Source organism: Dipodomys spectabilis, unplaced genomic scaffold (assembly GCF_019054845.1).
Source record: "Dipodomys spectabilis isolate Male_0828 unplaced genomic scaffold, ASM1905484v1 ptg000147l, whole genome shotgun sequence".
NCBI lineage: Eukaryota > Metazoa > Chordata > Mammalia > Rodentia > Heteromyidae > Dipodomys > Dipodomys spectabilis.
Window position 1 is genome coordinate 15,823,600 of NW_024870824.1, and position 63,204 is coordinate 15,886,803.

Sequence of the window (63,204 nt, forward strand, 5' to 3'; positions counted from 1 at the left end):
AGGAAGAGTCACCAAATTGTGTAACAGTAGAATTTGACTTAAATTTACCTTCTAAATTACAAGTCAAGTTTATGCCTATGTTTATAGAAACACAAAAAATTTCATGATTACTTCTAGGAGACACCTAGATCAAAATAAAATAGAAGGACTTTAAATTTACCATATCATTTCACATTTGTACAAGGAACATATGCTTATCTATTACCTGCATATGTAAAAATTAATTTTAAAATATAATAAAACCAAACAATTCTATCAAATTATACTGGGACTGTGTTTTAAAGTACACAAAATGCCAAGCTTAAGACTTTATAATTAATTTGAGTTCTTCTTAATTCAGCATGAGCAGCCGTGACATTTCCCCACCTGGCCGTGCTAGTTTGTCCTCCTCACACTGCCCTGAAGATCTAGGTAAGTAACTAGAGAAGCAGCCAGAGCAGGGTCTGACATGACAGGTGTGCTTTTTGAGTGCTGATGATTGCCACTGCGTCCCTTGCTCAGTTCCAGTGATGTTGGCCTTTCCTATTCTTATGACTTTGCCATGTTCTTGGATGCCTCAAAGCCTGCAAACACGCCATCCCTTATCCCCACTAGTCCTTTCTACCCTCTCTTTCATCCTTCAGTATTCAGTGTAACCATTGTGGGCTCTGTGAGGCCATCTCTGACCCGCCTTCCAAGGGGGAGGACCCCCAGTGCACTCTGCTGGCTTTTCTAGAATACTTGCCTCATTCTGCAGTCAGGTCTGTGACCTTTGAATTTTCTTGCCTGCTTTTATTTTTCATGCTGACAAGTACATAAACTTACTACAGTCAGAGACAATATTTGTAGGGTTCATTGCTATTTCCTCAATAGAGTTCTGGACACAGAATAGAGATAGCACTAATGATACAAATGGTGCTGGTGGTGTAGTGGTGATGATGAAGTTGGTGGTGGTGGAGGCAGTGGTAGCAATACTACCTATTGATCATTGATAATTTACCATGTACAGATATGACTTCATGGGTTTATGTGTATTAATGCATTCAAATATCATAACAACTTCCTTAAGGACAAATTAACATTATTTCCATCTTAGAGATAAAGAAACTGAGTCACAAGATAGGTTAAGAAACTGAACCAAGAGCACACATTAGTATCTGTCAGAGCTAGAGTCCTACCCCATTAGTACAACCATAACCCTTATTTAATGATGGATGAACTGTTAACACCGATTTGTGGTACTGATATGCCCATGCTCCAATTAATCCCATCAATAGTGCAATTTGTTTTAATACAAGAGATGATTAGCCTAATTGATAGAGTGTCCATAGGGAGAATAAGAGCTATTTTCTACTAAGGCAGCAAGCTGAGCTCTGTGCCACAGGGCATCTGGCAGCATGGCAAATTAGCAGAGTGTGCTGGCAGAGACTCCAGGACTCACCCAGCTCCAGACCACATTACCTGGGCCTTCAGAGACTGCTCCCTGCCAAGCCCCATCATAAGCAGAGCTCTGGGAACAAGTTCCAGGAGCAATGGAGAACTGGTTGCTCCAGGATGATGCCAAGAAATTGAGCAAAAAACAGCCCCTGACATAGGCCACACAGCCTGCTGTTTAGTCTGTGCCTTTAGAGGCAAAAAGTTTTTGGAAGCCATGCCTCTTCTGAGGTCCCTGTGAGTTGAGTCCCAAAAACAGGGAGCATGCCTCTGTCAGGAGGAAAATAGCCATAACTCACAGACAGCCAATTTCACCATGTTACCCTTGTATGCCAGGCTCTGTGTGAAGGACTATGGATAAACTGTGTCCTGAAATTCAGGACACTGGTAATTCCTTTAACCCTGGTCAACAAATATTTATCAAGTACCCCGTGTGCTGATGAAGCAAGTACTATTTTTAGCTTTGTGCCATAAATGATGGCACAAATGATGGAAGATTTAGTAACTGGCCCAAGTTAGACGTTGAGTGTACATTCTTTGTCTTCCTGCAAGTATGGCTTACATTCCAATGCTAACCTTCCTTGTTGACTTCTGCCTGGATGACACTTCACATTGGAAGCCACCATTTATTTCTCCTAGGTTTCAGGTGTAATGCTGTGATCAGTTAGGAATTATGCAATCAGACAATGGAGTCTGGCCCATAATAAGTGCTCAGTAAAGATTGGTGTGTGACAGATATGATATATTTATCTATTATAATGGCTATTTTTGTCTGCTAATCTAGGTACCCAGATAGTTAGTCAAATGTATCTGGATGGAGCTGTGAAGGTATTCTTTAGACTAGATAAATGATTAACTCAGTTAATAAAACGCTGTTGAATAAAACACATTTCTATCCATCATATAACTAAGCCTCATCTAATTAGCTAGAGGTCTTCTGAAAACAAAAGGCTGAAATCCCCTGAGAAAGTGGATTCTTCCAGAAGCCAGCCTTCGGATTGACCTGAAAGATAACTCTTTCCAGAGTTGCCAGTCTCATAGCCTACCACACAGAGTTTGAATTCCCTAATCGAACAACTAACTGAGCCAATTCCTTAAAATATTTGTGTGCACACACATGTATAGGCACATGTGTATGTGTGCATATATATGCACATTGTGCATGTGCATGTCTACGTGTGTACATGGGTACTAAATGGACAGATAAAGCTAGAAAGGGTTGAGAAGAGAAACAAACAATGCAAACTGCCTGAGACCTTTAAGAAATCCATCTTCTAATGAAGGCTGCTAACTGGCACAAGAACCTCCACTTACATGAAAAGAACTAATTTTCCAAATTGGGTTAGAAGACTCATATTCTAGTCCTAGTTCTTCCCCTCCTCCTCTTTCTTTACATGTCTGCCTCCCAGGTAAAACATAAGGATACATAAATGTCACCATAAAACTCATTATTCTGTATAATAAGGTAGTAAAACAAAATTGAGCATCAAAACTAATGAGGATGCATGACATTTGCATGACAAATACAGGAGTGAATGAGGAAGTCTCCAGCTGTCAGAGCTCTCTATGGCAGTGTCTCGCTCAGGGGACCAAGGTGGTGCTAGAGGGGCTGAAGAAGCACCTGCTGCAGGCCAGTCCCGGTCGCACTCACCAAGTATGATGACCAGGGCAGGCCTCCTTTACTGGTTCAGGATTTCATTTCCTCCTGACTGAAAAAGAAATAACAATTATTCCAAGGACGATCATAAAACTAAAAAGGAAGCCCTGCAGGTGTTCTTCTATTGTTTTGTTTTGTTTTTTATTCTAAGAAAGAGCCATCCAAGGTGTTAAGAAAACAGAAGCCCAGGGTCAGCACCCAGCACCAGGCTGGTTTGCAGTGAGTAGGCACATGCCTCCTGATTGCTGCAGGGAGTCCATGTGAAGCTGACAGCAAGCACTTCTGCAACTGAGGCTTCTTCTACACTTCTCCATCTCATTGTCTCAGCCCTGAATGGTGGACAGCCCAGGGGCAGGGGGAAGGGAGCAGGCAGGAGCTCTGACCTCTAGCCACATGTGTTAGAGGTAGAGCAAAACCATCCAGTCTTGAAATGTCCTATCCCCTCCACCAATCAGGTCAGCAGTGTTCAGATCCAAGGTCAGGAGAGCAAAGTGACACCAGCCACAAACCAGCCACAGCCAGACAACAGAGACACAAATGGAGACTTAACAGAGAAATTAATATGAGAAAACAAGAAAGTCTCAGCAAGATTCCAATCAGACAATCAGCCACGAGTGGAGCTGGGAGTCATTTATCAACTGTCTCCTGAAGCTCAAGCCTGACTTATCACTTTTCCATATCTTAAGATGTAGGGACAATAAAATACGTTTTTATGACTAAGCCCAGTGACAACTCACTGTGTGACACCCAGCAAGTCATTGACTCGTTCTCTCTCTCTCTTTCCCTTGCTCTCTCTCTCTGTCTCTCTGTCTCTCTCTGTCTCTGTCTCTCTGTCTCTCTCTCTGTCTCTGTCTCTCTGTCTCTGTCTGTCTGCCTCTCTCTCTCTCTTTCTCTCTCTCTCTCCTCCTCCCTCTCTCTCTCTCGATGGGAAAGGCAGAAGAAACATAAGATGGTATCCCAAAAGTACTGAAGGAAAAGGAAGAATGTGTCAAATGCAGGAGAGATGGATGTTAACAAGCAAAAGGAACAAAGTATTCCACTTATGGTTTTTAATTATTGTAATGACCAGGACCGAATCATGTTTTTTAGTGCTTATGATCGTGCTAATGTGTTTTCTAAGCTTGATTTCACTTCATTCTCACAACCACTATTATTCCCAGTTTTCAAATAAAAAATTTAAAAAAAAAATCAAGATCCAGTGTTCTTGTCCAAACTCACAATAGAAAGTGGCAGACTAAGGCCCTGAATTCAAGTCTGTCTGGCTCCAGGGCCCATGTTATCCCAGTGGTACAAGATGCCATGGTCACTGCCCCTACAGGCCCACAGCCAACTGCCCACACTGGCTCGACTGCTTGTTCTATGATCAACTGAACATGATTCCTGATTAGATATTTACAGCACAGGCCTTATCTCTTTCAACTTTCAGCTTCCTTTTGAACCTTCCTTATGCGAGCATTTCTATTCTGACTGATCTTTCTTATATGTATCATCAGATTAATGAACCCCAAGTCCAGCCTTTATCTTATTGCAAGAAGTCAATGGCTCCTTTCTTCTGCCAAAGAGCCACAGTGGCTCTGGGTGACCTAGGTCAAAAACTTCCACAAAATTTGCAGTGGCTTCTAATTAGAGTTCCATGGTGGGGGGAGGGGACTCAAGAAGAGAGCAACTCCAAGAGAGTGAGTCTTCTATGTTTTTATTTCATAAATTCTCCCTGTAGAAAACGTTATCTAACAAGGTTCAATGCAAAAAACTTAGCAAGGTAATAGTATTTGGCATAGAGCCCAAAGACCCAGGCTTTCTCCCAGCCATGCTACTGAGTACCAAGCTCTGAACCTTAGTCTCCTCCCAGTAATATGGAAATGTTCTGTCTGCTTTAATCTTTAAGGAGATCTGGCGGGAATCCAAGGAACTGGAGTGATTAATACTTATACCTCATTGGAGCATACATGTCAGCAAAAGCCAAGAGCATAGAAAGAATTCTTTTTTTTTTTTTTGTCAGTCGTGGGGCTTGAACTCTGGGCCTGGGCGCTGTCCCTCAGCTCTTCAGTTCCAGGCCAGCACTCTACCACTTGAGCTACAGCGCCACTTCCGGTTTTCTGGTGGTTTATTGGAGATAGGAGTCTCACAGTCTCTCCTGCCTGGGCTGGTTTGAACCGCGATCCTCAGATCTCAGCCTCCTGAGTAGCTAGGATTACAGGCGTGAGCCACCAGCACCCAGCACATAGAAAGAATTCTATTAGAAGCTATGTCTCTCATACATTTCATAGAACCTCTTTTCCCTCCTTCTCTTCATGTCACCTGGCTTGCACGAATACCAATCTCGTATCCCTGTTGGTTTTATTTTCTCTTTCCAGTCCATAAAAGTCTCATGCAGCCTCCAGATCTTAAATCCAGTCAGACTCAGAGCCAACAACCTGTGCCACTGATTTGGCATGACTTGTAATAGATACCAAGCATAAAGGCACGTGTCATAGTTGCTTGTTTACCTTGCCTGCTGAAGACCTGGCTGTCATTATCTCCTGTGTCTCCCCAGAGATTTCTGGCCATGCTGTGATAAGTAAAAGCCTACTGGGACATCTCTGTTGTTAACTCTCTCTATTGCCACGCGCTCTGATCACACTGCTGCAACTATCTGTAGTTCTGTAGATCTCTGCCCTTGGGTCTATTCTGGGAAAGCTTGGTCACCTTCTGTGACTGTCTCATCAATAAGACAATCATAGACAATAAAAGAGAATGGAACAGTAGGTTAAGAAGATGAAGTTCTGAATGAAATATTCCTTGTCAAGGGCTAAGATGTTTTATGAGGCAAGGCATTTCCTGTCTGAGCCTTTTTTCCAGCTTAGTGAAGGGATCAGAGTATTCCTGGCTATACAAGTGGGCAGTATGAGCAGAAGTGATGGGTGTTCAGCTCCTTCAGAAATAGCAAATTCAAGGGCCTCAGGCTTTTAGCTTGAGGGGACACTGTGCCAGCACTCACCTGTCCCAGGTGGAAAGTGATTAGAAGTCAGATGACAAATGTTTTAACCTGAAGGAGCTTCACTCTACGCTTTGAAATCTAATTCTTTACTCCTCCTGCCACACATCTTCCCCCTCTCCTCACCTTCTGGAAATGAAAGCTTCAGGCCTTCAAATTCTAGATGTTTTAAGTTCAAGTTTTAAATTAACGCACCTGTAAAGCAGACATGATGGAAGTGAATCCTTCATTTAGGAAAATTAACATCCAAACAGACAACTCCATTGGGGAGAACACCTTTAAACTGAGACCCCCTAAGAGGATTTAAGCTATGACTTGAATTATAAAATACACAGGTGAGCCACAGCTTTTCTGGAATAGACACAAGTCAAAGATCCAGGGTCGTGGTTCCATCCCTCAATGGGCACAGTCACCTGTGAGTTAATATACAGATTCCTGGGACCTTCTCCAGAACTGCCTCAGCATTGTCTCTGGCGCTGAAGCCCGTGATCTGTAAACGGATGCAGGCAATCCATACATCATAATTTGGGAGTTCCTGCATTATTGAGGTCGCTAAACTGCACTATTCCTATGCCTGGAACAAAATTTCCAGCACCTTTCTGTAAAGCGTGAAGGCTCACTTCCTGGCTCATTTCTTATCAATGTGGAAACTCCTTTCTTAGGAGTTGGGACACAGATTCCTGTGACAGCAACTGCAAACCCTATACGTTGGTGACTTCTGCCACCTAAGACATCAGCCTTTCCTAACAGAAGGTATACAATCTCATTGATGAAGAAACCGGAGGCCAAAGCGAGGAGAGGGCTCTCCCATACGCCATCACGCCAGATGGGATCAAGGGCAGACTGCCAATCCTGCTCAACTTCCAGGTTGCTGCTAAATGGCTCTTCCTCCAAAGTGAGCTTGTGAATGAATCAAGTGTCCCCATTAAGAGCTGTCTGCCTTTCTCCTTCATGCTAATCATGTGAACTATAGGGTGGACTATACGAGACAGACACACCTGGTCTGTGCATCAGAATTTCTAGCACCAAGTGCAGTGACCAGCACACAGTGGAAGTCAAAAAAATATGTATGTAGAAGTCACATAGAGAAGTCATAGTGTTTTCCTACATGATAGAAAATAAGAATGTTAGCCAGGCATCAATGGCTCATACCCATAAACCTAACTACTCAGGAGGCTGGAATCTGAGGATTGAGATTTGAAGCCAGCCTGGACAGAAAGGTCTATGAGACTTTTATCTTCAAATAATCACTTAAAAACAGGAAGTGGAGATGTGGCTTTGAGAACCAGCAGTCTTGAGCAAAACAGCCAATCAAGAGCCCAAGGCCTTGACTTCAAGCCCCAGGACCAATCCTCAATACCAGGATTTCACTACCCGGGCTGTGGCAAGCCTTTCACTCCCAACAGTCGACTTGTTTTTAAATTATATTTAGTGAGCCTTGATTTGGATTGGATAAAATACAAAGTGACTGAATATACTGAACATTCCATTCTCACTAAGGGGCTGGGGTCCCTGAGGCTACCCAACTTTATGGCTGCACAGCGCCCTCTAGTGACCAGGATGTGTCATGTTCCTTTTGTGATGTTCCTTGAAAATCGTGTTTTAGTAAGTTTATTGGTCCGGCTTGCGTATAATTAATATGGTCTCTTGTTAACTCATAACCAATTACCTGGAGCCTAATATATGTCCTGGAGAGCTCCAGGTAAAAGGACATCCTTAAGAGTAAGTCAGATTTCCCTTCATAGTGCTCATATTCTAGAGAGAAAGCGGGGCATTTTATAGTCACACAAAGGTGGGCTACACCTTGATGAGAATGAGGAGGCATGCATAGAATATAAGAAGTGATGGACAGTCTTCAGGAAGGCTTCCCTAAAGGAATAATGTGATCCAAGCTTAACATGAGTTTGAAAGATGAGGAGGAATTGGTATGGCAAAAGTGAGGAGGGACTGGAAAGGGAGGGGAATAAAAACAAGAGTAATTTTAGGCAAGAAAGCATGTCGTGAGCTTGACGGTGAGGCTGAGGAGATGGTGTACCATTAACCCCATCCGTTTCCCCTATGCATGGAAATTGAGGGTCAGAGAGGTAACACAATTAGGCCATAGTGACACAGCCCCGGTGTATTGGCAGAAAATGATAGCCTCGGTATGCAAGGCACATTGCAGCACAAGAGAATGGCAGAGGCACCAAAATGCGTGAGAGACTTGAGGGGAAAGGCTCTCCTAGTGTGGCCAGAGATGGAGACAATAGGTTCAGAAAATGGCTAGGCTCCATTTTCCCACATCCCTTGACCCAGGTATACAGGAGTCAAGCTTCCTGCCTCCAATCAAGCTCCTACCTCCCAGCAGACCTGTGCTCTCTCTGCCTGTGGGTACTTCCAGCTGAAGTCCATCACCATTGCCTGGTGCTGTGGAGTATACATGGATGAGCTAGGCATCCATCTGGACTCTCCTTTCCCTGCCTCCACAGAATTCCTGCCATGTCTCCCAGTGTGTCCTGGTTTCTCCACCTTGGGGCTTAGCCTAGCTTACTAACTTCTCATGCAGCTCCCCAGTTTGGCTAGCTGCTGCTGCTCACCCCCTCACCCCGACTTTCTGTTCTCCAGACACCCTTCTGTCTGCCACAGAACGGCTCTTTAGGACATCCCCACTGGAGTGCTGATTGTGTTGTACGTTGATTGTCCATTTCCTTATCTATCTCTGCAGCTAGACGTGAGCACCCAGAAGTTAGACTAAGTCTATGTCACTTTGTCTTGCATCCACAGCCATAACAAAGCACCTCCCACTTAGAAGGTGCCTAAAGCTATCTCTTAAATAAATGAATGAGTGAAAACACATGGCTTTAGCCTTAAACAGTGCATTTTTTACCACTCTGCTTGTGTCTGCCATTTTCATCCATCTGCTGTCCTCTGGACCCTTTTATGCTTATCAGGGATCTGCTCACTACCGTCAACTGGCCAAGGAGAAAACTGACTCATGAGCCTTATTATTTGCGGCAGGTATTTGTGTTCTCTAACTTCCCAGTGGAAAGTGGGGTGAACATCAATAACAGTGCCATGTGCATGTCACACTTGTTAGGCGGTCTCTCTGCTAAAATTTATTTGACTAGGAAAGCTCTTGAAAGTCGATTTCCTATTCTTACCAATTTCCACCACCTTCTGGTGCTTGGCTCTTCCTATGGGAATCTGTAAAACCACTGCAAGCCCCTAAGCCAGAATTCCTGTGCAAGGTGTCATGGTGCAGGATAGCTGCCACATGAAGGAAGAGAATCCCCAACTTGGATACACAGGAAATCGTGGTGGGACTGAGGCAGAGGGATGCACCTATTGGAGGCTCACCATGTGCCAGGCTGTTGGGTGATTTTCCTGAGATGATTTTGCTAAGGTAGGTCAGGCTGCTCTCTGCCTTCCACAGAACTAATATTCTGGCAGAAAGTGCATAATTGTGCCACTTACTACAAGGACAATTGAGACAAAAACCAAAGAGAAAAAAGTACTAGATGACTAAAATCACAACCAGAGTGGCCTAGGCTCACCTGGGAGGTTGGGGTGGAGGAGGGGGGAGGAGGTAGGGGGGGTAGTGGGGGGGGGTGTATGGTAGCTTCCTTGTGACCATCAGACTGAGAACTGAATAGTAAACAGTGTTAGCTAGACAAAGGAGGGGGCAGTGTACACATTTGCACATGCAATATGTATGTGCACACATGTGTGTACACACCTGTGTGTATGTTATGAGCACATGTGTGACAGACTGCTGTGTATACATGCATGTGCATGTGTGTGCAGGCTGTACATGTATGTATTGTCTACAGGTGGGCATGTATGGAAGCATTCTATGCTATGTGGACATGTGCATGCAGTCACAGGTATGTGTATGTGGGTGGGGGTCTAGTGCATGTATGCCTTGTGTGAAGTCTCAGACACTCTTCGGCTTCTGGATCTCCACCCATCACCATTTGTCAGTCATTGTGGAGTAGATTTCAAGTGACCTTTTTATTTTATTAATAAGGTGAATGAACACTTAAGACTTAAAACAGTAAAATACATTACTTCTTTTATAATTCTGGTACCTGAAATAAAAGCAAATAGAAAACGATGTTAAAACATGAAAGAGTTGCAAATTCTCATTAAAAGTATTTACATTTGTGTTCTAATGTCAGATTTATAGAGAAAATACTTATAAATTATATCACTAAAGATCTTAAGTTATGAAAAGAATAACAATAAATATTAAATGTCCACAATATATACTGAAATGAAAATTCAATGATGAATTTGTGTTCAAACTTAGATGCATATGTATGAATAGCCAACGGCTAAGCAGTGTTCTCAAACCTCTTTCAGCCACTGGGTCATTTCAGTAATAATAACACCATTAACAGCTACTCTGACAGGCATGCTTATTGTCCCATTCTGCAGAACTAAAAAGCAGAAACTCAGAAGGAAGAAGTCTTTTCCCCAAAGTCACCAGCAAGTTAGTGATGAAGCTGTGATTGGAACACAGGTCTGTATAACTCCAACATATGTGCCCTGGTAAGCTCTGTGTCCCATGGTAGAAAAGCAGTCATCTCTCCACACACACACACCATGACTGTAGCCTCCTTCTATTCCAGCCCAGCAGCACTGAAAGGTCTGTGGAGCTCTGCTCTGGGTCCATGTGTGGATCACTGAGTGACCTTGGGAAAGTCCCTCCTCCTTCGTTGCCCTGGAGAGTTTCCTCTCTGCCATTCTACATGAACAGTCCAGCTCCACCACCCACAGTCTAAAGGCAGTGTACATAATCATGCAAGAGATCTGCTTCCTCATCTCAACACTAGAGCTAATAATATACAGACAATGTATGTGCTGCCCAGGTTAAAATAGCTTGCGTGTGAGGGTGCTCAACACAGGGATGGCCTCCAAATGCAGCTCTGTGAACTGTGGCTATCATGGACACGGAGGACATTGAAGATCAGGGAGAACTAGATTGCCAAGAGCATCAGCTGGGGCAACAGATGGACCTGAATTTACCAACCCACTCACCTTCTAACAAGCCATGCAACCTTGGCCAAAGTTACTTAGCTCTGGAACTTCCATCATTTGTAAAATAAGAATTCACATAGTACCAACTATGATTGTATGAGGACTAGATTGTATGAGGACTAGATTCGCTCATGCACTTAGCATTTTGTAGCTACTTGCTGCTAGTTATTTTGAGCAAAATTATAAACAAGGATTATTTAGGGTCTAATTTTGTTCCAGTACAGTTTTAGAAAAATAAAAATGGAAGCATTTGATTTGATCAAGCTTACTAGGAACTGAATTGTTTATACTTTTTAAATAAAGAAAGCCATCATGTTTAATGTACAGTGTGTAAAAATTGAACAACACACCTTGAGGTTAGGGGTGGGAGAGGAAAATGGAGAGAATAATGAAAGGGCAACTCTGATAAGATGCATTGTACTTGTAACCTGACTTATGGAATTGTGACCTCTTTGTACAACTACTTAAAAATAATTTTTTTTAAAAAAAAAGAACTGAGCCAGTCAGATGTGACTGGCTCACAGCTCGGTGGAAAGTTGGTTCCCCTTTGACTCCGAGTCTGGCAGTTCAGTGTGGTTTATTCTGGTGCTGGCTCAGTTTGCTTAGGTACAAGGCCATGGCCAGGAGTAAATGACTTGCTCCTGCTAAAAACTGTAATCATGGTCATATTCTAAATATTTTTACTACAAGAAACCAAACCAGCCTGACCTTCAGAGTTCACAAGTGGCACTCTTTCACTCAGTGGAACTCATTCAGGAGACATTACTAACCATCTGCCTCTTGCTGGGCACTGGGCACTGGCCAGACTGGATAAAAATGTGTGGGGAAGTTTTAGCTGATTCTTGAGACTCCACAGAATCAGAGCCTCAGGGCCGGCAAGTGGTCTTTTAGGGTTTTATAGAGTCCCTGGCAGAATGCAAGCTCGTATGTTTGGTAGATTATTACAATACAGTCTGTCTGAGCTGGGAAAAGTGCTAGATCCTCTCAGATAGCACACACACTTTACAGTGGGAAACAGAAGCCCAGAGAGAGAGGGGGAGGGGAGGGACTAAGACCACAAATTGGGCTATCAGCTTGCTCTCTTGCTCATAGGCTCCATCCCTTCCTCCTAAAAGCTCCAAGATTTCATCTACTTGATTTCATCCAGCAGGGCCTTCTCCAGATATTGCAGCCCATAAACCTCTTCACACATAGTGATCATAGGAATAAGAAAGCAACATCACTAAGTGCAAGATCTATCAGGTACTAGATGATCTCTTAGTACCAGGTACTTGGTTAGATATTGATATCTGTATCTCATTGGAATATTAAATTCTGAGACAACCACATGGGTTCTGTCTCGATTATCTCATTTTACAGAAGAGAATGCGAGAGCTCAAAGATGGGAAAATCCTTTCCAAAGGTGGCACGGCTAAAAGTTGCCAAGCCATCAATCAATTTAATTTAGCCTGACTTAAAACCAAGGGCATGTATTTGTGGAACCAAGTAAAGAGTCAGTGATTTTGAGCAGAAGCAGCTTAGAAATGTCTGTTAGGATTATGGTCACATAAAAATTATTATGAGAATTGAATAAGAACTGAAATCAGGACCTCATATCGAGAACTATCCGCATTTTTGCCAGATCTTCAAACATTATAGAAAATGGAGGCAATGGAGCTTTATCATACAATTAAAATGCTTCTGGCTGCATAGTAACAGAATACCTCATACAAAGTAGCTTTAATAAGAAGCTTTTGTTAGCAACTCCTATCTGAACAGAGATGGTTCCAGGCTTAGGATGTCCCCAAGGAACTGAGTCACCATGCCTCCTTCTCAGTGCTCAAAAAGTACTGTTCGGCTCAAAAGCAACTCTTTTGTATAACTACTTAATGATAATAAAAAAATACTCAAAAAATAAAAAAATTAACGGCCCCCTTTTTGGACATTGTCTAAAACAAGGCCATGTGAACACCTCTAGCCACTGCACAAGACAAGAAAAACAAGGTGCTGGCATTTTCATCACTATTACTTCCTCTATAAGAGGAAGGAGAGGAAGGGGCAAACCCCATCTTGCAGGACAGTCATGAGAAAGAAATGTAAGAAAAGATGCAGGAACACCAGTAAAAGATGGAACCACGCCCACTACACAAACAGACAATAAGGTCAAGCACAAGCCAAAGCCCATGGGTTAGAGGTAAGCTCAGAAATACAGGAAGTCAATAATGGTAGGTAGCTCTGTTCTTTCCCCATGGATGTGGCTTGTGAGTAGAAAATAAAGAAATCCAAGTGCCTGTGGCCTGAGTGTAAAGTTAACATTACATAACCCTTTGATATCCCAGGCCTAGAGATCTACTATTATCCACTTCCCCTTTCATTTTGGTAGGTTACAAGCAACGGCTAGAGGGAAAGAAAATGAAGCTAAATAAAGGCTGCTGTGGTCAAGGAAAATTTCTGTCTAGAAAACACTTTGACAGGCCATTTAATAGTCAAATGCCCTTCTTCTTGCCATGGATCAGCGACTTTATTTTTTGGAAAGGGCAAGGTGGCAAATACATTCAGATGTTTAGGCAATATATAGTCTTGGTCCCAGCCACTTCACACTGAGTAGGAATGTAGCCATCAAATGTCAAGAGCTTGAAGCTGCAGTTGAAGACAGCTTTTGATGCAAACAGGTAAGGAGCAGGATTTGGCCCACACAAGTGGTAGTTTGCCAGGCCCTGTTCTACCTAGCAAGTTACATACGACAAATGCTTAGGAGACAGGACTCAGCCTCTGCTGTTCATAAATCCAGAAAAGTACTATGATAAAGCAAAGTGGGAGTGGACCAGGGCCTGTGGAGCTGTGACTCATGGAAAGGCGACCGTTGCAAACACCCATGAGATCAGATCCTGCCGTTTTTTTCAAGGAAACCAGAAACACAGCTGGTTATGACATCTTCTCATTGTTAAACGGTAGCAATTGATTCAAAAATGTTTAAATCTGTTGAAACCAAATAGTAAACCAGCACAGCTTGGGAGCAACCAGGGTGTGACCTCTGGCCCAGGAGATCATCCTTCCTGAGCAATGTGCTAGGACAACCAAATACACATGACACGGCGAGTGGCTTGATCCAGGAAACTTCGTGCACCACAGGCTGACATACTGTTAATGGAATGTGTAGCTGCTGTTGTCCTGCCTCATGGTTGGGCAGACAAGGAAGGCCATTCACACACAGACTTCATTAGCTCATGTGCATAATGACAGCAAGACTATGCCCAGTTATCTTCCTGCCTCATTAGTCTCCACTTTCTGTAAGCAGTGATGATAAAAAGCAGGCTCTAGGTCCCCAGGTATTATGTAAGGCTCATCATATAGATCTTTCCAACATATCTCAGAGGAGCAATGGGATCATGTAATTTGTGAATCATAAAACCACAGCCACATCAACTTCACCAGTTTCTGGCTTTCTTGGACCCAGAGACTAACACAAAAGTCCAGTACTGAGTACACTCATCCTGTGGTATTCATGAAGGTGTTGGAACCAAATCCATGGCATATAATAAACTCTTCAGATCCTCAAGTCTCTTATATAAAATAGTGTAATGTTTGCCTATAACCTCCACATATCCTTTCTTGGTGACCTAAAAATACCTAATACAAGAGCTGGGCATGTGGTTCAGTGGTGGAGTGCTTGCTAGCATGCATGAAGCCCAGGGTTTGATTCCTCAGCACCACATAAACAGAAAAAATCAGAAGTGGTGCTGTGGCTCAAGTGGTAGAATGCTAGCCTTGAGCAAAAGAAGCTTAGGGACAGTGCCCAGGCTCTGAGTTCAAGCCAGGCAGAAAGAAAAAAAAGAAGAAAAAAAATGTGTAATACATAGATACTATGCAAGTGGCTGGCATAATGTATTATTTAGCAAACAATAAGATTTATGTCTATGTATTCTATTGTATATATACACATATACATATATATATTCAGTACAGGGTCAACATTGGCTTGTATTCACATTTTCTACCCATGATATCTTGAATTTACATATGCAGATCCCAAGACAAAGTAATCAAAATCCCTAGCAGGGAAATCCCTAGCAGCGCAGGCCACAGTAAAGACACAAAGCAAAAGGACTCTAAGCAGATAGCCTCTAGAGACTAGGCCCTTAAGAATCTGTGTCCAGCCCCGCTCCAAAGAAGCAAGGAACCACCAAGATGCCCCGGGCTCTAAATAGCTCACCTGTGACACCCTGTCCTTGGCTGTCTCTTAGCTGAAACCTCACCTGTTGGCTGGCTTCTCTGCCCCTCCCATCTATTCTGGTAACTGACAGAGCCCTGACTATTTGCCTGGAGCTCCTGTCACTGGCTCAGATCTCCTTCTGCCTTGCCTTCTGTGCTGCTATTTGTCTGGATCCTCAGAGTTAAACATGTGCCCCACCTTCAGATCTTCCTAGGCATGCTCCACCTTTAGACCCTCAGCACTGCCAGGACCTCCAGGCTCCAGTGCCAGCCTACCCCAGACACAGTCTACTCTGCCAAACCACTTCCATATCTGCTTCTTCTCCTGAAGACTTTCAACCCACATTCTTGACTTTCTGGTAAAGACTTCTACGTTCATGCACCTACTTAAGGTCCTCACCGCTGAAGATCACTGAAAGGCATGCTCTTGGTTCTGTAGGCCATATATATATTGGATTCTCTGGGCTATACATGTGTATATATACACATGTGCATACATATATATATATACATAAATATATATGTATTAGAGCAAGGGAAGAAGTAGGCTAAGAGAGAATGGTGAAAACTTCCTTGCACATTTGGTCATCTCCCTATTTACTGATCCAAGTCACTTAAAATTAGGCAACGGGCAGTGACTCACAACTGTAATCCTAGCAACTCAGGAAGCTGAGATCTGAGGATCACAGCATTCAAAGCCAGCCTAGGCAGGAAAGTCTGAGAAATTTTTATTGCCACTGAACTACCAAAAAAGCCAGAACTGGAGGTCTGGCTCAAGTGGTAGAGCACCAGCCTTGAGCAGAAAAGTTCAGGCAGAGTGCCCACTCCCTGAGTTTAAGTCCCAGGACTAGCAAAACATGCACACGTGTGCGCGCACACATGCATACATGTATGCTTGTGTCTACATGCATACTTGTTCATGCACACATGCTCACACACAATGAGCTAGCAGCTAGTTGCCCCTAATAATTCTCTAGAACTGTCTCAGAGACCCAGGTAGGAGATTAAAAAGGATGTCATAGATTAATTACTTCAATAGAACACCTGGATCTCACTGCTTTGTACATTATAGCCCTACCTAAAAGTATGTCTCAAAAAATGAACTCCATTGATTTTTTTTTCTTGGTCATGGGGCTTGAACTCTGTTTGGGCCTGAACACTGTCCCTCAGCTCTTCAGCACAAGGTGAGCACTCTTCCACTTGAGCCACAGCGCCACTTCTGGTTTTCTGGTGGTTTATTGGAGATAAGAGTTTCATAGACTTTTCTGCCCAGGCTGGCTTTGAACCATAATCTTCAGATCTCAGCCTTCTGAGTAGGTAGGATTATAGGCATGAACCATCAGCACCCGGCTTCCACTGATATTTTTAATCTGAAAATTCCTTTACTAGTAGCTGCTGTGACTATGTAAAAAGAGAGACCACACTAGATAGCTTGAAGAAAGCGATAGAGTCCATGTGACTCTTACCTTGAGCTATGGTTCAAGTAGTAGAGTGCTAGCCTTGAGTGAACTGCATAAATTTATGTGCATATGTTCTATTAATTTGAGATTATTTATGAAGAACCAAATAAATCAGCACATAAAAAATAAAAAGCTCAGGGACAATGCTCAGGTCCTGAGTTCAAGCCCTACGACGCAGCAAATGCATACATACATACATACAAACATGCATGCATAAACAGCTAGAAGGAATAACATTGATCAACATGAATCATACTAAAAAAATTTGACATGTTGTCTAAATAAAGATTATGAAAAATAAGTTTAAATAAATAAATAGCTGTAGTGAGTGTCATATTGGAGTTTTTCACACAATTTGAATGAATGACTTGATTGAGTAGCATAAAGGAAGCACTACTTTTTAGCTGCTTTAATATAAATATGTTTTTACTTGCTGAGTGGTGATAGGGAAACATTTCTCATCATTCCTTCTGAAATTGGTGACGGTTCCCAAAGCTGTCACGTGACCAATGCATAAGCATTATCTGAGTCACCTCCAGAGAACTCTCAATAGGACAAAACCATTAGAAAAGAAACCAGCTCCATGTTTTCTTCATGTCATCACTCAAGTTCAGGTTTCTCTGGTATGGGCTGGAGATTTCTTCTAGAAACTTAAGCCGTGTCCTGAGTCCGTGTTCTTATCTGATTTTTGAGCTAGGGTCTTGCTGTCTGCCCTGGCTTGAACTAGAAATCCTCCTCCTGCTGCATACTGCCTATCTAGAAGGGCAGTCATGAACCACCATGCTAAGATCTTGAGGATGGCTTCATGAACAGATGAGCAGCTCAGGCCAGGGACAGTTGAGCCGCTGTGAGTAAAGAGAAGTGTTGAATCAGCTGATCTCAATGTCCAAAGCACTCACATCTGCCCTTGACTGGTGGCAGATAGTTCTTCTAAGGTGTGAATGCTCACCAGCTCTGAAAGGATACACAAGGAATGAATCATTTATCCTAACTCTCAGGATCAGCGCCTCTTAGACTCTCAAGCCTTGAACTAAACAAGGAGGCTCCAAGTTTACATAATGGCTAAATTGAAAAGCATTGGAAGTAATATAGACTTGAACTGGGGAACCACTCAAAGACTATTAACTAAAAATAAACATATTGAATGAGGATAGAATCACTCTCACGAGAGAAAATAAGACTTAAAACAAACTGAAAACAAGCAGCAGAAGTTGCTGGGTGTTCTATCTAGAAGCCAGTGTTGAAATCAATAAGTCCTGGGGATTTCTTCTGCTTTGTGGCAAATTCAGGATTCTAAGTCCTAGGAGAAAGATTCTAATAAGAATTTCCCTTCCCACAGTGGTTTGAAGCAAGCTTCTGCCACTATCAGGGGAGGAGAAGAAATCCTGGTTGGCTTGCAAAATAAAACCACATACACTGAGAGTGAGACTTCTAGAGGAAACCAGGGGCAGAGGATGGTGGGAATGGCTGCTTGGAACCACAAACAACAACCACTAGTGTACACCTGCTACAGAGTTATTCAGAGGACTGACAGCAGCAGTCCACACAAAGGTCTTAGCACAAAGGAAGCCCTCTATTAGCATGAAGGCCTTTAACTCCATACAATGCATGTTCCTGCCCAGTGTTAAATCCCTCTACAGTATGCTTGCCAATGAAATTACCTCCAACGTTCCTTTTCCATGGAATCATGGATTTACCTGAAGAACTTCAGGAGATTTTACTAATCGTCTCCACAAGACTGCCTATCAAGAAATAGCTGAGAGCCAAAGCCTGACTCTGAAAGACTTGTGTGGATTTTATTCATTTCTCTATTTCTATGTTCTAAATGGTGCCCTCTCAAACCTAATTAGACATAGTAAAGTTTTGGGTTTGGGCAGCTTTGTTTACACATATTCTTTGGTCAGGAGGGAAAAATGGAGATGACACAGACTCAAAGACCTTATCTCTTCTTAAGTTCCACCAGATCAAGATAAATGGCCCTCATGCCAAACCTCAAAAACTCTAAATATGCATGCCAAATAGCTCATAAAAAACCCAGGCTGTATCATTCCCAAGTTCAACCCTATTTTCTAGCATTTCTGTTGCTGAAAAAAAAATCTAGAATCTAGGCTGGGAAGGTGGCTCAGTGGTAGAGCGCTTGCCTTGCATGCATGAGGCCCTGGGTTCAATTCCTCAGCACCACATAAGCAGAAAAAAGCTGGAAATGGCACTGTGGCTCAAGTGTTAGAGCACTAGTCTTGAGCTGAAGAGCTGAGGGACAGCACCCAGGCCCAGAGTTCAAGCCCCTGACAGACAAAAAAAAAAAAAATTAGAATCTGAAGGCATGCTGGCTTCATTTGAGGCAGACTCTTAACTTCTGTCAATGATGTGGAAAGAGAAGGGTGGGGTAAAAACTCAGCCTGCACAGATATCTACGGTCCAGTCAAGGCCACCCTACCTTACAGGCCATCAGCTAGACTTACAGAGGGCAGATCTGAAGCAAGGTCTCTGAGCCCACACAGCTCTATTTTGATACCACAATTCAACAACCCTAGTCTTCAGCGTTGGACACCAGTACTTCCTCAGCCACTTCCATCATTCATTCATTTGACAAATGTATACCGCAAGACAAGGAGCAAGTTACTATGTTAAATAAGAGCAATCCTTTATTATTGGAGTGCCTCCTCCTGGCACAACACAGCTTCAAGACTCAGCCACACTATCTTAACTCATCACTATGGCATTCCTATCAAGTCCCTCTTTCTGTGATAATTGCTTATGCTGCCAAATTACTAGACAGTCTTTGGTTACACTGCACAGAATTCTACATTCATTTACATTTCTTTTGTGTGATTTTGTTCATTTGTTTTCTTGTTTGGTTATTTTTGTATCTGTGCCAGTCCTGGGGCTTAACTCAAGACCTGGGCACTATCCTTGAGCTTTTTTAACTCAAGGTTGACACTCTACCATTTGAACCACATCTTCATTTCCAGCTTTTGAGCCATTTATTGTAAATAGCAATTTCATGTCCAGATTGGCTTCATACCATGATCCTTAGATCTCAGCCTTCTGAGTAGCTAGGATTACAGACTTAAGTCATCTGGCACCTGTAGCTTTGATTGTGTTTTGACCTCAGAAAGGCTAACAAATGGCTGGAGCTAGGGGCAGAAACAGAGGGGAGCCTTTAACTGAATGATACCCCCAGCCAGCTCTCCTGCCTCCATTCAAGGCCTTCCCCTGAAATACCAGGTGAAGAGATAAGAAGGTTCCATTTTCTGTCTCTCTGCTTCCCTGATACCCTAGTTCCTGAAGCAACAGCCCCCCAACACTGCCATGCCTGAAACCCCACAGGGCTTGGGAGGAGAGTCAGCAGTGTTCCATGTCCAGCAGCCTCCACCAATCCATCCTCCTTCATCTCCCCTGGGCTGGAGCATTGCTTCTGTGAAGTCCTTCCTCCAGCGAGTCTCCCACAGAACCAGCTGTCTGGCTGTGTTTAAGCTGTCACCCAGCCAAAGCCGCTGGTGGCACACCAAACTCCACCCAGCAAGCACACCAGGTCTGCAGTCGGCACCAAAACTTGTTTAAAACATCAGTTGAATCAAACAGCCAGTCAATTTAAAAATATTCAAAACAGAAAGCCAGTAAGATTTGAAAACAAGGATTTAAAACAAAACCTGGAAATAAAAGGCAAAGTTTTGCTTTATTTACTAGTTCTTATTTTTTTCTTTTTTTTTCTTTTTTTTTTGTTGGTCATGGGACTTGAACTCTGGGCTTGGGCGCTGTCCCTGAGCTCTTCACTCAAGGTGAGCGCTCTACTTGAGCCACAGAACCACTTGAGATTTTCTGGTGGTTCAGGCTATCTGTGAACTGTGATCCTCAGATCTCAGCCTCCTAAGTAGCTAGGATTACAGGCGTGAGCCACCGGCGCCCAGTGAGTTTTTTAAACCTTGCTTTTTATTTCAGAAAAGATTTAAGATGTAAAGAGTCATTATCTTTTTTGTTTTTTTTTGGGTCTGGTCGTGGGGCCTGAACTCTGGGCCTGGGCACTGTCCCTCAGCTCTTCAGCTCAAGGCTAGTGCTCTACCTCCTGAGCCACAGCGCCACTTCCAGCTTTTTTCTTTTTGCTTATGTGGTACTGAGGAATCGAACCCAGGGCCTCATGCATGCAAGGCAAGCGCTCTACCACTGAGCCACCTTCTCAGCCCAAGAGCCATTATCTTTCTAAAACATTTTTCTATAAATATCAATAACATCATGAAAATTCTCCTTAGGCAAACATTCAAAATAGTGTGTGCATGTGTGTGTGTGTGTGTGTGGTTTAGTAAGTGTGGAAACTAAGGCTCAGCAAGTCTAAGATCCTTGCCAGGGTCACACAGCAATGAATGTGAACATAAAGACTCCCTGAGTTCTTGCTACATATTCCATATCCTTCTCTGTGTGTGTGTGTGTGTGTAGGTGGGTGTGTGTCTGTGTGGGTGTGTGTCTGTCTGTCTGTCTGTCTGTCTGTATCTGTGTGTATGTGTCTGTGTATGTGAGTATAAGTGATGAAAGTGTGTGTAGATGAGAAGAGGGGGTAAGTGTATATGCATGTGTGCACTTATGTATGTATATATGTGCATTTCCATCTCTTCAAGCTCACTCCACAGGAAATTAAAACGCACTAGTGGCTCACGCCTGTAATCCTAGCTACTCAGGAGGCTGAGATCTGAGGATCAAGGTTCAAAGCCAGCCCAAAAGTTCATGAGACTCTATTTTTTTTCTTTTTGTCGGTCGTGGGGCTTGAACCCTAGGCCTGGGGCGCTGTCCCTCAGCTCTTCAGCTCAAGGCTAGCATTCTACCACTTGAACCATAGCTCCACTTCTAGCTTTTTCTGCTTATGTGGTGCTGAGGAATTGAACTCAGGGCCTCATGCATGCAAGGCTAGGTCTCTACCACTTGAGCACAGTGTCACTTCCAGTTTTCTAGTGGTTTTATTGGAGATAAGAGTCTCACACTCAGCTATCATGAGTCTCTTATCTCCAATAAACTACTAAAAAGCTGCAAGTAGAGTTGTGGTTTAAGTGGTAGAGTTTTAACCTTAAGCAAAAGAAGCTCAGAGGTAGCACCTAGGCCCAGAGTTCAAGCCACAGGACCAGCACACACACACACACACACACACACACACACACACACACACACACACACACACACACAGAGCAAGGATTCCTTTACTTTTGCTCTCCCTCCCACATTAAAAAGAGAAGAAAAAAAAAAAAGCTGCCACATTCCAGTATTTGCAGCAGAGCCCTGAATCCATGACTTCAGAATCATTAATTAAGGTTCACACATGTGTCACCAACTGAACCAGACATTTTGGATATCATGGCCAGAAAGCCACAGCCCATAGCCTCAGGCCGGGGTGTGCATTTATGACAGTCTGGAGACTAGCAAGGTGTGTTCTCTGCTCACCTCTGAGCAAAAGCTCTTACGTGCAGGCCTCGGGGCTGGAAGCTGGTGCTCAGAGGCCACCCTAATGAAAACCTTCATTTGCCTTTGTCCTATGCCAACACCACTTTAAATTTTCTCATCCATTTCCACATGTACATTTTAAAAGAAATTCCTATACCAATGCCATAAATGGAAAACTGAAATCACTCCTCATAAATAAAAGGTGGCCATTAAAAAATACTGAATAACCCATAGAGAGCAATGTGACTACATTCTCATCTAGACAAATACTCATAGCCTAAGAGGGGGTGTTCTCACTTCATAAAAAGGTGGTCTTAAGGTATAGGTGGGATATTAACTCTACATACACAGATCTTTCTCCTTGATCCTCCTAATGAAGGAGAATTCAATCAGGCACAATTTTCATTAATGTCAAATAGTCATGGGATTTAGGACATCACCAGCTAACTCAACTACCACATTATTCAAAGGATCTGAGCACCTATGACCAAGGTAACATAGCAAAGTGAATGGTGGAAAAATATCCCAGCAATCCCTGCTCATCAGACCAATATGCCCTACTACAGTTGTCTGCAGATCACCCAACTAATGTCTGAATGAGCGGTTACCATTCTTGAGGTCTGGTCTTGACCCACTTTGCTTTCAGATAAGACACCATAGTTCTAGTTGGCAAGAAACACAGTTTTCTAGTTTTGCTGTTTGTCTATCTATTAATTTCTTTATGAATAATAAAAGGGTCTTACATCAGAATTATCTCATGGGGGGTTCCAAATAAGACCTAGAAAGTTTAAGCAGGGTGTTCAGATAACCAGCTATGTGGTGATGGCATGTGAGAGGCGGGGTGCGTGGTCTTAAAAAATCCTCAGTGTGCGTGCTATTACCAGAACCTTCATCCCACATGAACCAGGAGCCTGTGAACCAGGCTGAGCTTACCAAAGTCATCTGCACTTTACCTGCCCCAGTCTGCCTTAATCATGGTTACTGAGAATGGATGCATGTCAGGACACCTATGGAAGAAAGGCCTACCCTGATAGCTTCCCCTGGAGAGAAGGGGTTGAATACGACAGTGAGTAAAACCTGGCCACTTTGTCTTCTTCCTTTCGGAGTTGCTATGGGAACCTAGGATGCGCTGCAGAAGCACCGAACCTATGCTTTGTAGGAGCAACTCAGGTGCAGTCTTTCCCAGCCTGAGGACAGGAAGCCTACTGAGCCTGCCAAGCTGACTGGACTGTTCTAGTTTATTTGAGTGGCGGAGCAGCCCTGTGCGTTCATGGGCCAGTGCCATGTGAGCTCCCAAAAGCAAAGGAAGGGACTCTTGTTCCGAGTGTAGAGAGCAGGACTTCCTACCAAGCACCTGGTGTTTCCTGAAATAGAACAGGATTTGAGCAAATGCCTTTCACTGGGCAGGCAGGAAAAACTGAGTGGAGCTCAAGGTTTCCTAGTGCCAGTGACTCAGCCCCTCAGCCCACCTTGCTCTCCAGTGTGGTCTGTCTGACTTTCTACAGCGTTGCACCCAACAAGCAGATGCCCCTGTGGTACTTGTGCCACCAACGTCCCTTGCCCTTGTCCCACCAGTCTATTTTAGTCCTGGAGATGCCACGCCTTCATCTTTCTTTCCTCTTACGTCAGTTGCACTCTGTTCCAGTTTCTATTTTTGACATTGATTAGGTCTTGATCAACAACTCAGGTCATTTCTTTTTTCTATAGGAGCTTTTTGATGGTTTTTAATATTTTTAATTGTAAAGATACTGTGCAGAGGGGTTACAGTTACATGAGTAAGGTAATGAGTACATTTCCTATCAAGCATTGTTACCCCCTTCTTTGTTTTTCCCCTACCACCCCTTCCCTCCCACCTCCCCAACTCCTCCCTCCGCCCCTGCCCCAAAGTTGTAAAGTTCATTTTCAACATAGTGTCTTATACATCTCATTGTCACAATGGGTCAACCTGTATCCTTGTTTCAGCATTTTGTTATTCCCCTTCCCCTCCCCAAATTAGAAAAATGTATATACAGATGCGGGGCATCAGAATCAAATACACTGACAACAGGGGTTATACCATGGGGGAAGAACATACAAAAGAAACCAAAAAAAATCACATAGTATGTTAAAAAACTTGTGTCCCTATCTTGGGGTTCATTTCGCTTAGCATCATCTTATATGGTCATAGGCACATAGCTTTTGACCTTTTCTGCTTGTTAACTCAGGTTATTTCTAGAACATCTTTTGTCTGCTGCAGTCCAGGAGAGATGCTGAGATACATAAATACACACACACACACACACACACACACACACACTTGCCCACATACACACACACACTTACACATATATATGTGTGTGTATGTATGATATATATCATATATATATTTATAAATATCAGACAGTAGCAGTGACAGAACATCTTTGGGAGCTGTTTTTGATCTTTGAGCCTATGCCCAATGACTCCCTGAATTCTTTGAGGAAAAGTGTATTCAGGCTGTTGACTCAGCAAAGACATGCTGCAGCCCCAGAGTCTGTTTCCACATTCTCCATCTCTATCTCCCATCCACTCTTATCCAGTCAATGCTTACAGAGGCCTCACTCTGCGCCCGACACCATGCTTAAGTGACAGATGTGAAGAAGCATAGTTACCCACCAGTATGAAAAAGTCAAAAAACAAATCTCTGAACCCTGGGAGAGTGTCAGAGAAAGCAGGCACGGTCCAGTCCTTCCGACCTCCTCAGCTCTACTCACAAATCTTCCCTGCTCTGCTTTGGCCACCCTGCTCTTCATTCTGTGTTTGATTGCTTTTCTCTTCCCTCAGTCTGGAAGGACCATGTCCTACCTCTTTTTTTCAGCTTGATTCTCCCCTGATCTGACAGCTTCAAAGAAGTCTTCCCAATCATTCTCATGTTTCCTAAATGTTCCCCTAGATATACCCCAACCATCTTTATTGCATAACTTCCCCCCACCCCCAGGATCATAGCCTTACCATCTATGTGGAATATTACCTATTTTCTCAAAGCAAAGGTGGGGCCTTTGAACCTGTGTCCATCACTACCACAGAAAACTGAGTGAATGAATAGTTCACATAGGAAAATCAGGAAAGGTCACATAAGCACACAGCTTCAGGAGGTTGCCTGGTGAGCATTTCTTATACAAAGACTGCAAGCTGAGTGAGGGAGCTAATGAAGTACAAGGCACAGAAATCTAAACAGAAGGTTAACAAGCAGTGAGGCTCTGTGGCAACAATGTTTGACTTCCAACTTGACAGTTCAGCCTTCCTCCATGTCACAATATAGCACGAGGCTCTCCCCAATCCTGAACACCATATTCTTTTTTTGTTGTTGTTGTGAAAATACTGTACAGAGGGGTTACAATTATATGGGTAAGATAATGAGTACATTTCTTGTCAAGCATTGTTGCCTCCTCCTTTGTTTCCCCTTCCCATCCCATCCTCCTCCTGCCCCCCCACCTAACCCTCCCTGCCCCCCACCAAAGTTGTAAAGTTCGTTTTCGACATAACGACTTGTACATCTCATTGTTGCAATGGGTCCACCTGTATCCCTATTTAAACGATTTGTTTTTTCCCTTCCCCTCCACAAATTATAACAACATCCAATACAGTGAAAGCAGGGTTTATATTTGGGCATTTACCCAAATGTTCACAAACAAGACCATACTAAAGCTACCAGCACGACTATGTTTATTGCAGCATTATTTACTATAGCTAAGATATGGAACCAACCCAGATGACCCTCAGTAGATGAATGGACCAAGAAAATGTAGTATATATATATTCAATGGAATTCTATGCCTCCATCAGAAAGAATGACATTGCCCCATTTGTTAGGAAATGGAAAGGCTTGGAAAAAAATTATATTAAGTGAAGTAGGCCAGGCCGAAAGAAACATAGGTCCCATGGTTTCCCTTATTTGCAATAACTAGTATATGTCTGAGTCAAGCAGAAAGGATCAGATAAGTTGATGTTAGGGAAATGAACCCTAAGATATGTATTCAAATGTTTTTTTTCTTTCATGAGATTGTTTCTAACACCATGTTCTTGAACTGCCTAATCTCCAGAATCATGAACTAAATCAACCTGGGTTTTTGAGAAATGACCTAGTATGTCAGAAATTTTATTTAACAACACAAATCAAGGTAAGATGGCAAGGACAAGGTCTGCCGACATGCAGGTCAGGACAGGGTTTCTACTGTGAAATCTCCCAAGTTCTATGCTCTTACCCTGCTAATATTATCACTATCTCTGGAAGCCCAATAAGTTCCCTTCCGATATCCACCACCCTATCTGTTTAAGACACTGCATTTTGCCTTCCATTCCTATTGCCTTTGAGGATGGCATGTAGGACCAGCTCCAATGAATTTCTTTGCTATTCAGTGTCTTCTGGGATAACTCTACTATATACCTGATCTCTATTGTCAAAGATGCCCCAGTCAGACAAAGGGAAAGAGGAAGGATGGATAAATACAGTCATAGTATTATATATATATATATATATATATATATATGAAAATGGAACCAGGTAATTTGAGGGGACCAGTGGGGTTGGGAGAGATGGGAGAGAATCAGTGATGGAAGAGATGACTGACATTGATCTTGACATTGGTCAAGAGACATTGTACTTATGAACTGACATGTTGAATTGAAATCCCTCTATACAACCATTTAAAAATAATAAAAAATATTTAATATAAAAATGATGTCCCAGAGAAGTGAGAAAATGAGGCTAGGATAAAAAGGCAGAGTAGGAATCATGCTAAGGGGTTTCTGTACCATATACATATATATATGGTATATATATATATATATATATGTATATGTATATCTTGCAGACCTTCAGCTGGCTGTACAGTACTCTTAGAGGAAAAGCAGTTTATCTCTTCTAGTTATCCTTTAAATCCCAGCTGAGTGGCTACAGAGAAGCCTTCTGTTTTTGTCAAATTCTCCCTATTCCACTTTCAAAGTAAATTTGCCTTTCTTTCTTGGCTTTTATCCTGAAGCACTCTTGTATTTATCTGAGTGATTATCTGCTTCGCATCCGTCTTCCTCTCCAGAATGTGGGCTCTGTGAAGGCAAGGACATGTCTGCTTTTCCTCATTGGTGCAGGACCAGGACAGCCCCAAGCCTGAGCACACTGGCTGTTCAACAATCATAGGTTAAATAAATGAATGCAGGGTCACAGCGTCGTGAACTCAGAAGTGACAAATGGCCAGTTATTTACTCTCCTTAATTATTTTGTGTACAATTTAGACAATATGTGTTCTATGTTGTTGTCAAGACCATAAAATAAAATGAATGGCTTTGTAAATCATTCCATGCTACTCCGATTATTTCTATTAAGGAACTACAGACTGAGTCTGTCCCCAGGATCTGGGGTACTTTCAGAAATGCCCATATCTAGAACAGAAGATTAGATTACAGAAAGGAAACAGCTCCTGCTCTCTCTCTTTGATTGACTGGAGATGGCCACACAGGCAAGCACATTTGGTTATTGCCATGTCAATATTAAATCATATTAAGATTTAAATAATAATCCAATTATTAAATGGGCATCCCCATAAGAAGCTATGCTTAGACTAGAAGTAAAGGGAACTGTATTTAATGCAATTGAGCTTGAGAGGTCAGAGGTTAAGGCTGTTGTTTGTCTAAAACAGGAAGACTATATTGAGAATATGGTCTTGGGAGAAAATGAAGAGACCAAAGGACATGCTTATATGTTTTGGAACTGTCTGGAGAAAGGGAAGTTCTAGTGAGTAACCAGTTCTATGTATATCCTTCTAGGTTGGAGAAGTAAACTTACCAAATTTCCAAGGTCAAACACCACCAACCAACTGTACCTATATTCAATTATACCTAAACATTGTAGGATCTTCTGGCTGAGCCAACCCCTGATTGCCACTAACATGATGGACATAACTACAGCTTTGGAAGCTGTAAGCTCAAATCCCAGAAAAGGCAAAATCTGACTACTATTGAGCTCCTGCTGTATGCTAAGGTGCTGTATGAAGACAAGAACAGGCTTTGTGTTCTGAACTCCCTTGAGCAATTCTCTAACATAGACGTAACCACCACCCCATGAACAGATGAGGCAATGAGCCCATGTACTTATCCTGGGGCACACAGCTAGCTCTGGCTGGCCTGTGTCCTGAATGCGAGTCCACATCTCACAACTGTGGCAAGTGAGTGGACCAACACAGGAAGCATCGTACAAAGCTTTAGCAAAGTCACCTGCAGTTTCCACATCACCTTCAGCTTGTAAGAAAGGAGGAATCCAGAGCTCCATTCCAAACTAGTGCATCAGAACCTGCATTGTATCTCAGGCAATGTGTGTACATTTTAAAAGGCTCTCATCTATGAAGTTATGCATGTGATGACTCCAAATTCATGTATGGGGACCTACCTTATTATGTCTTCTGAATGTGGCCGGTGGGAGTCTACTACTCTGTGCTTTGATTACTTGTACGCCATGCAGATTCTGATCCTGTAGAGCTGGGGTGAGCCCCCAGAATCTATACTTTTAATAAGCTCTCTCCAATGATCCAAGCAGTGACCTTTGACCACACAAAGTTTCTATAAGAGACTAGAGGAAACTGACAGACACAATCTCCCAACCTGCAAATAAGGAAAACAGACCTCTCACTTGAATGGATGAGTTCAGGGCAAGGCATGTCCTCTGTGGTGTTCCCGAGGACCTCGCTCCCTATCTGTCACCAAAGAGGCAAATGTCACCCAAGAAGGAATGCATGGGCACCAGTCAGTCCTCATCTCTCCTGTTTCTCCCCCCACATGAGATGCCCCATACCACTCCCATGAACCTCAAAGCCCTACCTGACCTGGAACCTCCTGCGTTCCTTCCTACAACTTCCTCTCTCCACTCCATTCCCAACACTTGGACTTTGTGCCATTGTTGTTGTTTCTAAACACACTAAGATTGTTTCCCGGCCTCAGGATCTTGGCACATGCTCTCCCCTCGACCTAGAATGGCCTTCCACTAGTTCTTTTCATGCCTGGCTTCATCTTGTCATTCATAACTCAGCTCAAATTTCACCTCTTCAGCAAGACTGTCCCTGACTGACCTGTCCCCACCCTAAAACTCTTGAAGCATGCCATTTTTTTCTTAGCCTTCATCAACCAAAACTTATTTCATTTGTTTATTCACTTCCTGAACATTTCCCCACATACATCCTGATTCTCCATGAAAGCAGAGGCCTTGTCCAACAACCCCTTGTATATAGTCAGGGTTCCAGTGATAGAGGGGCTGGATGGCAGACCTAACATATCTCAGGGAATGAATGATTTGCTGCTGTTGCTGCAGAGTAGGAAGCAGACCAAACATATTGATAGACCAGTGAGAGGACCTAGGTGTACAAGTAGGGGTCCTATGAGGGATTCACTTTGCCTTAGAGGGTGAGAAGGATTTTCAGGTAATGCTGGGTAGAAACAGCCACCTAGGGAAGAAGGAACAGCTTGGGCAGCAGCCCAGGAGCTGGCAAGAGGGAAAAGGCATGAGGAATTAGTCCTCACTGACAGATGGGGTGGAGACGCTGTCCCTGCCCTGCCCAGGCCTCCAGGGAAAGACGGTCCTCTCCCTAGGTGAGTGCAGCTGAATGGCTGAGGTCACTGCCTTCGGAGGACAGGCTTCAGCCACACCTCAGTCCAGATGAAGCCAGACAAGGCCTTAGGAGGAGTCCAATGGAGCAAGAAGAGCAGAATCACCCCCTCCCTCTCCCTTTCTCTCTCATGCTCTACAGAGCTGACTTCCTGCTCCTGCAGAGCCCCTTCCTTCTCTTCAATCTATGCTGTAGTTACCTTTCCTCTCACTTAATTGTCTCAACCTCAGGGAGCCCTCCTGAGTCGCCTAGGCCAGATCCACAGCTTCTTTAGACTCGTGTGATAATTCATTTCTGTGTCTTGCTTATGTCTAGGCTCTAGAAGGAAGCAGGCTGGTCAGCCTTGGGTTCCAGAAGCTCAGCACATAAAAGATCCTCAATGAACAGCTGCTGACTGTTACTACAGTATGTCCCTGAAGACTCATTGTTCACTGCAGTTGATCACTAGGCATTGCACTACACAGTGGCACAAACAAATTTGACACAGCACATTCAATTGGGGCAACACATTATAGTCTTACTCTATTATCTCAAGCAGCCCCTTAATTTTTGTCCACCTGGAAAACAAAACGAGGGGAAAATCCTAAGGTACTTGAATTCAAATACTGTACTAAATTTTGAGGAATCCACACTTCCTAGTTTCATCATACAGTGTTTCTGTCCAAAAGATTTAAAAAGCCTAAGTAAGCTGTGTTATTGCTAGGGATGTTTCCCATCAGCTTCCATAAAAAAGTTCCTGTGTAAACTTAGCACATTCCACTGCTAAAGAAAATGCTAGAAGCCACTTAGCCACAGCATGAACTAGAGCAGGGGAAGGTAAAACACAGATACGACACAAGTTGGGGACAAGGAGAAGCGAACAAACTCTGAGTGACAGAAGAACTCGCTGGGAAACAGAAGATGATATCCAAGGAAATGTAGTTGGGGGTGTCCGCTTAAGGAGAGAAAGCTCAGCAGGAAAAGGGGAGACAGGCATACCCCATATCCTGCCCACATGGGACTGCATGCCTGGTGGCAGGCAGTGAACAAAGGCACAGACAGAAAGGTCCCAGAGTAGGTAACAGGAGCAAAGCCTCAGGGGAAACAGTGGGTGGTAAGCAAGGTCCCAGTCTCGGAGAATGGAGGTCTTAAAATAAGGAGACAAGACCTAATGTCAGAACTGAAGTCTTGGGTGGGAGTGACTGGTTTCTAAAAGGGGCAGCCATGACCCTCGAGTAGGCTGTGGGATGATGATTTTATGCTTCTAATCAAGCTGACCAGTAGACTTTTCGTCTCCCACGAAGGTTGGTCCCAAGTCACAGAGAGCAAGACTTAAGGCTCACAAACACGATTCCCTTCTCTTGATCCTCTTAGCTGTGTTCTTTCCACTACCTAATGGGAAGTGGGCTCAGGTCCAAATCCAAAGGGATTTTTTTTTTCTAAACCTGAAGTAGACAATGAGTTATTTATCGAGTACTTAGTGAAAAGGAGAAGATAATTTCCTCTTCAGGCAGCCCTGGCTCTTGTCCTTAGGAATTAGACTGACATTTGTGTTTTATCATTAGCTCATTAGGGGAATTGGAGTGGCCTATTCTGTGTCTAGCGCTCTCTCTCTCTTTCTGTCTCTCTCTCTTTCTCTCTCTCTCTTTCTCTCAAGCAGCCTTAATGATGATCTTAAAGTTTTCTACATAAGACCAAAGCCAGGGGTCAGCTCAGGTCAAAAATAAGAAAAGTAGTGCTATTAATAGTAAGTCTGGAAGAGTATGCAGCTCGCTTTATGCATCGTCCATTTTGGTCCTAACTTCCCTCTTGAGGAGTAACAGGTTAGAGCACGTACTATCCCCATCCTATCTTCTACCATCTTCCACCCGGGGTCATTCTTCAAAGCACTTACTCTCTTAAGCAACGGTGTATTTGTTTAGCTATATTAAATATTCCCTTACTTAAAATATATGCCCATAAGACAGGAAATAGGCCTGTCTTGATTAAGGCTTTATCTCTAGGCTTAACACTTGATAAAATTCTTAAGCAATATCTTCTCTGTGAAGGAAAGGGACAAGATCTTTATGCTTTGAATACTATTGATGATATCCTTTAAGTGAAATTACGCAAATATATATGATGGTAGCATCGTCATCACAGTGATAATAGAGCTTAATCTGGATGGGATTCAGAACAAAATGAAGAAGAAAGATTCAGTTCATAATTTTTCAAGTTTTTGGTTTTATGGCAAATAGAATAATTAACTTATAAAGACAGAAGTAGCCTAGCACCAGTTGCTCACATCTATAATCCTGGCTTTTCAGGAGACTGAGACTGAGGATCATGGTTCAAAGCCAGCAAGAAAGTCTGTAAGACTCTTACCTCCAATTAACTATCAAAAAGCTAGAAGTAGAGCTGTGGCTCAAGTCACTAAATGATAACCTTGTGCAAAAAAACTGAAAGACAGTACCCAGGTCCTGAGCTTGAGCCCTAGGACACTCTGTCTGTCTGTCTGTCTGTCTGTCTGTCTCTCTCTCTCTCTCTCTCTCTCACACACACACACACACACATAGTCTGTCTGTCTCTCTCTCTCTCACACACACACACACAGTCTATCTGTCTGTCTGTCTGTCTGTCTCTCTTTCTCTCTCTCTCTCTCTCTCTCTCACACACACACACACACACACACACACGAAAGCTTATTTGGTGGTCTAGTTTTGGAGCTTTCAGTCCACAGTCACTTGGACCCATCCTCTGGGGCCTGTGGTTAGACAGTTCATTAAGGAGGAGAAGGCTAAGAGGCAAAAGTGAGAAAGAGGAAAACAACAGCACCTCTTGGAGGGCCACGCCTTAGTGGCCTAGGATCTCCCACTAGACACCACTGTTTAAAGTTTACACTGCCTCTTCAGAGCACCAAGCTTGGGACTGAGCCTTTAACTATATTTTTTTGTCTTTTCTTTTATGGTACTGGGGATCGAACCCAGGATGTTGCACTTGCTGGGGAAGCGCTTTGCCACTGAGCTACATCCCAGCCCAAAAATTGCAGAGGTCTTTTTTTTATTTTTATTTTTCTAGTCATGGGCTTGAACTCTGGGCCTGGGCGCTGTCTGAGCTCTTCAGCTCAAGGTGAGCACTCTACCACTTGAGCCACAGTGCCACTTCAGGACTGAGCCTTTAACACATCAGCCTTTGAAGGGCATTCTGGATCTGAACTATAGCCGAGCTTAAATAGAAGCTGTTGGCCCTGGAGCAAGCTCTGACATTAACATTGACTTTGACATTGACAATGTTAACACTGGGTTAATTTATTCTCTTCTTTGGGCCTCAGTGACCCCAATTAGAGAATAATAAAGGGAAGTAGGGTTTTTCTAATGTCCCTTGCTGCCCTGAACTCCTAGAATTTATTCTGTGGCAAGATTATAGTATGTACTCTATTAAAAATAGATGCTATTAGGGCATTTTGAATATTGTTTGGAACTCTCTATTTCTCTTTCTCCCTCTCTATATCCCTTCTTCTCTCTCTCTCTCTCTCTGTCTCTCTCCATCTGTCTCTGTCTGTCTGTCTCTGTCTCTCTCTGTCTTTCTCTATCTCTGTTTCTCTGTCTGTCCCTTCTTCCCTCTCTCTGTCTCTCTGTCTCTGTCTCTCTGTCACTCTCCCTCTCTCCCTCTGTCTCTGTCTGTCTCTGTCTCTGCCTCTCTGTGTCTCTGTCTCTCTGTCTGTCTCTGTTTCTGTCTCTGTTTCTGTCTCTGTCTCTCTGTCTCTGTCTCTGTCTCTGTCTGTCTGTCTGTCTGTCTGTCTGTCTGTCTGTGTCTCTCTCTCTCTCTCTCTCTCTCTCTCTCTCTCTGTCTCTCTCTCTCTCTCTCTCTCTCTCTCTCTCTCTCTTTCTGTAGTTTTGGGAAGATGGTAGTAGACTTAGAATATAGTGGAGGATCCTGAATGGATGGAGATGACCCAAAAGGAGAGAGGGAACAAAAGGAATGAGAAACAAATCTACTGGAACCAGGACCATTGTGTCAGAGGCATGATGAACTCCTGGACTCAGTTTCCCAGCTGAATGTTCCAAGAAACCAAATGAGACACCCTTCTTCTCACTTCCACATACCTGTGAGCTGAGTTGCTCTTCATTCTGAGTAATTGATTTTTGATGAGGTAAGGCATATTGGTTTCATGTTGGAGAAATGAACACTCCTTCCAGTAAAGATATTCATCTTTCCTCTTTGAGGATTTCCTGCCCTTCCTCACTGACCTAGGTCTGTGTGTTCCATCCTTGGGTCCAGGTGTTTCTTGCTGGCCAAAGAGTCAAATGCTATTTCCTATCATATGGAAACCCTTTATCCAAAGAGCTGGACAATAAGGTGTTCGCATTTATGTTGTAGTCAAACCTTAGGGAGGTGGGTACATAAAACCTGGACCTGTGATCACTGCTCTGATGATGCAAAGAATAAAAAACAAAACAAACAAACAGATGGCAACTTAATGAGGTACAAAAACCTGCTCCTGGGACAACGTGGTTTTAAATTTAAGTGAACCATTACCTACTCTTTTTCACTTTCTTTCTTTCTTCCTTCCTTTCTTTCTTTCTTCCTTCCTTTCTTTGCTTCTTTCCTTTCTTCCTTACCTACCTCCTTCCCTTCCTTCCTTCTTTCCTTCTCTCTTTCCTTTCTTCCTTCTTCCTTCCATTTTAAATTATTTAAACCAGTTTGGCTTCCACCTTCCATTTTGCACACAGCTTCTTATACCTGGATATTCACAACTTATGAGATTTGAGAAATTTTCAGTCCTTATTTTTTAATGGGTTTCTATCCCTGTTTCTTTCTCTTCTGGGATATAGATTATGTAAGAGATGATATCTCTCAGCTCTCATGGGTTCTTTTTTTCATTTTTTTTCTTATTTTTCATTCTCAGGAGTTATCTTCTGGATCATTTCAAATGGTCTCTTCAGGCTTACCAGCTCTTTCTTCTGCTTGGTCAAGTGTGTTGAAGTCTTCTACTGGATTTTTTCAGTTTATTTTGCAGTATTTATTATTATGCAGTATTTGTCCACTTTTTAATCAAAATTTGTCCACATTTTAAAATAAAGATCTTCAAACAAATGCCAATTCCCGATAGATATTATAAGAAGTACTGTCTTAAAAGGATCTCAGGACTCCTGACAAGGCAAGAAACTGGTGCATTCTAAGATCAAACCTCCACTTAGTCCTCTGTCTCACTCTGGACTGGGTAGAGTTTCAGATTTTCCCAAAACTTGGTCTTTCTAACCTGAAAGTTAGAAAGACCAAGGAAGAAATTTGTGGTCAAAAATCCCAGAAAGCACTTTTTCACATTTGCCTAAAGGTTTAGTTGGTATTTCAGCCCTCAAAGATCTATACATGATGCCATAGTAATTTTGTCCCTAGCACCTGATCTCAAAAAGCATGTACCCTGAAGGGAGATCGACCTCCTGTGGGGCATTGAGGGCTCTGACCACAAATGGTTTGCAACCTGAAAACAGTACAGTAAAAGTGAGTACAGATGCTAAAGTCATAGTGAATGATAGAGGCCGCATTTTAAAAGTTCACAAGGGTAAAGAAAATGAGCTCTAGGGACTGAAGGGATGGAAGGTTGGCTAAAATCATTTCCAATCTGGTTTTCCCTGTTCTCTAACTTGAGCTAGCTCATCTGATTAACTGAGATCCTTCTTCAAGAAATTCTTATTGGTTGAAACCCTAGTTGCCATCTCATAAAATAAATATTGAATAAGGATGGAATGTTTCTGGGGGAAGGGACAAAAAACTGAAGTAAAACAAACAGATACTACCTTTCATTTGAGTCAGCTTTTGAAATTATAATTAATATACAGCAAAATATCCCTTTTAGTTCCATCGTTCTAAAAGTTTCAAAAATGCAATCAGTTTTGGCAACCACTAGCACAGTCAAGACATAGGAAGAGTCATTCATTGAGACAATTCCCTTGAGTCCTGCTGTCATCAGTTCCTCCCTGACTCCCAACACCTGGCAGCCACTGATCTATTTCCAAAGTACCATCTCAATGGCCTTTTAAGTCAGACTACCTCCAATTAACATAATGTATCCAAGCCGTTGCATGCACTGGAAGTTCATTCCATTTTATTACTGAGTAATGTTCCATTGCATGGATATTCCAGTTTGTTTATCCACCAGCTAAAGGACATTGGGTGTTCCAGTTTTAGGAAATAATGAATGAGCATTTGTGCACAAGTTTCTTTGTATAAGTTTTAATTTCTCTTATATAAATAAACACTTGGGAGTATGATTTGGAAGTTATTTTGTAAGTGTATGTTTATAGCAACCTGTCAAAGTATTTTCCTAACTGGCTGTTCCTCTTAACATTCCCAGAAGCAATGCAGCTACCTTTATTTTTAAAATCTAAAATGTTATTCTATACAGATTTACCTCCATTGGTATGTCTCCAAAAAGAAACTTCATGCCTGTAGTTGGAATAAAATAACTTATAGATACCACTTGATCATTCCTATAATACAAGACTTACAGAGTACAAATTCCAGGGTGTTTAAAAAAAAAGATGCAATGTTGGTGCTTGAAAGGAAATTAAAGGTCACTAGCTCTACATCTTTGAGTAGGGAAGTTTTAATCCAATTATAAGCAATAGTCATGTGCTTAGTCCCTGCTAACTAGACCATGTGTTTACTGCCCTGTGAAACTGGCTATGCTACTTAACTGCTTTAAAGTCTGAGAAAAAAAAAGTATGAAAAAAAGTTTTGGAACCAAAAGGCAATTAAACATTATGTGTTAATAAGAGGAATAGAGTCAATGATTATTTTGTCAGTCATGGGGCTTGAACTCTGGGCCTGAACACTGTCCCTCAGCTCTTCAGCTCAGGGCTAGTGCTCTACCACTTGAGCCACAGCACCACTTCTGGTTTTCTGGTAGTTTATTGGCAATAACCAGACTGGGCACCACAATCCTCAGATCTCAGCCTCCTGAGTAGCTAGGATTACAGGTGTGAGCCACTGGCACGCAGCTGGTTAATGATTTTTGTTTGTTATGGCAAACTCAACAAGTCTAGGTGTTGTTATGCTCTAAAGCAAAGAGCACGTTTGAACTTACAGAAACTTTCTAATTCAGTTTCTGGGGCTTGAGCTAGGGCCCAAGCACTGTCCCTTAGCATTTCCACTCAAGGCTTGCACTCTATCTCTTCAACGACAGTTCTACTTCTGACTTTTCAGTGGCTACTTGGAGATAAGAGGTTCACAGACTTTCCTGTCCAGGCTGGCTTTTAACTGCTCTCCTCAATCTCAACCTCCTGAGTAGCTAGGATTACAACCCTGCAGGCAAAAGAAACTTCCATCACTTTTATTGTTAGTCTTAGGAATGGGGGCAGTGAAAGGTCAACTTCACACAAAATTACTAATTCCAAACTAGGGAATTAGGACTTCTGATCCTGTGTCCACGGTCACAACCTTCTTCTAAAGACCAGTTTGAACATTAAACAAGCAAAATGAACTTTTAAACAGTTACAGCAGGCTAACCTCACCAAAACAGAAGAACCACCCAGGTCCCTCTCATCACATCTGTATCACTCACCACCATGAGAACCCCAATTCTCCCCCGCACTGCTCCATGGGAGTTAAGTCCCCCAAGGTAGTGACCTTCATAGCCCATATTACCTGCACCGGTCCTTAGTAGATGTTTATTGAATAATGATGGGAAAATGGACTTTGTCTAATTATTCATACTCAACAAGTTTGACTAAATGACAGATATCTTCTCTGATTAAAAAGTAAATAGCATTTAAGCTGTTTGTTTGGGTGACTTGAAGGCATGACAGGCCAAATGAAAACATGAGAATTGCTCAGGGAACTGGATGCAGGAAGGCTAAATCCCATTGCTGTGCTGTAATCTGCAGGCCCTGTTCTGTCTTGTTCCTCTCGGGGACACATTGTATAAAAGGCATCAAGTGTTAACTTGTTAAATTGGTTACACCCAAAAATGTTGAGATTATTTAACAATGCAAGAACATGAGGTCATATCAAGAATTCCAAGGAAAGGCAGAGTTTTCAAAGATCCAGTTCAATGCTAGGGAGCTATTGTTTTGGAAATGATTTGGAGAAAATTAAAAATTAATTCAGTAACTAATCACTTTCATGGTAGTTCACTGTGCTTCATGCTATAAGTTGAAAGTGTCAATCTGAGATCCATTCTGCAGTCATCTTATTAGTCTCACTTTTTTAGAGGAAATGTATGAAGCAAATACTTCTAAATTTAATTTAGTTTAAATCAGTTTTTAACCATTGTAATTCATCTGTGTAGAGGGGGAAAATAGCTCATATTTGCCAACCATCTTTTTCTGGACAAAGGTGGTTCCTATTTGATACCTTTGGCAACATCCAGGAATACTCTCACGAATTTCTCATCCAGGACAGAGGCTTCAAATTTTTTGTCTACCGGTCTATTTCTGGAGGCTGCAGCAATGCCATATTTCTGGAGGCTGCAGCAATGCCAGACACATAGAATTTAAGTACTTTCTGAGTGTATAAGTAAACTTGGGGAACTAAGGATCTGGAACTGCCCATGACCTAGCCAGGGAGAGATTAGGCTGGCATTCTACCTGTCAAGTTCTATTCCAGAGCTGAGCCAGGGGAGTATAATATCTGTGGTCTCAAACCACAGATGAAACCTCCATATATATAGCTGGGGTTTCCAACTCAAGCTAACTCATAGCATATTCTCAAAGCATCACTATGAATGAACACTGAAGTAACTAAGTTCTACAGAAGAACTACAGAAGCAAGAGGAAACCATATAATGAGGGAGGTGGAGTGTTCCATGAGGACCATCCAACTCAGAAAGAACAAACCTTTGGTCACTCCCAGTCACAGCCTCACGTGAGCTCTCATCTGAAAACACAGAGGTCCTTTATTTAGATCATGAGTTCTCTATGACCCAGGGTGATGTTATATATATAAGTATGCCCAACCCTGAGTCCATTCAAGGCAAGGCTATTTCCACTTTGGCCAGGATGCAGGACCCAAATTACCACAAGGAGGTACTGAGATTGCTGCTGCACCTGCCTCTGGCCAAAAGATAGTTGGGAGATACAGAAGATGACTCCCTAGTATATTCCTGCATTTCTTAGGTACAAGACTGATTCCTTTGGTTTCACAAACACCACATATGCATACTATAAGTTGCATGGTCCAGATCTAAGGAATATGACTGGATTCCAAGACCAGGTAACAAAGCATCCTGTTTTTTCTATGAAAATGGAACCAATTTTTTTAAAAAATCTTCCCCAAACTTTGCAATTTCATACAATCCCATTTGTCCAAACTTTCTTTGGTTTGTTGTGTTTCTGGGTCTTTATTAAGAAAATTTCAGCCTGTGCCAAGGAGTCCTAGAGTTTCTCCTGTTCCTTCCTGTAATGTTTTCAGGCTGTCTGCTTTGACATCGAGGTCTTTGATCCATTTGGAGCTGATTCTGGTGCAGGGTGATATATGGGGATCTAGCTTTAGTTTCCTACAGTGTTTAACCAATTTTGCCAGCACCATTTACTGAAGAGGCTGTCTTTCTTCCAACCCAAATGCTCCTCAGTAGATGAATGGATCAAGAAAATGTAATATATATATATATATATATATATATAAAATAGAATTCTATGCCTCCATCAGAATGACATTGCCAGGCCCAAAGAAACATAAGTCACATGGTTTCCCTTGTTTGCAATGACTAGTACATGTCTAGGATAAGCAGAGAAAGTCAAAACCTATGTACATATGACCATATAAGATGATGTTAAGTGAAATGAACCCCAAGATAGAGACACAACTTGTTTTTTTTTCTTGATTTTTATTGTTTTTAACATATCTAAAACGTACTATGTGAATTTTTTTATTTCTCTTGTATGTTCTTCCCCCACAGTATAACCCCTATTTTCACTGTATTTGATGTCGGTGCCCTGCATCTTGTATATACCTTTTTCTAATTTGGGGAGAGGAAGAGAAATAACAAAATGCTGAAACAAGGATACAGGTTGAGCCATTGTAACAATGAGATGTACAAGACACTATGTTGAAAATGAACTTTACAACTTGGAGGGGGGAGGGAGGAGTTAGGGAGGTGGGGAGGGAAGGGATGGTAGGGGAAAAACAAAGGAGGAGATAACAATGCTCAATAGGAAATGTACTCATTACCTTACTCATGTAATTTAACCCTCTGTACACTATTTTAACAATTAAAAAAATTAAAAAATCGTCCCCAAGTGGAGCATGCTTTCTGGTCTTATTGGTCCCCTTGGTATATAACTCCAAGATGGAGCCTAATGAATCATACTTTCCAGTGTTGAGGCCATTGATTATCCTCCTCTTGAGCTACACTGGTCTGGGTCTAAGAAACAGAGAGAATGTAGCATCAACCAGCACCATTGTGCAACTTCTGAGACTAACTCCTAAGAAACTTTACAATCCCCACTTTAGTCTCCTAGAAAGTTCCCCTGAAATGCTCTCCCTCTCTGAGCTCAGCACGGTGTTATAAGAAGTACAGGCATTAGCTATTGTTGCACATCTGCATTGTTTCCATCACTTGATTAGTTCAGCAATAAACATGGAATAAATGGATCAACAGAATTATATATAATATATATTATATATTATATTATGTTATATAATATATGTTATATGTTATATAATGTGTAAATTATACATAATATAATATATTATATTATATGTTAAATTGTATTATATATTTTACATTATATAGTTTATATTACATTATATTATATAATTATAATAATATATTATATCATATATTATACATTATAGTATATATATACATTATATATATATATGTTATCATATATTGTATATGTTATCTATTATATGGTTTATATAGTATATTACATATGATATATTATATTACATTATATATTATATATAATAAATTATATATACCCACACGCAGTGGAATTTATTCATTATCAGGAAGAATAATATATATCATTTGCAGAAATGGATGGATCTGGGAAAGCATATGTTAAATGAAGTCAATCAATTGCCAAAAGACAGAGGGTGTATGTTTCCTCTCATATGTGGAAGTTATATCTAAAATATAAGCATAAATATATATATATATATAACATATACGGGACCCTATGCATATATATATACATTCAAAATAACTAAAGTATAGTATATGTAGGGATTCCCATGCTATAAGATGTTTGAAAATTACCTGATAGGTTATCGCTGAAACATATTTCGTCTGATGAGAAAGATGGAATTAAAGGGATGGGGTGGGTGGATGAGTGGAGAGAGGAATCATGGGCAAGTACAGTCATAATATTCAATATACTTATGTGAAAGAGAACGTAGGTAACTTGATCCGATGGGTTGGCATAGATAAGAGTGAGCGGAAAGATGGATGGGTTGACGCTGATCAAGATGCATTATATTGCAGGTTTTTTAATTGGTGAAAAGAATATAACATAGAATAATGTTAGTCATACACTTATTTGGATGCCCCTTTTAATGATAACATACTTATTAGCCAAAAGCCTGGCTTTTAAAAGTTCATCTTGAGGGGATAACATGTAATATAATTTGAAATAAAGATACAGTGATTGATTTGTGTTCAGTCTTACGGCTTGAACTTGGAGGCTTGGGAGCTCTTTTGCTCAAGACTAGTACTCTGCTACTTTGAGCCACAGCTCCACCTCTGGTTTTTTGGTGGTTAATTGGGGATAAGAGTCTCACAGATTTTCCTGCCTGACTTTGAACCCTGATCCTCAGATCTCAGTCTCCTGAGTAGCTAAAATTACAGGCATGAGCCACCAACATCCAGCTCAAATATGGTGATCTTAAGAGCATTATAGCTGATAATACTCTTATTGGGGTTAATAACTCAGGTAATGCTCTCATTCAGAAGCAAGATGCATTTACTAAATTTCTACATAGTGATTTGCTTTTGCTTTATAATTTTCAGTCCTCAAGAGGCTTTTTTAAAAAATAAAGTTCTTCCTTACACTTAGGTTTTATTTTTCAAAGATGCAGTATAGTCATAAATTGACACTGAAACCTTTTTGTGCAACTATTTGAATATAATACAAAATAAAGCTTAATAATTAGCAGGGCACTGGTGGTTCATGCCTGTAATCCTAGCTACTCAGGAGGCTGAGGACATCATGATTTAAAGCCAGTCAGAGAGGAAAGTTCATGAGATTCGTATCTCCAATTAAACACACACACACACACACACACACACACACACACACACACACACACACACACACACACACACACACACACCAGAAATACTGTGATACAAGTGGTAGAGTACTAGCCATGAGAATAAAAGCTCAGAGACAGTGCATAGGCTCTGAGTCCAAGCCCCAGGACTGGCACCAAAAATAAATAATAAGTTACAAAAAAGAATCTTAAGGTACACAGGAAGGTCACAGCCCCGACTAAATTGCTAGCTAATGACCACCATGAACTATCAGACCACGAGGAAGCCATGATGTATGCCCAGTTCAATAGACCCCTTTTATTATTCCAGCCTTGTTTTATTCCATTTGATTGAAACCACATCAAAGACAACAAGCAAGACCTGCCTAGGTGAGTCCAGTCTACCCCTCAGAACAACAAGAATAAAGTATCTTTTAGTAATGTTGTTTCAGGTGACAAAGTATGATTGTTTATTAAGGAGCCAAAAACAACTGGAATACATTCTTAGATTTCAAGTTTCTATGAACCTAAGCTGTTCTTTAGCCATTTCATCTCAATGTACAAGACTTTGCCTTTCCTTAGTAGAAGCTCACAAATATAATGTTTTAATTAATATATCTCGATATTAAATTTTGAGATTGGGATTTTTTTTCTTTTTCCTGATGTCAGTCCTGGGATTTGAACTCCTGTTCTGGGCACTTTCCCTGAGCTTCTTTGCTCAAGGCTAGCATTCTACCACTTGAGCCATAGCTCTACTTCCAGATTTTTGGGGTGAGGGGAGGGTAGTTAATTAGAGATAAGAGTCTCATGGACCTTCTTGCCCGGGTTGGCTTCAAACCTCGATCTTCAGATCTCAACCTCCTGAGTAGCTAGAATTATAGGCATGAGCCACTGGCACACAGATTTTTACTTTCCTTTTGAACTGGAAAAGTCTCCATTGAACGTCAAATAACAAAGCTAAGATTTGTTTGTTTCTTAATTTATTTTAACATCATTTGGCTTCAAATACATGTCTGTGATTATAAGACCATAGCTCTTGTGATCAGGTTTTTAAAACCTATTCCAAATTCAACTAATCTTTTCCAAGACACAGAAAATTATAATTTTGCATCCAGAATCTTGCAAGTTGCTTCTCACAGTAAATAAAAGTGCAGATAACCCAGGTTATTCATCCAAAGATCAAAAACATGACACATACACTCTAAATTCAAAAGATGTCACTTTGCTTTCTTCTTTGGATTTGAAACGTTGATTATCTGGTCTAATTATGCACCAGTGAGCCAAAACATGAAGGAAATAAAAGCAACCACCAATAATCATATAAATACATATGACATATACATAATAATGTCTTGGGTTGTGGGAAAAATTGTTGTTATTCTTGCTCTGTAACGTGTTTTATTGGTATGTCTTGGCTCCATTTGGAGTCACTGAATTCCCTTCTTGAATCTTTTTTCCACATTGAAACTTTAAGTCATCAGCTTAGAGAAAGGTTTAATCATTGATGAATTAACTCCCTATCATATTTCAGCCACCATGATAAGTACATTAGATACAATCTCTCATTAATTTTACAACAACCTTGTGATACATGTGTTTATTATCCCCATTCTACAGATCAAAGCGCCATGTCTCTAAACAGTGAAGGTATTGGTAAATGACTCATAGATACTGAAGACTTTGAGACCAGATTAGAACTTTGTAAACAGCATGTAACAGGAAAATCTCAGTTCACACACACACACACACACACACACACACACACACACACACACACACACACAGAGAGAGAGAGAAATCACACCATAGTTGTTGAATCATTGCACAAAAGCCCACAGCTCAGCCAACAGGACTGTGTAACCTTGGAAATAATCCTAAAGGAAGGGCATACATCTGAAATTCGGAGCAAACTGTCAACATTTTAAGATTGCTTTTCAGTGGCATAGTTCTGTGCAACCCTAATAGCAATAGTCTGATAAAACTTTATCCCATTCTTCTTATTCATGAAAGGTGGGATCACTGTTCCAGTGGATTTGGGTTCTACAAGTTGAAAGATAGAAGCAGCTGGAATAGATTAGTATGGAATAAACAAGTAGCAACCAAAGGATATGGAGGCTGTCCTTATAGATCAACCCATCTGTACTTGGAAGGGAACATGACACACAATGGAAAAGAATGGGTTCTTGGGTTAAGTATATGTGTATACAAGTGTATGTATGATTGTGCACTGTGTAGTGTGTGTGTGTGTGTGTGTGTGTGTGTGTGTGTGTGTGTGTGTTGACCAGGGTGAGGCCTGCTTCTCCTCCGTGAGCTATTCCCAAGCAATCATATCTCATTCAAATGTGTTTCCCTGAAGTCCATGTTCCCTGCATTCTCTCACAGGCACACATACTGGCGAAACTCAGTTCCTGAAGGAGGATTCCTGGTGAGGTACATTGGGTTGTGACGGATGGGTGGCTCTGCTTGTTCTTCCTCTGATTTATTCCTGTCTCTGGTCACATCTGTAGCCCTTTCTCCCTATAAGACAGTGGCCATATAAAATAAATGCATACAAGATGATAACTAATTTCTCTTTGGAAATACAAATATGGCTCTGTGGTGCTTCGTTTTCTCACCTGTAAATGTTCATCCTGCCCCCAAGCAAGTTAGCCCTTGTTTACATGTACACACGTGCGCACACACACGCACACACACACACACAATGTTGTGATACAGATTGGTTTGTAGGAGGGAATTTGATTGATGGCCAGGTACACTTGGAAACAATCCTGTTGATGAATCCAAGTCAGGGTCAGAAGGAAATCAGAAGTGGTTGGTGATGTGGAGCTGCATTGGATGCTGGATTGAGTGAGCCCAACTCTTGTTCATGTTTTTTCCAAGCAGACACTGAGAAAATTATGGAACTTCTCCAAGCACTGGTTTTCCCAGCTCTATATTGGGATGTTAAAGGGTCTACCTTGAGATTCCTGTCAACATAAAATGAGATTGCACTTGCAAAGTACTTATTTAATGCCTGATGAAAAGCAAGGACTCAGTATACATTAGCTCCTTTTCTTATTTTGGAGTATACATGGTCATAATTGTAATAGCTATTATTGACGTCTTGTTCTAAACAAAGCCCTGGACTAAGTATTCTAAATATATTATTTCTGGAAATTTTCTGAGCAACACAAGATGGTACTTTCTAGATTATTTCATTTCATAGGTAAAGAATTTGAGACTCAAAGACGTTAAGTCATGTCTTCAAGGTCCCAAAGCTATCAAATGTCTGTTCTGATGACTATGAGCTATCATATCCTAGTCAAGTACTCACACAAACTTCAGTTCTCAAACCCAGATTTACAACCATGTATGTATTGAACCCCTGTCAATCATTTCCAAAGTCCAATAAGGACTCCTCTAAACTCCAAAAGCTTCAATATGGCCTTTTAAAGCCCCAAGGACATTCACTGTGAAAGCCCAGTAAATCTATGTAGAGTAAAAATTGCTATGTGGAGAAGACCTTTCTCTCCTCTGTGGTCTCTCACCCACGTTATTGCATTAGTATAAGGATAAATGTATCTTAAGTGCTGGTGTGATGATCAGAAGGCCTAGTAAGAAGTGAACATGGCAGAGTATATGCAGAACAGTGCCAGTATCTTGAGTGGATGGGGTTGGGATAAATGAAAGGGAGAGTGATAGAGATGGAAAGAAGGGATGACTTTGATCAAGATGCATTCTATTCATAAATTGACATGTTGATCTGAAACTCCTTTGTACAACTAAAGAGAGAGAGAGAGAGAAAAGAATGAAAAGAAAGAAAGGAAGGAAGGAAGGAAGGAAGGAAGGAAGGAAGGAAGGAAGGAAGGAAGGAAGGAAGGAAGGAAGAAAGGAAGGAAGGAAGGAAGGAAGGCTGGGAAGGTGGCTCAGTGGTAAAGCACTTGCCTTGCATGCAAGAGGCCCTGGGTTCGCTTCCTCAGCATCACATAAGCAAAAAGAAAAAAGCCGGAAGTGGCGCTGTGGCTCAAGTGGTAGAGCGCTAGCCTTGAGCTGAAGAACTGAGGGACAGTGCCCAGGCCCAGAGTTCAGGCCCCACAACCGGACCCCAAAAAGAAAGAAAGAAAGAGAGAGGGAGGGAGGGAGAGAGAGAGGGAAGAAGGGAGGGAAGGAAAGGAAAGAGGGAATGAAGGAAGGAAAAGATCTGTTAAGATAGCTGTGGGATTGAATTCCAAGAATATCCCCGCTATTTGTATTATTATATCCTGATTATCCATTATCTTTATATTTTTATGAGCTCATTATTGTTTTATTGTGGTGTTGGGAATCAAACCCAGAGCCTTACCAATGAGTTTACCCTCCAGTCTCTAGCTGGCAGTAGACCCAGTGCCATTTCCACAACCATCTACCAACAAACAGCTAAAAACAGCAGAACTGGTGGATAATATTCACCTTTTACTGTGTGCTGAGGGAAAGAGCTTATTTATTTTTAGGGGAGCCACAGCATAAACCATTCGGCTAGTTGTAAATCCACTACTCCCACAATAGCAAAGCTAAGCCCAGTCTCATGGAATTGATAGCTGTATTTCCCAATGTTCGGGGTCTTTGGAAGTTTCTTGAACAGACTCAACTTCACTTGTGCTTTGATCCAGACGCTAGATAATCATATCTCAACTCCTCATCCCCTGCCACTCCACCAGGCTCCAGTTTTTTTTTTAACATTTTTATTGTAAAAATACTGTACAGAGGGGTTATAGTTACATGAGTAAGGCAATGAGTCCATTTCTTATGGAGCATTATTACCCCCTCCTTTGTTTTTCCTCTGCTATCTCTTCTCTCCCCACCTCCCCAACTCCTCCCTCCCACCACTCACCCCCCTGAAGTTATACAGTTCATTTTCAACATGGTGTCTTGTACATCTCATGGTTATAATGGGTCAACCTGTATCCTTGTTTCAGCATTTTGTTATTCCCCTTCCTCCAACCCAAATTAGAAAAACGTATATACAAGATGCAGGGCACCGGAATCAAATACACTGACATGTATACCATGGAGGAAGAACATACAAAACAAACAAAAAATTACATGGTACATTAAAAACAACAGCAACAAAGATAAAACCTCTGTGTCCCTATCTTGGGGTTCATTTTGCTTAGCATCATCTTATATGGTCATATGTACATAACTTTTGACCTTTTCTTCTTGTCTGATAAGATTATTCTAGACGTATACTGGTAATTGCAAATAAGGGAAACCATGGGACCTATGTTTCTTTGGGTCTAGCTTACTTCACTTAATATAATTTTTTCCAAGTCTTTCCATTTCCTAATAAGTGGGGCAGTGTCATTCTTTCTGATGGAGGCATAGAATTCATATATATATATATACATTTTCTTGATCCATTCATCTACTGAGAGGCATCTGTATTAGTTCCCTAGCTTAGCTGTGGTAAATAATTCTGCAATAAACATAGTTGTGCTGATAGCTTTAGTATGGCCTTGTTTGTGATTGTTTGGGTAAATGTCCAAAAGTGGGATTGCTGGGTCATAGGGGAGCTCTATGTGGAGTCTTTTGAGGAACCTCCATACTACTTTCCAAAGTGGTTGAACAAGTTTACACTCCCACCCACAATGAAGTAAGGTTCCCTTCTGCCCACATCCCCTCGAGCATCTGTGGTTATTAGAGTTCTTGATTATAGCTATTCTAACTGGGGTGAGGTGGTATCTCAATGTTTTGATTTGCATTTCTTTTATGGCTAGGGAGGTTGAGCATTTCTTCATGTGACTATTGGCCATCCTTCTTTCCTCTTCAGAGAAGTCTCTCTTTAAGTCTTTACAGTTTCCAGTTTTCTCAGTGTTGATTTGTATGCATGTGTGTATGCATACACACATGTGCGCACATAGGTGCAAATGTGTGCTGGTACTGGGGTTTGACTCAGGGCCTAGGCACTGTTCCTTTGCCTTTCAGTCAAGGCTGATGCTCTACCACTTGAATATTTCTACTTTGGCTTTTTGTTAGTTAATTGGAGTTAAGAGTCTCTCATATTTGTTTTCCTGGGCTGGCTTCAAACCAGATTCTCACCTCCTGAGTAGCTACAATTAGTAGCATGAGCCAGCAGCACCCAGCACTTTCTGTAGTTTTGACACTGAACAGTTTCAGATCTTGCAGTTGGGTGGTTGAAATGCCTATTCTAGAAGCTGTGGTCAGTCAACTTGAGATTCCAAAAGCTTTCTATCAGAATAATGGTGAGTAAGCTGGGCGCCTGTGGCTCACGCCTGCAATCCTAGCTACTCAGGAGGCTGAGATCTGAGGATCTCAGTTCAAAGCCAGCCTGGGCAGGAAAGTCTGTGAGACTCCTATCTCCAATAAACCACCAGAAAACCGAAAGTGGCGCTGTAGCTCAAGTGGTAGAGCGCTAGCCTTGAGCTGAAGAGCTGAGGGACAGCATTCAGGCCCAGAGTTCAAGCCCCACAACCAACCAAAAAAAAAAAAGAATAATTGTGAGTAATTTCCAGGTAGAAAGAGGCTCCTGCAAATTACTTTTGTAGACATCACACCCATGGATGTCCAGCCTGCCCTGAATCACTCTATACTCAGAGCAGAAAGTGATGGTGTCAGAGAACTCTACAAATAAGGCAAATAATCACCAATCTGTGGAGTGCACCTCCTTTTGCATTAGAACATGCTATAGTGATGACATCATGTTAGTTGCCAAATTTCCATGGTCTCTAAAGGGTATGTCATAGAGCAACCCTGACATAGGTGAGTCAGATAAGTTCAAGCAACCTCTTATAATGCCTCTTCCCTTTTCGGATTCTTTCTTTGTAACATGATAAAGGTAGAGTGGATTATCTAGTTTGCTTAGACAATTGATACAAAATTCTAAATATCTGTTCACTTAAGAGGCGATAACAAGTAGATTCGTTGAGTATTTACCTATTACATGAAGAAGCCCTATGAAGGTTGGTTCCATTAATATTCCAGAATGGTTAAGTGATCTGCCCAAGATTGCTCACAGAGTAGATATTTTTACCTAGGCAGCATAACCCTGAAATATATGTTCTTAAGAACTAAAAATAATAATGAAAACACTATGAAGCATTCATCCAGGCAAAAGATTCCAGATCATACCTTTCTAGATGTTTCCATTTTTGTCCATAAAAAGTATGTGTGTCAGCACTCAGGCATCCCATGGCAAAGACTCATCTATCACCTACCTAAGTCCCAACATGTCAACTCTGGACAGGCCCTAACACATCACCTAGGCTGAGGATTCTTAACTCATCATCTTTGTGCATGTATTAAAGGGTCCAATTCGGTGGGAAATGTAGATGTAGATATAATTTCAAGGGAAGAGTTCATAGTTTTTTTTCCCAGATTTTCAGAGAGGTCTACGAACTTTTAGAGACCAATGCTTCTTTTTAGTTGGTAAGCCTGAGACTTTGGACATGGAATCTCATCATTTCTTTGAAGTTTTCCTCATTGATAATCACCTCTGCTCTGCCTGTCTGTTTATCTGCTGTGAATGAAAACAGCCCAAGATATTTCATTCAGATATTGTCCAATCTGCTTCTATCTGCCTTCATTCCTTGTCTCCATAGATGTTGAGACACTTAAGCATTTGTCTCTCACTATTTGCTTGAAATAAACACCAAATAAAACCAACTGTAACTAAACTATCTGAGAAAAAGTAGATCAACCAAACTCAAACCAAAAGAACTCCAATTAGTAGAAATACATCCTCAATAGAAAATTCATGATTGCAAGAGATAAAATTTTAAATAGATGCATCACAACTAATTCATCCATTCCTCTTCAGGAAGGTGAGATTCAAAGGGCATTAATTCACAGCCAGTTTGAACAGAAAAGTCTGAGAGACTCCATTTCCAAATGACTAGCAAAATATCCAGACTAAAGTTGGCTTAAGTGGTAGAACACCAGCCTAGCAAGCAAACCAAGCTAGAGCATGAGGCCCAGAGTTCAAACCTCAGTACCATAAATAAACAAACTAACAATCCACTCTTTTAAATGTCTATTTCTATTAAATGATTTTTATTTTAAAACTCTTAAGATGAAAAAAGTAGAAATGGTTTAATTGTCCTATATTGAAATTTGATCTTAGATTTAAAAAATGGTTTAAGAAGAATTAAGGAGTCCAGGCACTGGTGGCTCACGCCTGTAATCCTAGCTACGCAGAGGCTGAAATCTGAGGATTGCAGTTCAAAGCCAGCCCAGGGAGGAAAGTCCATGACCTTCTTTTTTTTGGGGGGAGGAGTCCAGGTCATGGGGCCTGAACTCTGGGCCTGGGCGCTGTCCCTCAGCTCTTCAGCTCAAGGCTAGCACTCTACCACTTGAGCCACAGCACCACTTCCAGCTTTTTTCTTTTTACTTATATGGTGCTGAGGAATCAAACCCAGGGCCTCATGCATGCAAGGCAAGTGCTCTACCACTGAGCCACCTTCCCAGCCCCAGTCCATGACATTCTTATCTCTAATTAACCACCAGAAAACTGGAAGTGGTGCTCTGGCTCAAGTGGTAGAGTGCTAGCCTTGAGCTGAAGAGCTCAGGACAGTGCCCAGGTCTACAGATCTAGAGTTCAAGCCCCACAACTGACAAAAAAAAAAAAGAAGAATTAAGGAAAAAACTTTTTTCACAAAAAGGCAACTATTGTCCATGCTTTTAATACTGCAGTTATACATATGGGCCAAAGCATCAAATAACAGACATCAAAATATCTGTCATTAGCTTCCAAACTGTATCTCCAATTTGGAGGTCAAACTTCTCACACCTGTGCTTGGTAAACAATGCCCTGACAAGGGAAGCAATCAGACAACAGCTTCCATATAGACTCAAATGGCCAAGCAACTGCATGTTTTAACACAGTAAGTTCAACAACAAAGCAAAATACCGAGCAGTAAAAGTCATGGGTGTCAAGAATTTCCCAGCGCTACCCGACGGTTATGGGAGAATCTCATCTGTACTCTGGCAAAAAAAAAAAAAAGTCCCTTTTCGATTTCTTTTGCCTCTCCAGTGGGTCCCAGGAATTACTTTCCCATGTCAGTTTCAGGGCTAGGTACCCACTTGTCCACCCAGCATGGAGCCCACTCACTGATAAGTCTCATCTTCCTTCTCTGTTCTGGGGCTCCTGGGATTGCCCCTGATTACATAGTCCTGAAAGACAACTGTTAAGTTGGGTAGAATTTTTAGAGATCATACAGCCATTATTGAAAGTTAAGTTATATAAAAATTATAAACCTGTGTTTAAATATATGACGTTAATAAGAGATAATAGGGTGGAACTCATTACTCCTAACTAGTTGAGTTTACTAGGTTCTGTGCTTCCTCTGGCATTTCAAGTAGGAACAGATAGGCTGAGTCCCACAGCATCTTTCACAGATTGAAATTGGCCAATGTGGGATGGTTTATATCACAGAAATGTGCAAGTGCTACAAATCAAGCTTCACTTTTACTTTGGTCGATGGTCTAGACTTAACAATGTGATGCTAATCGTGAAGATTATACTTAAAACTGTAACAATTCTAGCAGTTATATTGAAATGGGCATAGAAGGTGGAGACAGTTGTCTTTCTGATTAAGCAAAGAGTCACATCATTGACACATGAGCAGTTTTCCCACATCTTTGTTATTCCATTTTCATGTTACTTGTTCACAAAACTCAGCCAGCATTCATGTCAATAGCATACTTGTTATCTGATTGCAACCGTAGGAACTCTAGATACAATGCACCGTCTGGAATTTACACTAAAGTGTATTGATGCTATGTTATCCTTTATGACTAGTATACTATATATTCTTTTTCACCTTTAAGTAGTTGTACGCCAGGGTTACCATTCAACATGTCTTTGTGAGTACAATGCATCTTGAGCAATATCACCCTTTTCGTTATTCTCCTCCATCTTTTCAAACCCTCCCTTTCCCTTCAATGCTCCTAGTTTCATAGTATATGCATTGAATATCATGGCTGCATCCTCCACTCCCTTTCTACATACACTTTATAAAAGTAAAATTCATACTAAACTTGAGAATGCATAGACATGTTTTGTTTTTCAGAGATCCACTTCCGACTTCCTTTAGAAGCCTCTCTGGCTCTTTCCAGAAGACCACCAGCGCCGTCACCACCACCAGGTCTTTGGGCTAAGTGAGGTCATGGTGAGTCCAGGGAAGCGCCTGGAAACTTCTGGTCCAAGGAGAGGAAGGCTGGTGTTTACAGCAAGGGCTGGCTCCAGAATGGCTTTTGTCTACGCAGGGCCTTTATTTATTTTCAAACCAGCCTAAGGCCTTTGACCCCAGTTTGAAGTTAAAGCACAGGAAGAAAGGTCCTTTTCTTTCATGGAGATTGGCCACATAGTTGGCTAGGGGAGAAATTCAGGATGCTGTGAAGGCCTAGCCCAGGACATCCCAGAACCCTGGAATGACGGTTCCTGTCAAAACTGAGAAGAGAACCACACCACCACCCTCCCCCACAGCTTCTTCCTGGAGGCTGCCTAGTCTTCCAGTCTTCAGGAAGCCCACACTCACAAACATACCTGCCTAGATGAGGTCATGCTGGTGTTCTATGTGGGGCATATGTATTTCAGTATTTTTATCCATGCATACATGACATCACAAATAATGCCCATAATCCATTTGTTGATTGATCCATTCATAGTGAATCCAGGAAATAAATAATGAGCAGCCTCTTCCATGGGTCAGGCATCATTCTAGAGCTGTGGGTACAGTGGTTACCCAGACACACCATTGCTGACTTCATGGCTCACTGTCAAGTAGAAGATGTGAACATGATATTGGCTTCGCATTCAGTTGGATGCAAACTGTAAATGCTTCCTCTACCTCATGCAAGCTGAATCCACGTTTCTCTTCCCCAAAACATGATTCTTTGGAAATGTCTATAATCCAACAATAATGATACTCAGCCCTTCTGTAACAATTGCCATGTTATTTATATAGATTAACTCAGTTGATCCTCCCAACATCCCCCCAAACTCTCTAACCATACCCATTTGCCAGTGATGTCTGTGAGGTCATACATTTAACCAGGAGTAGAGTTTTTCGGTGCTATCAACACACATGGCAACAGCATATTCAGGTGAATAAGAACTATGGAGCTAAAGTTTTTCCAATTTAGCAAAAGTCCAGTAAGTTTTATACACTATTTGTAAAATGAACCAATCTTGAACTAGTATACTATCTCTATCATTTTCTACCTATGGGGCTTGGGATAAGAGTTCATTGCTTATTTAATATCTCTGAACTTTTTGCTTCATATGTGTTTTATGAATGGTTATACTATTCAATTATTCTTGGGAGGATATTAAGAAGAGTCAGAGCTTGGTAAGAAATGTATGCATTATCCTGCCCATGTAATTGTAACCCCTCTGTACAGTATGTTCTCAAATAAAATAAAATTAAATTAAAAAAAAAGAAGAGTCAGAAACATAACAAGTGTAGCACAGTATTTGGGTATACAGGCTCAAATCTAAGCCATTCTACTGAGGATGACGAAGACCCCAGTCTACCCAGAAGCCCGTGGTCTCCATCATTACCTTGCTCACTGGTATTTGGACTTAGAACATAGATGTGTTAAGTATTTGATAATTGCTTAGTTGATTAGATGGTTACTTGGTTGGCTAGTTGTTCAGTTGGTTGGTTGGTTGGCTAGATTCGCAGATGAATGAATGGATAGACAATGACAGATCAATGGAAGAACAGATGGACATATGAATGGCTATGCCTTCTCTGTCCCAAGGAGCTCAACTCAGACTTTTTCTCCTAGAGCTTCTCATACCACATATGTATCCATTTCCCCCTGAGAAGACTGGCAGAAGTTAAAGCACAAAGATATGGTGGCCGGGGGGGGGGCACTTATTTTACCACATCCTCATGATTCTATCATCTGGGGAATTGAGATACTTAAATATTACTCTGAATATCTAGGCTCCAAAATATTCGAAAGGTTTCACCTGTTTCCTGATCCCCTTTGTCCATAGACCAAACATCACTGAACATATTTCAGAGGCATGGTGGGAGAGTAATACTTGTATAAACCAAATTTCCTATACCTGGAGTTTCTGACCTTTTCTCCTCCTTAGGAAAAAAGGAAGACCATCATAAGGAAATGTTTCTCTTCAAAATACTAAGTTCTAAAAGAAAAATATGTAGCCAAAATATGTCATTGCCAAAAGCACTGATTTTCAGATCAGCCTGGATCCCTGCCTATGTCAAATCTAATTTGACCCTTGATTACTTCATCTGGAAGGGTAAGCAATGGTTCCTTGTTTGTATGGTAATTTGGATATCACACACCCTATACCACAGGTGAAATATTTGGTACAATGCTTAGTTCTGACTCAAAAAAATTAATAAACATGACTATTCCAAGTCATATCTACTACCTATTTGAGATTAAACAGAGACTAACTTTACCTACAACAACTTATTTTAACAAATAAATATGATGTTCATTCTCAATTAATATCTGTAAAGCACTTTCCACATTTGTGAGCAGCTCTGTCACCTGACAGCCCAACCACTTATGAGCTAAACACAGGTAGACTCTGGTTGTAATCAATTCTCCCCCTCTTAATTGAGAAAGGGTCAAGATCTACATCCAAAGTTTCATTCATTTAAAAAATTCTCTCACTCGAACCGATCTTCACTGGACACCTGCCATGTGCCAGGCTCTGGGAAGCCAGAAGTGAATGACTCCAGCAAGGCCTGACTCACTCTGCTTCTACTATAGGTGGTTCTCGGGGTCATTTCAGATAACCAAAAAAAAAAGCAAAATTAAATCACAGAATGATGTAACTATGTTAAGTACTTTGAGGAAGAACTATAAGAATCTACAAGCACACACAAAAGGGAAAACCTAACCTAAGGAAATGAGAAGAGAATGATTTTCTCTAACTGGAAAGAGAGAAAGGCATGCCACAGGACTTGGAAGAGGGTCAGAATATCAGGCTGCATAATCCCTTAGGACTTTAAAACAACATAAAATGCAAATCCTCCAAGCCTGGCTTGGTTTGGTTATTCTTCCCTCCACCCACTGGCATCCCAAGCTTAATGTCCTAGGACAGACAAGTCAGTTTTGTTCTGCCTTATGAATAACTATCTGTTTGGTCACCAGGATTACAGTGCAGCTGCCATTGCAGCCTGGAGAAAAAAGCAGGTGTAGCTAGCTCTAGTGCTGCCTGAGACCATGTTCAGAAAATGCAGGGGCATTCCTACAGGGATCTCTATGTAGCAGATGCTCAGTGAATTCCCAGATGAGCCAATATCAAAAGTTCTCAATATCCAAAAAAGTTCGAGAACAGAACAAAACAAAGCAGAAAAAAAACGCACCATCATATATAAGATTGGGGACATGAAAACAAAAACAGGCAAAGAAGTTAAGGGTTATATTCATCACGTGGTACTCTAAACATGAAAGGTTACAAGAACAGGCAGAAGAGAATGCTTATTTGAAAACTCCTTTTCACTGATTATGGTAAATATTTGAAATTTCGAATGAAAATAAAATTGGAGGTGAAGTGAATCAAATAAGTATTCTAAATACATGAATGGAAAGCAGCTCCTATCATTACTGATGCATAGGAACTAAAACAGCTTGATGTGCAAATTCGAACTTCTCTCAAGCTATTTGTTTCAAAAGATGTCCTTGGAAAGCCAGGCGCCAGTGGCTCACACCTATAATCCTAGCTACTCAGAAGGCTTAACTCTGAGTGTCCTGGTTTGTAGCCATCCTGGGCAGGAAAGTCCATTAGACTCTTTCCTCTAAAAGGTGCTGGAAGGGGAGCTGTGACCCAAGTAGTAGCCTGAGTGCAAGAGCTAAGGGACAGAGCTCAGCCCTGAGTTTAGGCCCCAGAGTGGTACAATATAAGAAAAAGATATTTAAAGAAAGAAAGAAAGAAAGAAAAGCATACTTGCAAGAGTATGATGTTCTTGAAAGCTTTTCCATGACACCAAAATCAAGCTATTTGTCAGGTACTAGCTGCTCATACGTATATAATCCCAGCTACATGGGAGGCTGAAATCTGAGGATAATGTTGGAAACCAGCCCAAGTAGACAAATCCAAGAGACTCTTATCTCCTATTAGCTAGCAAAAAGCCAGACGTAGAGGCATGTCTCAGATAGTAGTGCATTAGTTGTGAGTACCCAGCAAGAGCATAAAAACAAGAGCTAGGCCTTGGGTTCAAACCCTAGTGCTGACACAAACACACACAAAGAACACAGTTCCTCGCATGTCTGTGATCTTTCTGCTGCCACCATTCAACTCTGGGTACCATGACAGATGAAAGCCACAAGGCTGTGGCTGGTCAATTCCCTGCCCTGGTGTCTACCGTAAGCTCCAAGGTCCAGGAGTCATTTAAAATTAATTTTAACTGATGTTCTCTATGCCATCACAGCATTCTTCCATTTCCTTTCAGGAAAGATGGTTCATCTTTTTTTCCCCCCTAGGTTAAGCTACCCCTCCTGTGGTATACTATGCCTCCATTTTTCTTGTAAGATATCCTACAAAATTAGTTCTCCTCTCCCATGGTGCAACTCCTTTGAACACTAACAAAGTTGAACAAAATGAATACTAAGATACTGAAAATAATTAGAGCTCCACAATCATGTTCTGAATTCATCACTTTTGATCCTTCAGAATCAGTATGTTACTGTCAACCCATTACACAAGTTGCTGAAACAGATTTGTAGCATCTATTTATGACCATTTTAGTGGAAGCCTCTCTCCCAGAGATGAGCCCTGTCCTTGTCAATATAATAGAATTGTTTGATGCACACATCTGAGAGTCATGAACCCCAATCTCTCCTTTTTTTTTTTTTTGGTAGGTTGTGGGGCTTGAACTCTGGGCTTGGGCGCTGTCCCTCAACTCTTCAGCTCAAGGTGAGCGCTCTACCGCTTGACCCACAGTGCCACTTCTGGTTTTGTAGTGGTTTATTGGTGATAAGAGTCCCACTGACTTTCCTGCCTGGGCTGGCTCTGAACCGAAATTCTCAGATCTCAGCCTCCTGAGTAGCTAGGATTACAGGTGTGAGCCACAGGCACCCGGCTTCAATCTCTTCTTAACTATTTAACTAAGGTAGACAATCCACTTCCATTATTTAAATCTCAACAGAACTCAAAATAATAGTATCTTCCTCAAAATGTTGTTTAATTACACAAGACAATCGCCATGAGGGATTGGCATAAGATCTAATATATAACACAAATTCGATGTCAACTGCTGTTTTTAAGATTCTCTGGTCAAAAAGTCATCTGGTGAATGATGCATAAGACAGAACAAATGCCAGAGCCTCCTGTTGTGGGTGTGGTTTTTTAGAACGCTCTCTTGAGGTCAGCATCTTTCTTTCAAACTGCCTGTTGGAGAATAAGGAAATCCATTTAGAGAGCTCTGTGTGTGTGTGTGTGTGTGTGTGTGTGTGTGTGTGTGTGTGTGTGTGTGTTCTCATGCTTTTTTATTAGGATAAAAGGTTTGAAAATGAATAGAATGCATTTCAAGTTGTAAGCAATAAATGGCATGTTTATGCATAGGTGTGTTCGAATGAAATTTAAAATGCCTTTCATACTGAGAATCACAGTGGAAAAAGACAAATAAAAGGTTTGAAATCTGCTTCTCTAGCCGGATCCAAAGCTTTCAAACACACTTTCATATACGTGCACACATGCGATTTATAAAAGATGTTACTGCCCCCTGCTGGACCTCTTGATTTCTCACTAGATCAAGTGGTATATTAGTTTATTTTCTCATTACTAAAGGGCCAGCATCCATTCTCTGCCTGCTCTCCTGCATTCTCTACCTTCAGGAAGCTCATTTTGAAGAGACCTATCCATTAGTCTACACTAATGGCCTGGACACTGAGTCAGGGGCAGCCTGAGAAATGAGAGGTGGAGTTCTTACTTTCAAATTAGTTTTGAAAGCCCAGTGAGTGACTTCTCCTTATACCTGCTTCCCAGGGTCACCTAAGAAACTAAGCCAGCCTTCCATCAGACTCAGCCACATCTCATTCCTGATTCTGCCTCTAACCCATTACAGCCTGACTAAATATCCACCTGCCTACCTGTCTGCTCCTCCAGGAAGCAAGCCATATCCTCTCTCATAGATGGAAACTAGACTAGACTAGATAGATAGATAGATAGATAGATAGATAGATAGATAGATAGATAGATAGATAGATAGATAGATAGATCCAGATAGATAGATAGATAGATAGATAGATAGATAGATAGATAGACAGATAATAAAAATATGCTTTATAGTCATTGGGAGAACAAGGTGGCTTGGGGAGAGGGGAAAAGAATGACAGATAGTAGTATACTGAAATACATTGTGTCTATATGTGAAGTCAACACAAGGTAACCCAGGGAAAGCTGTTGGAACCTACTCACTTTTACTTCACTATGACCCAAACTTTGGTTAGATGTTTCTCAATCATCCAACCACACTTGTCCATGAAAATCCCAAGCAGAGGAATGACTAGGGTTTAAGATGTAAAGAACTCTGCATGGTGTGTCCTCTGCAGGGATAACTTCAGACCCAAGGGTCTGAACCAGTCTCCAGCCCACAATTGGGAGGAGGGCTGCACTTCTTAACCTAATGCTTACTTGCAGGAAAGAAAAATGAGCTGCATTGTGACTGATCAAACGTAATATGAGAAAAAGTTCACCATTTCACTTCAAAATACACTGATGGGAGAAGTCATCAGCCAGGCACTGGTGGCTCATGTTGGTAATCCTAGCTACTCAGGAGGCTGAGATCTGAGGATGGAGGTTCAAAGCCAGTCCAGGCAGGAAAGCCTGTGAGACTCTTATCTCCAGTTAACCACCAGAAAACTGCAAGTGGTGCTGTGACTCAACTGGTAGAGTGCTCACCTAGAGCTGAATTGCTCAGGAACAATACCCAGGCAGAGTTCAAGCCTCACGACTGACAAAAAGAAAAAAAAAAGAATATAATGCAATAAGCTAGGTACCAGTGGCTCATACCTATAATCCTACTCAGGAAGCTGAGATCTGAGGACCAAGATTCAAAGCTAACCTGAGCAGAAAAGTCAGTCAGACTCTTATCTCCATTAAACTACTCAGAAAAAGCTGGAAGTGGCACTGTGGTTCAAGTGGTAGAGCACTAGCCTTGAGCACAAAGAGACTCAGGGACAGAACCCAGGCCCTGAGTTCAAGCCCCAAGACCAGCAAATAGAAAAAAAATTAAAATTAAAAACACTGAGTTAACTTCCTTTATTTTTAAATAAAAAACCCAGGCTTTCACACATCTCCCATCATCCTTTCTATTCTCACGCTGCTTCTTTCTAAAACACGTATCCCTCCATTTCTCTCTCATTTGCTTAGAACCCTTCTATGGCTCAGTCTTACCCCAAGGAGAAGCCCAGAGTCTCTGCGGTCTGTCTCCCTCCCTTCTCTCCCCTTTCCTCTCTACTTTTCTAATTCTGATCATCTTGCTGAACCCATTCCCCTCCCTGGATCTTTGCTTGGTAGATTCCCTGTCTGTAGTAAAGGCTCAGCTTAGACATCACTTCCTCCAGGAAGCCCTCTTGATGCCCGTACTCACATGCTCTGTCAAGTCCTCACCCCTGAAGACCCATATACTTTGTACTGCCTCCTATCATAATGCTGTGTTTGCTATCCATCTACCACAGCATGTTATTGAGTGACATGCTTTCTTTTCACTCAACTGAGTGAAGTGAGAAACCAGGCCCACATATGCTTTAACCTTCACTGACTCTCACTGGAGGAGATCTCTCCTCTTTACTGCTTTCTCCATTTCTCTGATTGCTCAAACAGTACATTCTTGGTGCCAGTCTATCTTCTGCCCTCCCTTATACTTGCTAATATCTCTGTTCAACATTGCCAGATCAGGCCTAGGCTGGGTGTGTGTGTGGTAAACAACAGGACCCAACTTCAATTTGAGGCATTGTTTGGTCTCCATTGTATGTGCTATTATTGATGCAATTCTGTTTATGGAAAGCAACACAACTTTATCATATTTATGGATCCGTCGTTTTAAAATAAATTTACATAAGTAAAGCAGTAAAACCATTTCTTTCTTTAGTAACTCACTTGGTTTCTAAGTTTGGCAAATGTTGTTTGAGTCATGTCTGTGGAGCTAACTGCAGACACACAAGCACGGGCGTGTGTTTGCATACATGGGGATGGGAGTCCTGAATGGCAGAAATCCTGTCATTCACATTCTCTTCTTGAGTTAGGACACCTAAAGCACACTGTGTCTGCATTAGCTAATAATGTGACTGGAAGAAAAGCTACATTTATGTTTCTCAGTTCACTCACCTATAAGAAGAAAAGGATGAAATTGGAGTGTTTGGTTAGGTTATGTTTCCATTTCCCAGATAGCAGACACCGACTCTTCTCCTGCTCATGCCATATGGAAATGCCATTGCAGAAAAGGAATGTGGGGGTGCATAAAAGTTACATGAACTGCACAAAGTCACCCTACAATTTAACATCAAAAGCCACATTTTCCTTCCCCAGGCAGTCTGCTCCCCAATCATTCTGACACCATCACCCCTGTGCATTGCCTGCCAAACTTCTGTCAGATAAATTACATTATATTTACAAAGCACACACATAACATAAAGTTACTAGTGGAAAAGCAAATAAAAAAAGGATAAAAGAACATGCTATTGGGTAGAAAAGTCCAATATCTGAAAGGTAAGAAAGCACATTACCAGGTTTTCACAAGGCTGCAATTCTGAACTTGATTTATGTTTAAATTAGAGGCAAAGAGCCGGTTAGCTCCCCACGCCAGTCCACAGAAGCTTAGGGAAGAGAATTAACATGAAGAGGGCAATTGGTAGCTATGAAACAGGTATACTAAAACCTACTTCAAGAAAGGACAAGTCCAATCACCACATAACTCACTTTCTGGTGATCATGAATAAAAATGAACTATCAACACAGTTCCAAGGAAAAGTTAGCCTATATTGTATGTATGTGTGTGTATGTGTGTGTGTGTGCATGTACATGCATGGGGGAGTATGTGTGTCTTGCTGGGGATGGAACTCAAGGTTATGCAGGCTACGCAAGCTCTTTTTTTTACTGTTTTATTTTATTTTATTTTTTTTTACTGTTCTAAAATATGGAGTTTTTTTATTTTTGTTTTTGTTTGGTAAGCTCTCTTATATTGAGTTATATTGAGTTACTAGGCCTAGCTCACAGAAAAAAAATCTTGACAGAACTTAAGCTCACTTATTTATTTATTTATTTATTCATTCATTCATTCATTCATTCATATGCTGGCTTAGGGCTTGAACTCAGGACCTTTAGTTCAAAGAGCTTTTTTATTCATGGGTGTCACTCTACCATCTAAGCCACACCTCCAGTCCAGTACATTTTTCTTTGTTTTGTTTTGTGTGCTTTGTTGTTTTTCCTTGACTTGTTTTTGTGCTGGTTTGTTGGAGATAGAGTTCGCAGACTTTTCTGTCCAGTATAGCTTCCAACCATGATCCTCAGATCTCAGCCTAGTGAGTAGCTAAGATTATAAATGTGAACAACGCACAGTAGGGCCAGAGTTGTAAAGTGAGATTTTCAAATTAATGACTGTTTTAGTAAGCAATACAAGTGCAGAATCCAGTAACTGCAACTACATAGTACAATGTTTTGCTCACATAAAAAAAATATTCTTGCCAGCGCTCGTGGCTCTGGAGGCTGAGATCTAAAGATCATGGTTCAAAGCCAGCCTGGGCAGACAAATCTGTGAGACTCTTATCTCCAATTATCCAGCAAAAGGCTGGAAGCAGAGGTGTGATTCAAATGGTAGAGCACCAGTCTTGAGCAAAAAAGCCAAGTCAGAGCACGAGGCCCTGAATTTTAGCCTTAGTACAGGCATACACACACACACATATACACACAGTCCTACCCTATCTTTGGAAGAATACTAAACATGTACATCTGAACACTAGATTGATAGGTGGATCAAAATGCACAGCTCAAAATTGTAACCCAAGCTTCCAATAAAATATATAAAGTGGATACATGCAATGCCCTTCATCTATGAGTGTAGGTGTACGTACATACATTTGTGTGTGTATACGTATCTGTAAATTTACAACAACCAAGATCTGGCCAATTACAAGTGCGTGTGAGAAGACATAATGTTTTAAGTGCTTCTGAAGCTCCTTGTGATCCAAGGTTAAGATATGGCTGCAGGGATAAGAAAAGCTGTAATGTGAAATTACATTCATTACAATACCATCCCTGGTGCCCGGTGTCCTTCTGAGAATCATATTTTCATAGAAACAGCATTGTCAAATCTGTCCGGGGAAGAATGCAAGGTTGGTGGGGAAAGGGAAAGATCTGTAACCCAAGTCGGACAGGGAGTGATTTGTGGCATGGGTTCCAGGGCCAAGTGAGCCTCCTTCAAATACACGCTGTGTAACTGTTCTGGAACGCATGTGCCCTGACCATTGCCCAGGAATGTTGTTGAAAGGACTGTGCATGGGAGATTAGACTAGCTAGCCTCAACCACAACATTCCTCCCACTTTGGAGATTTTATAGCTTGTTGTGGGAGCAAAACTGCATCTATTTTGCATACTAGTGGATTAAATCATTCAATTGCCTTTTCTGGGGAAGGAACTCCAGAGTAGAGAGCATCTGACAATCAACCAACCATCTAAGAGAAAATATGCGCTAATATGTAGATGAGTTTGGTGACTAGAAAATGCAATGGTGGTTCAGTACCTCCCTTCCACTCCAGCAGACAAACAACATCCCCAAAAGGCTAGATGTGAAGGTCAGTGGTCTGTCAGTCAAATCTAACCTTGATAGGTATCAGGCAGAGAAACTGATAGCCAGTGGTCATCAGATACCTGCACATAGTTTACAGCTAGGCTGCAGTAGCTACTTCAGGAACATTATAACTGTTCATCAAATAGGCATGTCCCTAGGACAAATCATTGACCTACCATACCAGAATTAGAAGCAATTCATGTTCAACAAAGTCCCAGGTGAATCTTATGCACACTACCTGAGAACATCTGCTAAAGCAGAGCTCCTTGAACATTCCTATCACCTGGATCACTGCTTTCAAGAACTAGGGGTCTGAACTGCTAAGATTCAGCTTCAAAGGTCTGAGATGGGACCCCAGATTTCACATTTCAGACAGTCTCTTGGGTGATGCTGATGCTGCTAGTCAGTAGAACATACTTTGAGTTCATGCCCTAGAGAATTCATAATTCCATTAGCAAAGAACTCTGATACAACAAGAAGCGATCATTTGCCATCTGCTGGGATTGATGTTCTTGGTAACCATTTGCCTCTTTGGTGG

The 63,204-nt window shown here is 41.6% G+C and overlaps 1 long non-coding RNA gene across 1 annotated transcript; it reads right to left on the bottom strand.

The window, feature by feature from the left end:
• Positions 1-50,551: 50,551 nt before the first annotated feature.
• LOC122118204 lies at positions 50,552-60,668 on the bottom strand. The gene is made up of 2 exons (XR_006149298.1): positions 60,209-60,668; positions 50,552-52,662 (listed from the first exon to the last, which is right to left on the bottom strand). It is a non-coding gene; the product is annotated as an uncharacterized LOC122118204 (long non-coding RNA).
• Positions 60,669-63,204: the final 2,536 nt, after the last annotated feature.